General features: G+C 36.1%; 3 protein-coding genes across 4 annotated transcripts; 2 read left to right on the top strand and 1 right to left on the bottom strand.

Moving 5' to 3' along the window:
* Window positions 1–8,028: 8,028 nt before the first annotated feature.
* LOC125214586 lies at window positions 8,029–21,436 on the bottom strand. 2 transcript variants are annotated; one of them, XM_048115675.1, is made up of 27 exons: window positions 21,370–21,436; window positions 20,976–21,230; window positions 20,595–20,654; window positions 20,400–20,492; window positions 19,675–19,903; window positions 18,292–18,398; window positions 18,130–18,189; window positions 17,316–17,416; window positions 16,895–16,989; window positions 16,034–16,054; window positions 15,836–15,931; window positions 15,613–15,733; window positions 15,278–15,457; window positions 14,951–15,147; window positions 13,799–14,067; window positions 13,058–13,159; window positions 12,805–12,981; window positions 12,522–12,710; window positions 11,618–11,859; window positions 11,392–11,538; window positions 10,776–11,016; window positions 9,726–9,854; window positions 9,510–9,653; window positions 9,017–9,067; window positions 8,754–8,936; window positions 8,563–8,622; window positions 8,029–8,250 (listed from the first exon to the last, which is right to left on the bottom strand). In XM_048115675.1, exons 1-27 carry the CDS (start codon window positions 21,373–21,375, stop codon window positions 8,176–8,178), a joined length of 3,630 nt encoding a protein of 1,209 aa, XP_047971632.1. In that variant the 5' UTR covers window positions 21,376–21,436; the 3' UTR covers window positions 8,029–8,175. The 2 variants fall into 2 exon arrangements, with proteins under 2 accessions (XP_047971632.1, XP_047971631.1); XM_048115674.1 differs by having other exon boundaries at window positions 9,017–9,070.
* A 984-nt stretch (window positions 21,437–22,420) lies between these two features.
* On the top strand, window positions 22,421–34,858 carry LOC125214411. The gene is made up of 25 exons (XM_048115428.1): window positions 22,421–22,562; window positions 22,863–22,992; window positions 23,103–23,165; window positions 24,396–24,497; window positions 24,608–24,776; window positions 24,912–25,010; window positions 25,123–25,272; window positions 26,698–26,737; window positions 27,313–27,370; window positions 27,453–27,535; window positions 27,819–27,917; window positions 28,094–28,209; window positions 28,293–28,411; window positions 28,705–28,775; window positions 30,370–30,475; window positions 30,562–30,701; window positions 30,843–31,001; window positions 31,090–31,193; window positions 31,822–31,997; window positions 32,092–32,281; window positions 32,418–32,517; window positions 33,626–33,794; window positions 34,082–34,164; window positions 34,255–34,331; window positions 34,471–34,858. Exons 1-25 carry the CDS (start codon window positions 22,491–22,493, stop codon window positions 34,640–34,642), a joined length of 2,847 nt encoding a protein of 948 aa, XP_047971385.1. The 5' UTR covers window positions 22,421–22,490; the 3' UTR covers window positions 34,643–34,858.
* A 5,512-nt stretch (window positions 34,859–40,370) lies between these two features.
* Window positions 40,371–41,735, top strand: LOC125209313 (UPF0481 protein At3g47200-like). The gene has a single exon (XM_048108914.1). It carries the CDS (start codon window positions 40,371–40,373, stop codon window positions 41,733–41,735), a length of 1,365 nt encoding a protein of 454 aa, XP_047964871.1.
* The last annotated feature ends 15,499 nt before the right edge of the window (window positions 41,736–57,234 follow it).

The following is a 57,234-nucleotide window of genomic DNA, read 5'->3' on the forward strand; positions in this document are numbered from 1 at the left end:
TTATGTGCATTAGGTGGAGAGAGAAAATTGTATATTTATATTAATGTGAGAGAACATTTATATTATATTCTTTTATAAATGCATAATCAAACATCAATGCGATAAAATAACTTCTTCTCGCCTTGGGTTAGTAGATTGTAGAGTTTATTGTATATAAACAATTCTTGTGCAACATGCTAGAAATATAATTTTCAGTATACTAATCCAAACAATTAAGACTTAGTTAGGGATGAAGTACTACAAGTTAGTATGGTATTGTAATGTCCTTTCTAGGTTTCAAACTTATTTAGGATTACAACGCTCGACATAATGTAAAAACTCAGAGTACAGAATAGGAGCAAAATTCTCCAAGAGACCTCAGATCTTCCCTCCACCCACCGTCCTTTTTAGATAGCGTACTCTTTGTAATAAAGTACATGGGAAGACATCCTCTCATGGAGGAGGCCGAATATATGTTTCCCCATTTGTTTCTTATTCTGTACAGCCTCAAGATCTATTGTAGCCAACTGAAAAATCAAGATCAGCCAAGTCTTGAGAGCCTTCTCCGGCCTTCACCCTTACGTTCTCAAGGACGTGGACCAGGAACGAGGCTAGACCGCCATGGTTGGCATTCCGACAGTAGTTTTCGGCAATGCGACTTTCAATCAGCATTTGCCCGACGGATGCTATCTCGCTTAGAGATTTCAATCTCTCCTCCCTATTTAGTACTCCCTTTGTCCCATAATATATGGAATAGTTGGAAAATGGCACAAGATTTTAGGAGACATAGTTGAAAAATGGCACGGAATTTTAGGAGACATAGTTGGAAAATGGCATGGGATTTCATGGGATTTTAGGAGACATGATTGGAAAATGACACGAATTTTAGGAGACGTAGTTGGAAAATGGCACTGAATTTTAGGAGATATAGTTGGAAAATGGCACAGAATTTGAGGAGACATAGTTGGAAAATGACACGGGATTTTAGGAGACATTGTTGGAAAATGGCATGGGATTTTAGGAGACATAATTGGAAAATGGCACGGGATTTTAGGAGATGTTGTTATGTGTGTTAGGTGGAGAAAGAAAATAGTATATTTATATTAATGTGAAAGAGAACTTTTTCCAAAAAAGGAAATGTGACATCTTTTGTGGGACAAACTAAAAAGAAAAGTGTAACATCTATTATGGGACGGATGAAGTACTATATTTTTCAAAAAGGTGATGGAATTGTATGCATTTACCGGAGATTGAGTGCCAGCGGGAGTTGTTTTGTTGGGAATGCTTTTGCCAGTAGTTGTGTTGCTGCCAGGATTGCTGGTTCCAGGTGTGCTGTTGCCAAGACGGGGGCAAGGCAATTGGTTGGTTGGGGGCATCCAGCAAGGACATTCGTATGTGTAGTGGGGATAGGAGGAGCAGGAGCCGGAGGAGGAGGAGGAGGAGGAGGAGGAAGGGGCGGACCACATTCCCAAATAACAGCAGCAGTTAATCGTACAATCCTCTGGATCCATATCAAAGTTTCCTCGTTTCATTCAATATCGTCCCTTTTTTCCCCACACGCCTCTCCACACAGTGGAGGAATCTAGAAAATAAAGTTGGAGCAAAGTTTTCTCCAAACGACCTCACATCACCACTCTCATCTAGTATTTTAAAGAACTTACACTTTTTAGTAAAGACAAACCAAAAAACCAATGCAAGAAAAGCCATATAACCACAATTGGATACCTCACGTAGCGCTCTAACATCTTAGGAATGGAGAAAACTGCAAACAATGTCAAAAATTAAATCAAATCTATACAAAATGTAAACAATGAATTTTGAATTTTGATGGACATTACCGATATTCTGTGAGAGATCCATTGTACAAGCCATGGAATGAACATAGCTGGCATCATAGAGAAATCGGGTTGCAAAGAAATGACAAAGTAAAGAGTATAGAAGAGGCGCTGTGTATGTGTATGTGTATGTGTATGTAAATGTCAGGTTTTTTTAATTATGATATTCCATTAGAACTTTGAGAAGAGGTGCTGTGGGGCGTGGGTTCCAACAGATATTGTTTTAATGATGATATTCCAACAGAGCAGTGCAATTAAACGGCTACCTTTCTGACTTAGTAAAAAATTAAGTGAAATGCACATATTTTTATGAGACAAACGAAAATGGAAAGTGCACATATTATTATTGGACGGAGAGAGTATTTTTTCGGTATAAAGTTATACGAAACGGTATGGTGTAAGTGTACCGAAGTTTGGTACAATATACCGAAATATGTAACACTACTTCGGTACAATATATCGAAATAGGTAAAGGTAGTGATATTATATCTTGATAAACCTCTTCAAAGCCTCTATCGTAACCTTTCATGGAGTGAGGGGTGGACCACATTCATATCCATTATTTGGATGTCAATCATCAAGTTTACTTATTGTTCCATAACCTAATTAAGTCGACGAAACTAATTTTTAACACCTATCGTTCCCGTGAAGATAAAACAGATAAAACTTTAGTACGCAAAATTTAGAGTGCATACAACTTGACTCCATGGAAGATGGTTTCACTACTGCTGACAATTTTCGTTATCGGTCTCTATGTGGTTCATAATGTCTGTGCAATTCTTTCAGTAAGAATATGATTCTCTATCCTTTGTACTAGGTTGTAACATTTTTTTAATTTTTAATCAAATGTGACACTTTTTTCAACCTGCTGAGAAAAGTGAAAGATGAATCTGTTTGTTAATTCTAAGAGGTTGTAATGTATTTTACTCTCAATCAAATCTGGAACTTTTTTCAGCCTGCTAAGAAAAGTGAAGAATGAATGTTTTTTTATTCTAGAATTGTGATTTTCAATTTTAATGGAGTTTGAGATCATTTTAGTAATTTTATTTGTTTGTATTGTTTCCTTTTTTTTAATTTAAAATTTTGTTTGAAATTTGATTTTGTCCACTGGAATGGATTCTGACTTCATCGGTTTGATATACTAGTTAAAAAGTTGACATGCTTGCATAATAAAACAAAATTTTAAAATTGTACTCCCTCCGTCCAATTGAAGATGACACACTTTCTTTTTTGGTTTGTCCCAACTAAAATGATCCATTACTTAAAATAGAAACACCATTATCTCTACTTTATTCCCCCTTTCTTACTTTATACTCTCCTCTTAACACACAAAATATAATTGCATAAAATCCTGTGCCATCTGAGGAAGGGGTCATCTTCCTTGGGACGGAAGGAGTACATATATACATAAGAAATAAAACTCCCAATTTCAAAGTGAAAAGAATAAAATCTCATTTAGTTAAGGAAATATGTAAAGAGAAATATAATTTCCATGCAAACAAACTCTCTCTCTCTCTAGATAAAGGTTGGAATAAGAGAAATACAGAAAGAGAAACTAGCCCCTTAATAAATTTTCACTTTTTTTGTTTAAATTTAAAATTGTGTTTATTACACTATGTGGGCCCATTGAAAAATCTATAATAACTTATACAAAAGGTAAGTTTTGGCCATCATTTTGAATATCTATATAAGTTTTGGACAAATCTTGAAAATTTAGAAGTTTTGGGTGATGGTTGTAAAATATTACAAAATGTTTCAAGCAATTTACTTTTGTAATTGCTCAATAATGCAAATCAACACAATTCACATAATAGTATCTCATTGAAACGTTTTATCCATCGCGTAAATGCTAATTGGAAATTAATGTATTCAATTGTAGTGGAACAAGAGAAATGTTTAAAATAAGATCCTCATTCTTTTTTATGGACTATAAATATATTATATGTGGTGCCTCTTTTTTCTTCTTCTACGATTTTCTCTTTTTCTTTTTCTTCATTGTTCTCAAACTTTTCTTTCTCTGTGATTCTCTATCAAAATTACTCTTGTGCAATTTCAACTCTTTGGACTGTGGTGTTTGTGGTTAATCTCTCTCACGTTAAAGACTACTCCATGTATACACACAAATTTAGTATTCAAGGTGCTAACTTTTTCTAAAACATCATTTATTATTTTTTGATATATTCAAAATCTATTATTAATATTGTGGAGTAGAAATTAAATTTTCCATAGTCAGTCACATTTGCAATATATTTTGATATTAGTTTAGTTGATTTTGAATTAGGATTAATTTCCTAGGTTTCTTGTGTAGGCTATTCTTTATTCATTGTTGTCGACATTTTTCACTTTGTTTGTAAAACTACTATAATTTTTTTTAATCATCAATTTAAAGGAAAAAGGTGCAGATTTGGGAGTTTTGTGACAGTTAAGACTTAAGAGGCTAGGATTCAAAATAGGGGTGGAAATTTGGTCGGCTCGGTTCCGACCAAACCGATTAGTAACTGACTCCCATTTTTTTTTGAAATTCAGAACCGAAACCGAACCCTTTGTCGGTTCGGTTCCTTGAGAAACCGATCGATTCGGTCTTCGGTTCCAACGTAGGAACCAAATTCAAGTGCAATACAATACATTAAGTAATAAGTCGTGAAATCAAAAGGACAAAACCATGATTCCATTTCATCATAAAAAACAAATTCCTACAAAGTTTACAAAACTAAGTCCAAAACCAATATAAACCAACATCATTCATCAAACTAATTTTTACTTTTCTAAAACAATAATAATAAAACTAATATATATATATATATATATATATATATATATGTCCATGATCAATTGAGATTTTTTAGGGTAATTGAGAAATGAGATGCAATATCAGCCACTCATTTTCATTAAATGAGTGGTCCAGATTTTGCCACACAAAAAATATTTTTAGATTATTTTATAATGAAAAGGGTAGAATGGTAATTTTCTATTAATTGAAACTGGAATCACAGCAGAGCTTCTTCGTATTTTTGCTCCACAATGAGCTGCGGCGGCGAAGGATCAGAGGCCGCGGCGGAGGACAGAAATCTACCGGAGCTTCACTTGTATGTCACCATCATTTATCTTCCGGCGTTGGTTCAATGGCGGAAAATCTAGGTTTTTGAGAACATAATTCGCAGAGAGAAATTGGGGGAAAGGGGAAATCGATGCAGATCTAGATGTACAAAGTGAAATAGGAATGGTATCTCCTTCCTCGGAAGATTTTTCAGGTAAATTTATGAATATAGTATGCAATTATAGCTTCGATGGAATCGTTTGTGAATTGTGAGTTTCACTCTGCAGAAATTGGGAAAGAGGCTCCGGTCAACGTTGGAATTGAGTATGGTATGATTTATCATGTTAGAACTGAGCAGAAGCATAATTCGGTGCGGGAACCGCCGATTAATCGGCGAAGCTCTCCGGCGCCGGGGCTTCATAATCAATTCTACCATTACATTAAGCCGTCGCTGGGGAAGAGCAGCAGAGATCGTACAACAATGGAGTTCGGATTACTCCAGTTTTGAACATTGCCCCAAATTCTACTGTGAGTTTATTCGGAATGGGCTCTCTTTTTTCCAGTAAAAAATCGAAGAAGAAGAGATAATGATACTACCAATTTATTTTTATTTTATTTTATTAAATATTGTACAGATTGAAAGTTTTCCTTTTGAAATCTCCATATTTCTTGTGATTGAATGCTGCAAACAAAAATAGAAAGTAAATTAAAAAGGAAAGGCGTGCTAATTTCATGCTGGTGAATTATACGAGTTGTTGACATTTTAATATGAGTGTTGACATTTGATATTCTCGGTATTGATATGTGAATTATAAGTGTTATTTTGTAGTTGTTGACATTTGATATTCTCGGTATTGATATGTGAATTATAAGTGTTATTTTGTAGTTGTTGACATTTTAATATGAGTTGTTGACATTCATATTCTCGGTATTGATATGTGAATTATAAGTGTTATTTTTTAGTTGTTGACATTTTAATACGAGTTGTTGACATTCGATATTCTCGGTATTGATATGTGAATTATATGTTTGTGTTTATTGATATTGTTTCTGCAGTCTATAGAGTAGGCAGCAGCAAATTAATCAGGACAAGAGAAAAGATAAGTGTTCATTTACGGCGTCGAAGAAGGAAGCCGCCACCACCGGCGATAAGGTGACGTTCTCCAGCCGAAATTGATTTCAAATGTGGAGTTCATGTTTAATTTTGCATCCACATGATTCCTCATTTTTTTTATTTTGATTTTGTGTTTGAGCATTTTCAATCGATCGATGAAATTATTGCTTGTGTGGTTATGATCTTAGATACTCCTAACCAGTGAATTAGGAATTTTTCCCCTTTTCAGTTGCTTCTCCGATTTTCTCAACCATCGGAAGTTCTAATAAATAGCAATGTTTTTCAAATTTTAGTTTAGAGCTGAAAATTCCTGCTGTTATTTTGAAGAAATTCCTGCTGAATCACTCGATCATTGTGATGCTGCTGAATAAATCGGCACAGGAGTACGTGTACGAGCAGAAAGACTGTTATTTTAATACGAGTTGTTGACATTTGATATTCTTCCTATTGATATGTGAATTATAAGTGTTATTTGTTAGTTGTTGACATTTTAATATGAGATGTTAATATAATAACGTTTGTTGTTGACATAAATTTTATGAAAAATGTTGTTAACATAAATTATATGTAAAACATTGTTGTTGACATGAATTATATGTAAAACGTTGTTGTTGACATAAATAATATAGGTCGTTGACATGAAAATATTTGTTATTGACATTAATTATTTGTAAAATGTTGTTGTTGACATAATAGTTGACATAAATAACGTTTGTTGTTGACATCGTAGTTGACATGAATAATGTTTGTTGTTGACATCGTAGTTGATATGTGAATTATAAGTGTTATTTTTTAGTTGTTGACATTTTAATACGAGTTGTTGACATTCGATATTCTCGGTATTGATATGTGAATTATAAGTGTTATTTGTTAGTTGTTGACATTTTAATGCGAGTTGTTGACATTCGATATTCTCGCTATTGATATGTGAATTATAAGTGTTATTTTCTAAGTTGTTGACATTTTAATGCGAGTTGTTGACGTTCGATATTCATGGTATTGATATGTGAATTATAAGTGTTATTTTTTAGCTGTTGACATATGCAAAGAGAATCTACTTTTGTGGTATATGATTGTTGATAATGCAAATAGATAATAAGTGATTGTTGTGTTCATATGTTGAGCAATAAATGAAGTGTTTGTTTACTGTAAAAATTGAATAGAAATAGTGTGATTGGTGATGGAGAAAGATGTGGAGAGTCATGTTGTGGAAGGTGTGGGAGTTGTGGATGAGATGGAGTTGTGGGTGATGGTGAGAAGGGTTGAGTTTAGGTTGTATTTTATGAAAAATGTTGTTGACATAAATTATATGTAAAAATAACCGGAACCGAGCCTTTAATCTTATTTTTTCGGTTCTCGGTTAACCGATAACCGAAAAAATAAGGCTCGGTTCTCGGGTTCTCGGTTAACGAAGAACCAAAAACCGTTTCCCCAAGCCTAATTCAGAAGACAGATTCGATTGCTTCTCCAACTGCATTAATTACTTTTAATCACTACTTTAATACAAATACTCCCAAAAGTTTTTTGTATGTTGTACTATATTATGTAAATACATAAAAATATAAATTTTCATAATTATGACATGTTTTTTCTAAATACAATAACCATATTCTCGCAATTCATATTTCTAGTAATCATTTTCCTAAGAATGATAATCTAAGAATCATAATTTCAATAGTCATAATATTACTAAAATTCATAATCCAAAGAATTTCTTTTCCTAACAACCTTACCTTCTCTGTTTATGTATGGGTGGTGTTTATGTTTCATGATATACACTCCCTTCGTCCCATAAAAATAGAGACAATGTATACGGCACAAAAATTAAGATAAAATTAGTAAAGTAAGAGAGAGGAGGAGAATGATAGTTACAGTAGTAAATAAAATGCATATATTTTTGTGGGACGGACAAAATAGGAAAGTGCATTTATTTTTATAGGACGGAAGGAATACTATACACCTAATTATAAATGAAAATAGTACTAACAAAAGTCGCCTCTTTTAAGGTGCGGTGCCGTTTATGTGTTTCAAAATATTTCCTATTAATAAATTTGAACTCAGACTGCAAATAAAATTTTGTGTCAATTCAATTTCAAGTGATTCTCCTGTCAGAAATGTATTAACGAAATCATACAGAATTAATGAGGTGTTACATTAAGAATTCTACAAGCCTACAACAAAACAAAATAGTACAAGCCATCCATGCTCCATCAAGATGGAGTGACGTACAGCACCGGGACAAGCCCAGCCAGTTTTCCATCCCTCCCTGGTCGTTTCTTCTTGACCTGTGCAGAAGCTTCGGAGTTAGCAAACTACACGAGCTGTTAAAAATCACGAATCACATTTACGAGCAGGCCAACGATGAAAAAACAGTTCTGCTAATGGAGAAAAAGGTTCCTAGTTAATGTCAAAGATAACAGAAGTTGAACAATAAAGTTTTACTGGTGTAGTGAGTAATCTGATTTAACCTTAGATAGATGAAGTAAAAGAGTTACTACTACAGCTCGTAAACTAGTTTAGCTCAGTGGAAGGAAGGCACTGTTTATGTTACTGATAGAGTCACAATGTGTGTACATTTATATGCTCATTATACTTACATAATACCAGCCATCTACTTCATCCTCAATCTCTAGATCTTCACCAGCAGTAAGGCTTAGCTGCAGATATTAGAAAGCATGAGGTTATCCACATGTGAAATTACAGCTATAACATTAAAGCAGTTGCAATGTAGATTTAAGCATAACTTAGCTTCTGCAATTAGCCAGCTGAATATGTTAATGTAACTCACCTCATCGTCGCCACCAGCAGTGAAGTCATAGAGTGCTGTCCCGAACTGTGGATTCCCAGAAGATGGCCGTCCATCACTAAAACTTTGAGACCCGGACCCAGACCCTGAGCCAGCTAAGGGATTCTCAAATGACTCGAATCTTTGATGATCAGGTGATGAATAAGGTGGAGGTTCTTCTCTTATCTGAAAAAAGTTTCACATCAAACTACCCTTTCTTCTTAACAATTATAATGTGGGATAAAAAGGAAGTTCAAGTATCTAACCGGGGAACCAGGACTCTCATATGCACCATATCTACTTGCACTTGGCTTTTCCTGCTTGCAACTCAAAAGTGTTCATTAATGTATATAATCACTTTTGGATGTGTAGACAAGATATACACAAACCCCAATTTTTGCACCAACCAACCGCTATACTCTAAGCCTTCAAACTAGAGGTTATAGGTCTTTTCCGAACAGGTCAAACATATACATATGGATAATTGTTAAATTTCTTGAATATAAAAAAAAGGTCCCATTTGTAGATTTGATAACTTATACATAAAGGTATAGTGGAGACAAAATCTAAAGAATGGTATGAGCAGAATATATTGAGAATGAGTTTAATAATGTTGGAGATGGTCTTATGTCTGATAAAAACCACATGCTACAATATAACTTCAATGAAAGACTAAATTATCATTCAAAAGAAATTCTTTTGGCCATACTATGCTATCAGATGGAAACAAAAGAAGGTTCAGTGAAAATTTATTCATACCTTGGGCTGTGAAGACCCACGAGTAGATGCTTTTGAGCTGAATAATGACGGATAGTTCATTCCTCCAAAGTGGGAGGAAATGGATGTCTCCACAGATCCTATTGAATCTGGGGATGAAGACCCAGATGATCTTGCGTCATATTCCTGCAGATCACAGATATTTAAAAAGCTGTCTACTATGGATATAGATTTCAAAGGATCAGGAGGGGTCCTAACCTCCCTTTCTGTCGTTTCCAATAGAGTCTTGGCCCACATATCATCATAGCTCATAGAAGGTCTGGAAATTATGTTCTCTTCCTCAACATCAGGGGCATCTGTACCAGCACCAGCAAGAAATTCATTGACCTGAAAACCCAGCAAGTAAAAAGTGAATCTCTCAAGTCCAAATAACAAGAAAATTACAGCAATCTGTCAGAGCAAGGAAAGCATAATTCAATCAGAATATTAGCTTGATTGATAAGTTCCCCGGCACCGTTTGACACTTCAAGATAAAAGAGCAGGAGCACGGCATATTAAGATAATTGGTTACAATTTCCTTTATTGGGCGAAACATAATACTCACCATTAAACACTTCAGTACAACAAGAAATTATATTGGGGGTTCTTATGAAGAAACAAAAAGTCCAATAAACGAATCAGAAAGTGCAAGTCGCCTAAAGGATGTGTAGTACTCAAAAAATATCGACATCCTAAGTAAAATTATCCGAAAACCCTATAACTGTCAGCGATTTTAAACATACCGAGCAACTCTAAACTATAGCTATCCAATTATCCCATACCCCTTCTAAGGATTCTTCTTTATCCTCGAACAATGGCCCACTCCAATCTAGCCTCAATAAATAACAAAGGGTTGGGACAATAATCTAACACAATGATTTACCCTTTTTGCATCTAAAGCTGCCAAAATGAGATAGAAATGTGCATTAACGGGAATGGCAGATATCATGGCAAATAATTACATGCGCAAACATCTTTCCGAAAAAACTATATGGTATTCCTAAGTCGTCAATCTAAAAATCCTATAAGTAGATGAGTTTAAATACATCAATCATTTCACTCAATATGTTTATAAACATAAATATACATAAACTACTACTACTATAAAAGTTGTTACCAGTAGCTAAGTGCAGCAACAATCCCAAAGCAGGAAGTGCGCAATTACTAAATATATTGCAGCCAACAAGAAAAATTATTGTCATTCCTTAGCTTGATATTTGTATTCTAAGTACCAACCATGAGATGTTAGACATGCTCATTGATTCTTACCCTGTTCATAGCAGGTGCACCATCATCAGCTAGATTTGCAGCCCAAAAATTAACAAGGTCATCATCAAGTGCATCTGGCTCCGCTGACCTCGTTTTGACAGTTTCATAAATAAGATCAGGAACCCTTGGCTTGGATGTTTCATAAATAAGATCAGAAATCCCTGTAGCAACAGCAGGGTCATTGAAGCCTGTTGATGCGCTTATATTGTGCCGAGTGCGATAGATATCGATCAGCTTGGCACTGTTTCAAAATGTCAGATAAAATAAAATGAAAAGCAGTTAGATTGATTCTTTTAGGAACTGAGATTTTTGTTATCAACATCTACAATGACCAGAAAAACGGTTATGTACACTGAAGGACAATGGTTCCATGGGGGCATACATTTTGTAAGAAATTACTAACTCCAACAAAATTGCATACATGCAGTAGGATTTGTTAGTTGATACTTTGTTGATTGGATATTAAAATTACTCTTCTTGGTTTCCTGTTATCTAATTGTTACTGCTTTACTCTAAACCCTCTTTTTTCCAGAAATGAAGTCTCCATATCATCACTCAGGTGGCAATTAGAATCCAATATCATCAGCTAAGAGGTAAAGCAGATGAGACAAAGTACCTTGTTGGGCCTAAAGGGAGATATTTTGCTCTTGGAACATAGCAAAAAAGCGAGACGAGATCTAACAGCCTCTCATGAGTCTCATACAGCTTCTTAAGTTCCTCGTCTGTCCATTCTTTCTTTGCATTGTCATGATTGCGCATCTCTCTAACATTCAAGGGCAAAACAAAATTGAGAAGCACATCAAGAAAGTTAAAACTGGGAGATAATAGAAAGTATTCCTTACTTTATCAGTTCATCTTGAGCAATATACATTTCATCAAGGACTTTAAGCATAGGACTTATTAAAGATCCAAGGCCAGTACCACTTGCTCCCTGATCTTCACCATTACTGGTATGCATGTCTGAAAACTGAGATTGTACACCACCTTGAGCCAAAGTATGCAAAAATTCATAGATCTGGAGCCTATAAGGCTCACCAGATCTGATTGCCATAGTTGTAAGAGCCTGAGCAGCAACAATGCGAATCTGGCATGCACACATAGAAACCCATGTTAGCATTCCCTTCTTTGGATAATTTTTTTATACAGTCAAGTCGACCTAAAAAACTATTGCTTCTTTTCAAGACAAAGAGACCACTGTAACTCTGAAACAATAAACCCTTACAAAACTTTACTCCTTTTGCTAATGAGACCCCCTAAATAGGCAAAGGTAGATCAGAAACAAAAGAAACAACGATATATGATGAAGTGAAGGATACAAATTTGAAAGAAACGTCTTCCGAAATCCTCACTTTATTATTATTGGTCCATCCCTAACAAAGACCTATACTAATTGAACTCTGGATACACTATATAAATGCATACCCAAGGGCTTCTAAAGGTGGATCTGATAGCAATAACAGCATCGCATTCGCACTTATTCAAGCACATTAAGGCTGGAAGGTGGAAAAGAAGGAAGGCATCTATGAGTTTAAGCCCTCATAGGAAAAATGCAACCAGATCATTTTATTACCATGAGAAAGGGTTATAATTTATAGATCTCACAATAAGTGTGGCCTAGATTAATAATTTGTACCTCCAAATTCTGTAAACCAAAAATACGAGATCTTGCAGGAAATATGCTCAAATATCAGCGAGTTTTTCAAGTTCCATCAGGGCAAGGAAGAAATCAAGGAACACGATACAAACCTCCCAGCTTCCACTGAAAGCACACCTTTGAAGACGAGTTAGAGCGCCAGCTAGTGTCGGATTACGTGAGCTTGCAGCAGCAACCATTTTATCTGCATCCAGCATCATCAATGCAGTACCAGGTGGGGTTGCCGACTCCCAAGCATATTCAGAGGCAGCATAATTTGCATTTTCTCCAAGGAACCAAACCTACAAATGATTGAAATGTATCTTAGCATATGGTAAAATTGTCAGTTGGGAAACCTTAATATGCAAAATGTTACTAGTGGAGCATATAACTCACTGCTGCTTGAACTAATCTCTGCAAAGCAAGTGCTGACTTGGGATCAGAGGCAGATACTCTATCAATTGAGGTAAGTCCGGAAACTGAGTCAGGTTGAGGGGGTGGTAAGTCCAGAACTATTGTGACAGCTTCTAGGGCCGTGTGTTTTCCATCAGGTCCAGCTCCAACAAGACAAGTCTAGGAAACATATGCTGTTAGGTAAAAAAAAAAAAAGTTGAGCAATAAGAGTTATGACTGGATCATCTAAGCATACTTTCCACAGTAGTTGAAGAACATCAGCATCTATCTTCCCTGGAACTTTAGTTGCAAATATTCTAGCAATTTCAAGAAGAGTGACTGCCATATCTGGTGTGGCCTGAAAAATACAAATGAGATAGTGGATATGTAAGAACAGGGGCGTAGCCACATGGACCTTTGGTGGGGCATTTGCCCCTCCTCTAAAATTTGTACATGTACTAATATTTCTTCAAATTTGCATGTTTGTTGAAATTTCTTCTTAAATGCCCCTTCTCAATTATTCAATTATTTGCTATACATAATTTTTTGCCCCTCTTCATTTTAATTCCTGGCTCCGCCCCTGTGTAAGAACATAGCATGTTCTTGAAAGATTATAATATTAAGCTTAAGTTGAGAGTGTTAAATGTTTAAAGATGTGTTTCATCAAAACACAGGTAATATATACATAATAGAAGAGCAACCTATTTCCAGGGAAGCAAGAGTCAAAAGACAAGAAGCACTAATTTCTGAAATAAGAGATGAAAATATATGAAACTTAATAAATTCTAGCCACTTCAAAAATGAAAATAAAACTCTCTTTTAGCCTAAAGAAATAAAACTTTTCCAGCCATGATAGACACAATAGTAAGAATTTAATAGAAGAAATGTGGGGTGAAAGGGGGAAGAAGAGGGAAAAGATTAAAATTCATAGAGCCACAAAAGAAAGAGGGGATAATGTCTAGAAATATTAACCATAGTCTCCTTCCATCTTTAGTACCTTGAAACGAGCATGCAGTGTGAGCAATATATCATTTAACAAAGTTGCTGGCCAAGATGGATCTGAGAGCTCAGAAGCAATTATAGATTCCAGTTCATCAAAAGATTCATATGGACTTTGCATCCATATCAGAGCTTTAATCACCATTGCACGTACATATACGCATTCACATGCAACAGTTGTTCGCACGACCTCCATTAGTGAAGCCAACAAACTTGCAATTGTGTCCTTCGAACCAATCCCACTGGATACTGGGGGAACTCTGCGACCTGGCAACAATAGCAGAATAGAAAAACATAATATATTACCAGAGAATATGGAAAATCATAAAGCAAAGTAGTATGGCCATAAATAAAGTTGAAAAGGTTGAATTATATAAATATACAAGCATCCAGGTATAGTTTGCATGGATTATCGAAATGGCAGATGCTTAGAACCAAATGAATAAGCAATACGTTCGAAGAGAGTATCAGATTCCAATCAGGAAAGTGGCACAGTTACTTAAATCAGGTCCACATCATAGAATGACTATTTGACGAAGAACCATTAAACCAATAGAAGGAAAGAATTCGACAATCACACCCCGAGAACACAACCCTAATGGAAAATAAAAAATTAAGCTCAACTCAATGTTCAACAAGAATTAACTTGGTTTCTGCTTCATTTTCCATAGGAGGAACATGGACTCTAGACTGACCAGCGAGAGAGAAGGGTATAATTCTCCAACAGGTGCACTTCATTTCCTTTACTTCTTATCCCTATATTACTCGTATTACTTCCACCCTTTCCTCTTTGGTCCTTCCATACCATTTGCTTCAACACCTCAGCAAAGTGAACAATCCAATAGGGCCTCATGAGTAGTGAAGGACAATCCCCAACCCATAAGACATGCATTTGCGGGGACACTCGATCATGAACAATCAATTGTCTTACATGTTGATTAAAAGTTATAACAACCACCTGGTTTAGCTTATAAGTTATTTAAAAGTTCAAGAATACAACACAAGCATTGTTTGCACCTGTGAAATGGTGGTAAATGGCAGAACTCATGATCATCTAATATAAGTTTCATCCTATGCTAACTAGCTCATGGCTTTTGAGAAGAAATGATGGACATCAAAACAAGGGTAATGCAGGTAACACATGCACTACCTTCTGACGGTGCAGTTGGATTTATATCTGGATCATATGAGTCGTTGTTGTCAGAGAAAGTATTAACTTCAGCTCCTTCATCTATGTCTTGTAGACCTAATGCAAACGCAGCAGCACGACTTTTTCCCATTTCCTGAACAACTCTGCTTGCTGCATGCAATACAGGTCGAGACAAACTCCGGAAAGAACTTTCCAATCTGTAAATAAAAGCAAAAGCACCATGTAATGCTTGAATCTCATATAGATAATTAATGATGATATGTACAAAGAATGTAGACACCTTGCCACATTAAGCAAGCAAATGTATAACAAAAAGAGGAGTATGACCTCCGCATGACAAGTTTGATCAGTGGTTGTGGACGCCTAGTTTTTGCAGATTTATCCTTGGTGGTCTTTGGTGGAGCTGCATCCTTTTCATCAGAAGTCATCTCTCTCATAGAAGGGGTATCTGGAAGTTTGAGAATTTCTCTACTTAATCGATACCATCCCGCAGCTCTTTCCTCAGTCCTGTATTGAATTTTAAAAATAATTGAACTATTAGGAGTATATTGGGAAACTGAGAAATATGTATGCATCAGCTATGTACAAATGCCACCCATCAAAGGTCCAAATAAAAAATTTAAAGACGACAACGCGAAAACTGCAATGGTATTAATGGGTACCTTTCTGAATTATCAAATTTACCCAGGACACAAAGTATAGCTTCAAAACAAACTCTTTCACTGGGATCCAAGAGAAGTTGATAGAGTACAGAATTGAACTGAGACTTGATGTCTGGACGTTCTGCACTCACAAATAATTGGATGTCATCTCTATATAATCTAAGGTTACAGTTCAGAAGTAAAACTGCAACTGCATAGAGAAGGTAAACTCATAAACATGTACCATCCAAAACTCGAGCTCTGGCCACGGTATGACACAACTTAGCAAGTGCAACTCTAGCAAGAACATCATGCAAATGAAGGACATCGTGCAGGGCCCCTGATTTATAGAAACTCTGATGAAGATAATGGTAAAAAAAGAATTCAAGGATAGGTTTCATGCATATCTAAGGGAACAGAAGGTAAAAGATATCGGTCATACCCCCAGGTTGGACATAATTTCCTGCAAATACCAAAAATTACGAAAATTAGATATAATTTAACATATCAAATTCAAATATACGTATACTATATCATCCTAGCAATAAAAGTAGAAGTACAGCAAGCATTAAGATATTAAAAGGTTTCATCCACGTTTTTGTGCTCGCCTTTTGTATCGAACTATACACAAATGAGCCTTTCAAGTTTAATCTCGAGTGAAAAAACAACCATTTGTCTACCATAATTTTAACTTCACAACTCATCGTCCGCACACCGTTTAACAATCTGGTGGACCCTCTACGGGGTCTGCAGTGTCCAGTGACTGCTAAATGAGGCCACAGGTTTTCCGCTAATATGTTGATCACAATCTTTTGTTTTCTCTTAAGAGATATTAAAAAGAAATATGCCCATGCACATGCTGAAAGGGGGACAGGACATACTGGAAGGGGGTAAAGATTTGCTCTACAGCTTAGAACATATGACCACATACAATAAATAGCAGCATTTGGAGGACTCCAAAAGTCTTAAGAAAAACTAAAAACAATGAACCTCTGCTGCATCGACAGGGGTTTTATCCAGCGTTCAGTTTAAAATGGTTTTGCTTCCATAGCTAGCTATATTTTCCAAAATGGGCTCCACAGTTTTTTTATACATTTCTTAAGAACTAAGAAGAATAAGACATGCAGTTAGCAAATTGAGATACTCCAATATATATAGAACAATGAGTTGTGATACGAAAATGTGTAAAAATGCCCATCACAAGAATATCTTATCACCAAGTAAACACCAATTGATATGCATGTTATGAACAAAATCTAAAACGAGATACTGAGAAACTTCAAAGTTCAAAGCAGAACATTACCTAATGCCATCGCGACTGCATATGGATCTTTTGAAGCTAATTCAGATAGAATTTCCAGGGAATGTCTCACAGCTACTGGATCAGAGAACAAAACACTGCAATGTCATTCCAAATAGGAGGGTCTTAGATGATTTAAAAATGAAGATTAATGGATAGATGGTGGTTATAAATAGAGTAAGATTGGTAATAAAATAGAGTAAACTAATTGGATGCAGAAACTAACTGATATCTTTAAGGGTGTCTTTGTAAGTAACAAAATATAACGAAGGTCCAAAAAGTTTCTCATAATATCGAATATTATTAACCAGGATTGGGATTAAGATTAAATACAAACAAGCAGCCTAGTACAGAAAGACCATTGCACATTTGCACTCCAGACATCCTTAGTAAGTAAAGCATCAATTAAAGACAGTAAGCTAACCCTTGTGCAGCCCGGTGGAGAAATGCAGGATTTCCTGGATCCAGAGGGAGTCTTCTCAAAGCACTTATGGCTGCATATTGCAAATTGCTTCGGATGACCGACTGATGAATTACCAACCAAAAGAAAGATGAAAGTGATTGACCATTTACTTTAAACAGTCCCAAAAACACAGAAAAGCTTAATAAGTCAGTTTTAGTAAGATCAATCCACCTATATAGATGAAGTCAAAGAGCCAGTTAGTCAATGACAAACCACCCAAAGTTCCTTGAATTAAACATACATTTAATAAGAAAAAGGAAAAAGTAATGTTAAGCGTGGAAGCACTTAAATATCAAGAAAGCATACATCAATTAAACTAAAAACCTCAAGGACTACGATTGTGAATTCTTATAACTAGCTGCCAACATCCAGGTGGATAGATGATAAAGATCATAATAATTTATTTTCAACTAAAACTGAACGACATTATAGGCTGTAGGGGTGTGAAAAATCCTAAAAAGGTCAATTATCAATTCTTCTGCACCATCTCTCAAGGTATAAATATATGAACAGTATATACAGCTTGCAGCTGGCACAATAAGTTATGATTGGTTTGGATGCAAATAATAAAGTTAATAACTCAAACCAAGAACACTAAGTATATCATATCAAAATAAAAGATGGAGTTAGCCCTGAGATTTGTAGTCAATTGGATGTCTCAGATTCAGATGTAAGTTTTAACATTTAAGATACGTTTAAGGCGGAATCAGAAGCAAGAAAATCAAGAAGTTAGAGAAAAACAGGAAAACAAGAAGTCAGTAACTACAGTCATTACCTCCTTATCACCTCCCTTTATTCCAAATATCCCCTTCTTTCGCTTCTGAGGTTCACCAACCTGGCAATCAGAAACTTCTATTTGAGTATTCAGAAGTAGGTATACAGTTTTTCGTCCCAGATAAGAGATAGGTACTAGGTAGAAAGTTAAAACTAAACGAACCTTTTCCAAAATGCAGAACACTATCTCATACAACTTGGATAGGATTTCTGAGTTGCTTGAAGGAGCATAAGTAAGAGCCTTCAGTGCTTGCAGCCTCCGTGGATGAACTTTAAGAGAACATAAACAAATAAATTGCAGATCTTCAGTTTCAGGTATTACATAAAACTTTGTCTAGGCAGCACTTTTCATGAATTACAACTAACACACACCAGCACCAGTAATTTCAAGTGAAACTTGAAGATCTGAATATTTGATTTATAAATATGAAACTTTACAGCCACCCCAAACCCCATGCAAGCCAGAGGTACAATAATATTGAAAAACAAGTGATATGTTGAAAGTTTATTCACACCTATTCCTATTCCGCGTTTTCCTACTCTTACCAACATTTGCAGTTCCATGTTTTCACCGTGGGTGAATGGAAAAATTAACTCCACAGAATGTACCTTTCAACCCCCCCCCCCCCCCCAACACACACACACACAAAAATTATCGTTACAATGCTCCATGGATTGTCCTGACCCTAGAACACCTATAAAGCAGTTCCATAATCACCACCAAAGTAACAAGATCATAACCGGCGTCTTGTGGCCAAATAGTAAACTTCTTATCGATCTCTCCAAAACCCAGCATAGACCAGAATCAATCCGCATTGAATTATATTTATTAAAAAGTTGGTTCAAATAATATTTGCATATAAGCTAGTTAGACTTACACCAGGATATCTATCAAAATATACAGTATCCACCTCATATCTACTGGGGCTAATTGCTTTGTGAAATTTGGAAAAGACATTACATTTGAATTTATTCATTATTCCCTTATCTCTCAAGTCTATTTGATCTTGGAGATTAAGTCAAGAAACATTTTAGAAGATGTAACAATGAGAAGCTAGGTCTGTACTAGATGAGAATCAAGTGGCAGACCAAGATGCTTCGCCAGGTTAAAGTACTACCTCTAGTGGTTTAATATGGAAGTGCGGTCACATGTATAGGAAATTCAAAATTAAAAACAAAGCACCACAATGAGGAGCAGAGATTCATGAATGATGCTCAAAGATTAACAACCCAATGTGAAGGTCAGCCAACAGAACAGCTGAATAACAAATAAGTATGCAAGAATTAAATGGCTTTTCACAAAAGGTAACAAGACTGCAAACTTTTATGCTATGAAGGATTAGAAAAGTGATGGTCATTTTCTAATAAGGATGCTCCAAAACACCAGACTTGTAAAGAATATAAACCCTAAATTTTATTTATAATTTAAAATGTTCTTTTTTAAATATTTTCAATATTAATAAAAAAAATACAATTCAAGAAAAGAAAGCTGTAAACGAGATGGATAATAACTTGTTAAATTATGTAAGAAAGAGTCATTACTCACATTCAACTTCTTCATTTAAAGCTTCTGAAGTTAATCGCTCAACTACTCGAGGAACAACATCAGCTCTTGTCACACCTCCAACTGCATCAATGTCAGCTAAAGCATCCCAATTCGGTGTAGGTATCCCACCACCAGGGCTTAAACCTTGCGAACCAGAATCTGATAGAATTCTTGCCAGGTAATAGTAAACATACCGCAGCACAGTCCTATCCTCACATTGCTGGTCCAGCTAGATTTCAGAATAAACAAAAAGATACAATCACTTTTCATTCTTAGAAAACAATATTGACCATTATAAGTAACTTGGATACCGAGAAATGTGCGTCACAACATGATCATATGGATGAATCAGCAAAATTCGCAATATTCCAGTTTTTTATGACTGTTGCTCGTCCTAGATTTTTTCTTGTCTGATTAGGATTTATCTGTTCACTATTAGTGGATGTACTCTTCAGTAGTTAATGATCTGGATGTATACAATGTAAAAAATGATCTCATGATTTGATACCACAGCCCAAGATAGAAGTCGAATTCTTACACAGCAAGCAAACCAAATGTTACATCTATTAACAAAACTTAAGAAATGAATTTTGGGTCGCTGAACTTGATAGCAAAGAATATCAAATAGCTAAAATTAAAGCTCTAGGTTTTCTTTAGACAAGCATCTAGGTCTTATGGATTGGGGGAAAAATAGCAGTAGAAAATTCTCCGTGGAAAACTCATACCATTAAAAGTGACGGTGCCAAAGACGGGTCCACAGAGTTGTAGACAGCAAGCTTTGGAAATACATGGTGCACCAATTGCCTCTGTGAGTTTTTCTACGAATATACACCAAGAAAGTGGAAATCAGGAGATAAACTTATTTAACACCATAAAAACATACAATAAATAAATAGAGATAAAAGCAAATGGAATAATACTTGATCAGATGAGGCTGCTAGCTCATGAATACTCCTTGCAAGTTGGGCATAAGACACTGGCTGTTACAACCAGATAAAAGCATCAAGCAGTAAAAAAGTTGCAGCATTACATACTACATTTGCATGTCATAACAGCAGTGTGCAAGTTATGAACAGAAATTGAGTTCTGCACACCATTGACGCAAAAGAAACCTAAGCTTCGATTCCATTCGAATGAAGAACCAACAAAAACATACATAAAAGAAATGCAGTAACAATTCAAGGTAGATCAAAAGACCACAGAATGATTCATCAAAAAAACGACCTCAGGCGAATCAAATCCTAGCTCATTTCACCGCATATCTCAACTTGCAAGTACGATAGAAACACAAAATCGGAGACCTTTTTCTTTTGTCTTTGGGGCATAATGTTGGCGCGAACTGGATTGAAAGCAGCCTTGGCAGCAGAGATGGTGTCACTCTGGATCTGCATTAATGTCCCCTTCTTAGACCTCCGCTCCGCCACATGCGGCACCGGCGCGCCAGCTGGCGCCGGGGAATCGACGGGCGGCGGCGCCGTAGTCGACGCCGCCGGTGAGGGCTTCGACGGCGAACCGTCCGAGGTTATGAGATCCATGAGCGTCGTGCCCGATGACTCCTGTAAAAAGTGGAAATGACGAATTAAACAGCATTGATTTCCCTCACTGAATCAAGCGCGCAAAAATGAAACGGCAATTCTAAATTTGGAAGTAGATGATTGAGCAAAGAGAGAGGGAAACGAGATCTTTGAGACCAACCGCCATGGACAAATCTCGGCGAAGTAGCAGGAAGAATCGGTTGAGTGGTTTGTGCAGTGATCGGATCCTGCTCTATTACATTAGCTACAGCAGCAACTATTCTTCAACATATTTAACTTCTTCATTTTTTACAGTTTATCTTCACGGTAAATTGGAGAAGTTAAAAAAATGTTTAATTTAGACTGCTTGATAAATCGATTAATAACTTTATGCACAATAAGTTAAGCCAATTTACTTTTTGCTGTTGGCGGCGAAAATATTGTTATGTTCTAACTTCTTCTACTACATAAAATTTGCCGAGTTTGAATATAGTAAGTTTATTTTTTCAACTAATGAAACAAACTATTTAAGAAACAATTTGTTGATTAATGCATTGAATGTTATGGTTTATTTATATAAATCAAATACTGTTAGATTTAAACTTGGCACTTATAAATTGTCTTATTTGCAATCATTTTGTAATGTGTTTGCTTTAGAGCTTAAGTGTGTAGTTTTAATTATACAGTTGTTTTGACAACCTTCGAAGATATATTTAGTTAAGTATTTACGAGTTTTGGACGTAAATAGTATTATTAGAAAAAAAATTAAATAAAATCTTTTTATTTTTCCAATTCAATTCATATTATTAATTTTGTGACGTTCACTTTCAGTGTCTACAATGTCATAGCTTCACAATTTCACATTTCTTCCAAAATTTTGAAGCCTACTTTTGATATATACTCGTAGTACAATTTTATATCTATCTACCTTTTGTCTCATAAGTTTTAAACAATAAATTTTTAACTTAACCATGAAAATTGTAGTACTACAATTTTATATCTATCTATCTTTTGTCTCATAAATTTTAAACTATAAATTTATATCTTAATCATGAAAAAATGTAGTACCATTTTAAAATTAAAAAAATTATGACTAATATAAAATACACATAAAATACAAATAATGAGAGTAATAGTACTATTGGATTGGGCAAATGGGAATTTGTTGAAATGCGACTTAATTACTCATTTTATACACTAAGAAACAACATAGGAGGAGTATATATACAAATTCATCGCACCTGTTTTGCAATTTGGGGATTTTCCGATTTTCCGAGCTAGTGCAAGGTGGATCAAGATTTTATGTGGAGATCAGCTCCGATGTTCGGTCCACGCATTTCTCGCGTTCTCTTCCTACTCTTGCTTTCTCTTCTGGTGAGTAATTCTTTTTCCTTCGTATTACATCTATAAATAGTTTAGTCACTTTCTTTTGATAATTTTAGGTTGTTTTTAACTGTATCTGAACCTTTAACACCCCAATTAGCTCGAGTTGCTTTCGTTTTTGCTTAATTGTTTGATTTGGCTTTTACTTTATGTGTATAAGTTGATTAAGTCCCTCTAGATTGAAGAAATTGATATTGAAACTGAGGGAGAACAGCATGCTAGATGAATACCGAGTTAACCTTGGTGGAAATTTATTGTTTGGCTGACTTGATTTTTTATGCTTTATATCAGCTATTAGAGAATACGTCAAATGGGGCTCCACTCGGTAATCATAACAGCGGTAAATCACCGTCGTCTGTTTTTTCCTTGTTCAACCTCAAGGAGAAAAGTCGTTTCTGGAGTGAGTCTGTAATGCGAACTGGTATGATGTGTTTCTACAATCTTCAGTTTGTTCGATGCATATTGTTGGTGCCTTAATGTTGCAGTTGCTTATTAATTGCCTTCTCTGTACCTGGCATTCACGGTATACAGGTTTTGATGATTTGGAATCATCTAACCCGAGCAAATTTGATCCCTCCAACTTCACCAAGGCAGGTACTTATTCTGTTCGCAGTATATCTCTTAGAGAGTAGCTAAATTTTACCAAGATTCATTAAGCTTCATTTGTTGATTTCCACAACATCTGTTAGTTGTTTTCTTATGAACAAACACGCGTACTGTCTTGCCTGAATATTGGTAACTCGTTTAATATTTCTTTGCATGTTCATTCATGTAGTTTCCACTTCTCCTTTTGCTGTTTTCTGTTCTTTTAAATTTTAACTAGGTTGCCACTTGCCAAGCTGGGGATACTTCAAACCTTACTGAAACTTCATAATCTTTAAAGATCATATGGACTAAAGACACCAGCATAGGGTTCTTGATTGAATCCTGAAAGTTTTATTGGATATACTTCTTCAAATACTTTCTTTTCTTTAATAGAGCATTATTGTATAAATCATAGTTAAAATAATTTGCATCAGGTTTAGCAGGAGCTGTTTGTAGGACAGTTTATATGACACGTGCGGCGTGCCTACTGCTCCCTCTAAGCAACTTTTGGAGTAGTACTTACATTATGTCATAAAGTAAAACATAGATGAACTTTACAGACTAGGTTTCCAATCTACAAGTGATGACCTTTTCTTTTTATTAGATTAATATCCAAGGATGAGTTTGCTGTTAACTTTTAGAAAAGTGACTCCTTGTTCTAGGCAGGTCTCTGAGACTGAAGCATGTGATTCCACATAATGTTCTATCTCAAACTGGAGCATTTTGTGTTAGGAATTAGTCTGAAGATCTTAACCACGTGTTTCCTCATGGACCCTCTCTCTCAGACTTTAGTATAGAGTGCTAAACCAGCTTGTCACTGTACTCTGCTATGGTCATTGACTTATTATTGTCTGGTTTTAGTAGCTTGATCTTTAAATGAGGCTAACTGTTGTAAAGTCCTGCCATTTGTTGGTTTTACATCCGGAATAGTAAAAGGAGAATCTTTGAGGATAAAGAAGATTCTTTAGAGGAGGCGTGGTACACAGTTATGGTTTGAATCGCCTGGTGACACTCAAATAAGAAATGTTTTTAAGAACTTTTATGTGTCAGACGTCAGTAGATATTGAGTTTGCATTATCTGATGAATATATTTAGCTGCGATAATTCTATTAGCTAAGAATTACATTGGGTATATGATTGCTTTGCACAATTTATTTCTTTACCTTGGGTACATGAAGTTTTTTTATGCCATTTACTGCACCTGTTCGGAACTTGAAGTTGTATTTTTCTGGATATTAGGAAATATTGCAAATTATCTCAAGCTTTTGGAAGTTCACTCAATCTACCTTCCCGTGCCTGTGAACTTTGTTTTCATTGGATTTGAAGGCAATGGGAACCAAGGTATCTAGAGATGCACTTTTTACTTTTGCAAATGATCACTTCAATCACCTTGCTGTTTTTTGGACAAGGTGTATTTTATTTATGACTATCTCCTATCTCTTGTTTTGCAGATTTTAAGCTAAATCCAGAAGAATTAGAGCGATGGTTCACAAAAATTGATCATATATTTGAACACACTAGAATTCCAAAAATTGGAGAAATTCTTACACCGTTTTACAAGATTAACATTGATCACGAGCAACGTCACCATCTTCCACTAGTCAGTCACATAAATTACAAGTAATGCTCTCACTAATTATTCTATCCTTCATTACTTTTTATATTTTGCCTGATTCATGAACTTTCTTGTAGAATTGTGAATTGATTGTTGTAGTTGATTATTAACATTAATCTTTTTGTCAAATGCACCTGTAGCTTTTCTGTTCATGCCATCCAGATGGGCGAAAAAGTCACATCTATATTTGAACGTGCAATCGATGTCCTTGGGCGCAGGGATAACGTATCCAATACCAGGTATTTAAATGCCATGTGAACTAGGCGAAGACTTGATATATTGTTTAGTACTTTAGTTTAGTTTAGCTGGCCTATGCTCATGTTTGTGGTGCCCGTTTTTTTCTCTTCAAAGGGACGATCCTGCAGGTCTTTGGCAAGTTGATATTGATATGATCAGTGTTGTCATCAACAGCCTTGTGGAATATTTAGAACTGGAAGGTGCATATAACATCTTTATTTTGAACCCAAATCATGATGCAAAAAGACCTAAATATGGCTATCGGTAAGTTCCTCGAGCATTTTCTATTACATATGAGGAATGTCAATCGAATTTGAGATAAACCTGGCTATTGTATATCTTCTCTAAATGGCGTTTACATTTTGCTATGGTTTAGAGTACTTTCTTTTCCATGTTTAGGACACCCATGCACCTCTGTTCAGTTGTTTTGACTATGCTTACATACCATTCATTTCAACAATAATAGGATGCATGCAGATCAAAATACATTATTACATTTATCATGTCTTTTGTGAGAGCTTTTTATAAGTTTGGATGCCTTTCCTAGCTAGACCAACCTGAAGACATTGGCTACACCAATATTTGGTTTGGTTAAGTTTCAAATTTCTCAAACTGAGGAATTATTATTGTTTGGACGCAGTGCCTTGTAAAACGTTTTAACCAACCCATGATAGCTTACAAGTATTGAAAGTTCTATTCTAAAAGGATCTCGAGAATTACTTCTAAATTGATGGTGTTTTGTTATATGTTGATCATCTTATAAGATACTATGATTAGAGCCTTGTGCGCCTTTCAATATAACGTGTATTAGATTACTGCTGGATTTGTAGGAACTATGTTCATGCTTTATTTTATTTTTTTCTAGTATTACTATTACCAGCTATAATTTTTGTAATACAAGCATATGCCATGCCAAAATTTAGAAATCCACTTAATATTCAGTTAGCTGCCTATATGATCCAGGTTTGGACTATGTGTAACTAGCATCCACTTTGAACCATGAATTGTCCTGATCTACTTATAGAGAGTTATCTGCTCTACTAATCTGATCAATTCAAGTCCGTTGAAAAGATTATGGTTGAGACCATGGAGTCACCATCATATAAGTAAACATTTTGAACTTCTATCCAGTATTATATACTAACCAGCCAGTATAGGGGGTCAATTTCTGATGCACATTGACTGTATACTGTTGCAACCCAATTTGAAAAAGCTTCAACTCAGACACATAAAGAACATAGTTTTTTTCCTAAATAGTTTAACTCAAAACTAGGATAAAAAGATTAAGTTTAGCCTTGGTCTGACAAACTCTTGTAATAACTTTTAGCATTGAAGGAGTGAAAACTCAGTTCTGATCTTTGATCTTACCTAATTATTATGAATACATGGTTGTTTTGATTATACATGTTTCTGACAAGATGTAGATTCCATATGTTCTGTTATTATGAGAACTATTATGCAAAAGAGACCCGGGAAAATAGAAAAGGTTCAGAATGAAATGAAAATAACGGAAGAGAGGAGGAAAAAACCAAAGGATAATGAAATGCAGAAAGAGCAGGAGAAATTTTCAAATAGTTTGCATCATCCATTTGTGTCTGGCAGAAAAGTCTTTGTTTTAAAATTGGCATTGTGTTTATATCTTCATGTTGGTGAGGTCACTGAGTCACTGACTCAGATTTTACACTGCAGGAGAGGCTTGTCTGAGTCTGAAATAAACTTTCTTAAGGAGGTATGATTTATAATTTTTTGGCCTCTTTTGCATTCCTTATTTGAGAGTTATTCAATACTCCCTCCGTCCCACTTAAGATGAGACGTTTTCCTTTTTAGTTTGTCCCAACTAAGATGACACATTTCCTTTTTTGGAGACTTTCTCTCTCCAATTAATACACCTAACCACTTTTTCCCACTCCTATTAAAGTATTCATCTCTCTTTCTCTCTCTATTTTAACACTTACACCCACCTTTTCTCTCTCCAATTAAACACATTAACCAATAACTCCTAAAATCTCATGCCGGCCAAGGAATGTGTCATCTTAGCCGGGACGGAGGGAGTACATACTCAAGAAGTTCCATTTCCGATCTGATTACATTCAATTTTAAATTTTAGGACAGATTTAAGATTCTTCTCAACTAATTGATCAGATTTACCTTGCTGTTCTTTGTAAGAAAAGAGCCATTCTTCACTAGTTTACAGGACCTGATCATTTTCATATTTGAGCCATACATCTTAACTATAAAATCAGCTTTCTTTTTTTCCCTTTTTGTATAGTGTTCCACTAATCTTTACTGTAATTAATATTGCAGAATAAGACCTTGCAGACAAAGATTCTTCAGTCTGGAAAAAATCCAGAGAGTGTTCTTGGTGTGTAGTACTTGCTCTTTAGTTTGGCAGATGACTGACATATTATCCAGTCACTAATTTATACATTGAATAATCTTGATAGCGCTTGAGAAAATCAAAAGACCTTTGTATGAAAAGCATCCAATGGCAAAGTTTTCCTGGACTGTAATGGAAGAGACTGATACGGTTCGTTATACTTCACCTGTATTCTTATATATCTAATTGTGACATATAAGTTGAAAATTACTGCAGAGCTCTTGTAACTAGTCATAGCACCACTAGTGTGCTATATAACCTCACTAATTCTTACATTTGTTTTCTTTGGTTGAGATTATTTTCTGATTCTCATTCTGATAATTGGTTGGTAACACAATACACAAACACATGTCAAGTCTTTGATCAACCAGTAACTATTGTAGATTTCATGATTCTGATGTGTTCTCTTGGATATTACCGAAATGATTATCAGATAGACTGGTATAACAGATGCCTTGACACATTGAACAATGCTGAGATGCTACATCAAGGGAAAGACACAGCTCATGTGATACAGAGCAAAGTTATGCAGGTATATTCTTCTTGTGGTATAATGCTAACTGATATATGCTTAAGGGAATGCATATGCCAGTTTCATCTTTAAACGTGGACTGGCTGTGACGATCAGATTGTGGAAGCTTTATCACCTTGTGCTTCAAGCTTCTCTCTGGGAAGTCTTCGAGTATGATCTTTCAAAATCTATTGCAGTTTTTGGAAGGGAAAAATGAAAATCTGAAGCTTGTTACTAAGAAAGATTTAGAGTCTGGAAACTTAGATGGTTTTCATGCTGAATGTCTCACAGATACGTGGATAGGAAATCAAAGGTGAAGTCCTCCCCCCACCCTTTTCTCTCTTTTTTCACCCTCGAGATCTTGATTCTTAATAGTTGGTAGTCGTTTTATACCAGGTGGGCGTTCATCGACTTGTCTGCTGGACCTTTTTCTTGGGGACCTTCGGTTGGTGGAGAAGGAGTGCGTACAGAACAAAGCCTGCCAAATGTGGAGAAAACAATTGGTGCAGTTGCAGGTAATAGTCGGTCAGAGGAAGTGAATTATAATTAATCACACTGATTGTATTCAGATAAGCCGCAGATCACTATGTTTCCTTTTCACAATTCCATCGATATCTTTTCGCATTATTGGTCGGCCACTGTCACCCTGAGATTATATTTTTAATGTCTATGTCCCTTTTTTGCATATATTTGAATTATGTGCGCCATTTGTCTGTTTCTAATTGTCAATGTATGTTATTCTTTACCTCCTGATAATGGTAAACTAATGTACTTGCTGTTTCACCCTTACAATGTTTTAATGATCCAGAGATATCAGAAGATGAAGCTGAAGATCGCTTGCAAGAGGCAATTCAGGAGAAGTTTGCGGTGTTTGGTGAAGTAGGCATTTATTTAAGCTTCTTACAGCATTCAATTACATGATGAGAAATACTCCCTTTGTCCCATTAAAAATGAAATGTTTTCCTTTTTGAATTGTCCCATTAAAAAATGAAATGTTTCCTAAAATGGAAACAACATCATCTCTACTTTTTCCTCTTTCGTACTTTACCCTCTCTTCATTAACTCACAAAACAACATTGCATAAAAGTTGTGCCGGAAACCAAATGTTTCATATTTATTGGGATGGAGGGAGTACTATTTAGCCAAAATGACGATACATTGAAAAAAGCAACCTTATTGGTTATGTTATTTGCAGTTAAGATTGTTTTGAAAAATGTATCTCTAATTTTTTCCATTATTTTTTGACATCTCTCTTTGTCTTTGTGGCTGGGTGTACAGTACTTACTAGTTATTACATTTTATTTGAATTCAATGGATCACTTCAGTGTAATAATTCTATAGAAGGGATATAGCAGTTAAGTCCCATGTTCAAATAGTAAAAAAATTTGATTCTTTGTACGAGTAGAAGAGCAGAACTTAGATTACAGGAGAACCAACATAATGTAGAACAATATTTCTAGAATAAAATCATATGATCAATATCCAAACAGTAAAAAGAACAATCAGAAGAGAGAATTCTCCAGCCCAAGCGGAACAGCGTCCTTTCTGGTCAAAGGTCATATTCTAGACGAGTCCATCTTGTAAGGAGAAAGCCTCCTTTTGTTCTCTTGAGCAAATTTAAGGGCCAGGTCCACAACAGTCGAGGCAGCAGCAAGTCCAACAGTCGAATAAACTGTGTAACAAATTGTTGACCCAGCATGAAAAGCATCCACCAGTGAAGCTGTATTGAGCTTTCAAAGGCTGCATATCTACCTTAGATGATCCCTTATATCGTAAATACTGCATATCTATCTTAGATAGTATTTCATTTAAAGGCTGTTTGACAATGATGAGTTAAATATGCTGCATGAATGAGTACAAGTAACTCCTTCTGAGACTTGATAATATAGTTGGCATACATGAGACCTTTAGTTACTGCTGCTAATGAAAAGTAATTCAACCATCAAAGACATTTCTTTTTTGAAAAAGGGCAAAAAAGGCCATCATGTATTCTGACTGGTGGTGGTTGCCAAGTTACTCTAATGTGGACTGTAGCCTGGATGCTCACCTTGAACTGAATGGTAGCAGGGAGGCGTTGAGTTACTGAATATGGCTTTTAGGAAAACCTTAATCATTATATGTACTATTAGTCTAGTACGGTTCTTGGATTTCTTGTTTGTCATGACTTTATGATATTGTAACTCTTGACACCAGATTCATGAGGATGCTGATTGCCTGGCTTTATGTTCCATGCATATTTAAAAGTTTATTCTTCGTGGTGTAATGATCGAGCATCTTTAGTTATTAGACATTGTTGCCAGAACTTGTGAATGCGATGTACCACTTTTGCTTGTTCTATTTTAGGGAGAAAGCCTTTGCTGTAGTCCTCAATTTTGTACAGTATTTCTATTCAATGCAAAATGCATATATTTAATTCGTAAGCATCCTCTATTCAATTAGATTTATGAGCTAAATTTCATATGATATGGTGCAGAAAGATCATCATGCCGTTGATATCCTTCTAGCTGAGATAGACATATACGAGCTCTTTGCTTTCAAACATTGCAAGGGAAGAAAGATCAAACTTTCACTTTGTGAAGGTAATAATGGGCTTTCACTTGATGACCTTCTTTCCCCACTCCCCCTTCTTGTACGTTCTAATTGAACTCCTGCAACATCAATACAGAGCTTGACGAACGCATGGATGATTTGAAAAATGAGCTCCAGTCTTTTGAGGGTGAGGAATATGATGAAAGTCATAGAAAAAAAGCCATAGACGCATTGAAACGCATGGAGAGCTGGAATTTGTTCAGTGATACTAATGAGGTTTGCTCTTCCATTCCTCCAAATTAGACACGTCTGATATATATTGTTCTTGGTTCACAATAGAGATCCTGACAATTGATGCTATTTCTCTGTTGTCAGTGGACACTAATGTATTATTCTGACCACACTCTGGCCATGCAGGAATTCCAGAACTACACTGTTGCACGTGACACTTTCCTTTCACATCTAGGGGCAACACTCTGGGGTTCGTTGAGGCACATTATTTCTCCCTCCCTTGCAGAGGGTGCATTCCACTATTATGAAAAAATCTCTTTTCAATTGTTTTTTGTCACACAAGAGGTAGAGATGTATGGGAAAGAAAACATTCTTTAGAAGTTCTAAAGAAAGTATCTCCAATCTTATATTCACTCTTCCTTTATTTATGCAGAAAGTAAGACATGTTAAGCAGTTACCTGTTGATCTGGAAAGTCTAAAACATAGGCTTTCCTCTCTAGTGTTACCTTCTCAGCAAGTTCACTTCAGCGAACACATGTATGCTTTCTATTCATAACTTCTATATATCATCTTAGGTAATTTAGGATGTTCATCTATATCTAATAGACTAATACGTTCTCCATTATAGTGTGCATTTAGAAGATTTGCATGCATGCAGTTCTTGTGTGTCTACTACATGCGAAAGCCTGTACATTCTGCAGTAGACAAAATGATAGGAAGTTCTAGTACTGCTTCTGACAGCTCCAGGAACACAATTTATGAAACATATTGATAATATGAATTGAGCTTTAAATGCCAAACAGGCTTGCCATCTAAAATTAAAAACATGAATTTATCAATAATGAATAACAATTAATCCTTGCTCAAATTATATATATATCTAAATATTAAGAATTTCTGTTGGAATTTGCTGATAGGTCTTCACTTTGCTTCAGCCAGAATGAAAGAAACTAATGTGGAGCCCATAGTGCACTACTTTTTAAGAATAGATTATGATCAACATTCCTTAACTTTTCTTTTGGTTGAGGTTCGTGGAGCATGTAAACAAATTTCAAACTGTTAAGCCATGCTGTTAGACTAGATCACTGGATAACCCCTTACTGACAGTTAATTGAATTTTGTTCTTTGATTAATGGTCTTAACCCAACTTTTGACTTGTTCTTAGGTTACCACTTTCTGAAGATCCTGCTTTGGCAATGGCATTTTCAGTGGCTAGGAGAGCAGCTGCTGTTCCTCTGTTACTTGTGAATGGAACTTTCAGAAAGACAGTTCGTTCATATCTTGATTCTTCTATTCTTCAGCATCAGTTACAGAGGCTACATGGTCATGCTTCCTTGAAAGGTTTTATTTTCTGGTGCTTATAGATTTCATATTTAAATTTTATTTTCCAAATTCATGTGCACAAATACATTTCACTAATCATTTTGTTATGTAGGTTCGCATGCACAAAGCAGGTCTACACTGGAAATCCCCATCTTTTGGTTCATTCACAATGAGGGTTTGTTAGTCGACAAGCATTATCAGGCCAGAGCACTCTCTGACATGGTAATTGTTGTCCAATCGGAGCCATCATCCTGGGAAAGCCATCTGCAGTGCAATGGACAGTCACTTTTGTGGGACTTGAGGTTAAAACACTTGCTACTATAATGAAAACATTGGACATAGATAATAGCATTAAAATCTATAATTTTTATTTTGTTATAACTACTGATAAATGCTCAAAGTAAAGCACAAAAAGCTAAATTGTTGTCTGTTGCACAGGAAGCCTACAAAAGCTGCTCTGGCTGCTGTCTCTGAACATCTGGCTGGGGTGCTTCCACTTCATCTAGTTTACAGTCAAGCCCATGAAGCTGCAATTGAGGTTATTACCTATTTACTGCTCTTCAACAGTTAAGCTCAGTTGTTATGGTCCTAGCATGTAGTAAATATTTCTGCTTCTGTGATTTACATGAGTAGGAAAGGAGAGATAATGATTTGAAACGTGATGGAAAGATTTTTCTACAAATAGATATAATAATAGTAATATTAACCTATTGGATCCTTAACATCCTATACATGTTTTATTAAATCAATGTTTATTTGTGCTTTCACCAAGTTCCAATCTGTATCCCATCATATATCTGTTAATTACCTCGTTGCCAAGAAAGCTTTGTCTTATATATATTTATATGCACACTAGTGCCTTAAATTGCTTTGTGGAATTGCTTTGTGCGTTGACTTTAATATATTTAAGACTCGGATTCTATGGTCAATGGCATCCTATAATCATGGCGAGCTTCGTGTGCAATCCCAGCTAAAAGTTCACATATGTATTTGATTAACCTATGTTCTCGATGGAGCTATATATCTGCTCTGGCCTAGACAAGTTCGTTAACCTAATCTGTGACTATTGCCTGTTAAGTGGAAAGCCCTGTTGCACTTAATCATTCTCCAATTTGTTAATGAACAGTGAAATGTAGTGCTTCATTGCTCAAATACCTTCTTATGCTGCATAATTTTCCAGTTTGATAACTGAAGCTCCAGTTATATATAAGTATTTGGGACGTGTATCAGAAGTAACTTTGGAACAAGAGCAGTAAGTTGTGGATTCATTTGCATTTGCTTGGAAGTTTAGTTGCTCCAGGTTTTACTAGACTATGAGGGCATTAATATTATAGTCCTATCCAATTAAAATTGAAGCATGTCTTGTCATTTATTCCCTTACTTTTATGTTATTCTCACATCAATTAGGTACATGCACAACTGCACATTGATTTAGTTTTCCTCTACCTTCCCTTTTAGCTGAATCTAGTGGTTGCTATGTTGGGCCATGTACCAGTTATGTCTGTTATGTTCCTATTTTTCTTGATTCTTTTTTTGTTCAGGTTCGTGTTGAGTCGGTGTTTTATAACTTCTAGTGTGGGAATTAGAGATATAATAGACATCTATACTTCCAATAATGTTCTGAATCATACTGTGATGTGCGACAGGACTGGACATGGTCAGTGGGTTGTAACCCATTTTCTGTTACCTCCGGAGATGGGCATATTTCCCAGTTCCAGTCTGATACCATTGCTAGGAGCTATATACTCACAACTCTTGAGGAGTCAATACAACTTGTGAATTCAGCAATCAATCTTCTTTTGATGGAGCGTACATGTATCCTTTCTTTGTGGTATCTTGGTCTTGGTATTAGCTACATTCATCAAACAACAAACAAACTCAAGAATCTGTCCCTCAGTCCCTGAGTACCTATGTGATTCCTAGATACAAAATATACTATAATAAAAGAACCTAAATTTGAATTAAATATCTCATTCAGGCCCTTCAGGACCATAGTTTTGCACTTCATACTTAATGCCACGAAATCTGTGGTTTAGTAGTGAAAGTTTGTCACTTTCAATTGTACCTTGAATCTTTGATTGTTGACACTAAATGAGAAACAGCAGAACACACTTTCAAGCTCTTCCTTTCCCAGGAGCGTGAGTTGCTGAACAAGTATAATTATGTCATCAGTCTGTGGAGAAGAGTAAGTGACAGCTGAAATCGCATATATAATGCTTAGCCCTGATTAGATTTTTCATCATTATTTTGAATTTCTTTTTGGTTTCTCCTTCAGATTTCGACTGTAACTGGGGAACTACGTTATGCGGATGCCCTGAGACTGCTTCACACTCTAGAGGATGCAACAAAAGGGTTAGCATATAATTTACTTCTTGAATTTCAGTTATTATTTCTGGTTAAATTAGCACAGTTCTGATTTTTATTTGTCCATGGCTTCAAAATAAGGATGACAATCTCGGCATTATAAGTTTACGTATGCTGTTTTCCACAGATTTGCTGATTACACAAATGCGACTGTTGCAAGTCTCCATCCAATTCACTGCACCAGGCAGAGGAAAGTGGAAGTCGAGTTTGACATGACTACAATTCCTGCCTTTGGGGTTGTTGGCCTTGTACTGTGGTTTGTATTAAAGCCGAGGAGACCAAAGCCGAAGATCAACTGAGACGGAATCGTTCTGCAACGATACATAGGGTTGATTTCCATTTGAGGATGTCTTGTTATAGATGCTGAGAAACCAAGGGTAGGCGTAGACAATTGTCAAAAGAACGAGCTTTAGTATCTCAAATTTTAAATATTGTACAAGCATTTTTTCTAAACAATATTTTGAAGAGCTGTAAACCATTGGAGGCGTTTAGTCGACTATAGTGTTTGTGTTGAACTCAAGCTTTTATTTAGCAGATTGATTAAAGGCTCACGAGTTAAAGTGACTTTCCATGAAACGCTCTCATTTTTGTAAAAGTATTTTAGAGCATCTCCAATGCCGGCTAGTCGATTCGCGTCGCTAGCCGGTCGGCTAGCCGAACCATTGGAGCAGGCCAGCGTCGAATCGGCGAAAAAAGCGGCGAAGGCTGGCCGATTGCGTGGCGCTGGCCGATGCGCTGGACGGCATTGTGGCGTGCCGATTGGCTAGCGCCCAATTTTGATTTTTTTTTAACCTATATAAACGTGATTTTAGTTTCATTTTCATTTGTACCACTTGTTTTAATGAGTTCTCTTTCTAACTTTCTGTACAAGAGCATCATCGAGCAATGAGTAACGCGGGTGGTAGCAGTGGTGGTAGTGGGGGGATGCTGAGGAGTACGAACGGAGGATGAACGAGACTATGGAGGCCTACATGAACCGCGAGATGGAGCGGTACATGCGTAGGGTGGAACAGCAGGCGATACCTCGCCCTCCACGGGTTGTCCACCGCCGAGCAGTGATTGATCGGGATCACGTAGCTGCACATTAGCGGCTGTATGACGACTACTTTTCGGAGAACCCGCGGTTTCCTGCAAACATGTTAAGGCGGCGTTTTAGAATGCGCAGGGAGTTGTTTATGCGTATCGTTGACGCTTTGGAGCGTCGATATCTGTGTTTCCGCTTCAAGCACGATGCGGTTGGCAGACCCGACCACACCCCTATTCAAAAGTGCACGGCGGCAATCAGGCAGTTGGCTTACGGAGGCGCGGCAGACATGTGGGATGAGTACCTCCACATCGGTGAGTCGACGGCCCTGGAATGTCTGAAGTATTTCTGTGAGGGCATGATAAACATTTTCGGTGAGCGGTACCTTCGAAGCCCTACTCCCCAAGATTGTCGGCATTTGATGCGGATGCACGGGGAGCAGCATGGGTTCCCCGCGAAGTTAGGCAACATAGATTGTATGCATTGGGAGTGGAAGAACTGTCCGACTGCCTGGAAGGGGGCCTACACGACCGGCTACAAGTCAAAGAATCCCACGATGATCCTCGAGGCCGTAGCTGATAACCGGCTGTGGATCTGGCATGCATATTTTGGGGTATCCGGTCGAACAACGACCTCAACATCCTCAACTCGTCACCCCTATTCAACGAGAAGTGTCAGGGCATCGTTCCAGCCGTCTCATTTGTGGCCAACGGCAACCGGCATGATATGGGCTACTACTTGGCGGATGGGATATACCCTAGGTGGCCTGTCTTTGTGAAGACGATCGGGCACGCAAGTGATGAAAGGAAGGCCTACTTTGCGGAAAGGCAGGAGTCGGCGCGCAAGGACTTGGAGCGCGCATTTGGTGTGCTCCGGTCTCGATGGGCGGCAATTAAGGGTCCAACGCGTTTGTGGGATGTCGGATGCGTTTCCCAAATAATGTACGCCTGCATTATCATGCACAACATGATCGTCGAAGACGAAGGCGTACAACTGACTAGTTGGGCCAATGACGATGAAGCCGGTCCAAGCCACGGAACGGCCACCCCTAGCGTACGACGTGAGGTACCTCTCGATGAAGCCGGCCGCCTCAAGGAATATGCCGACATGCGCCAAGTGGAAGCTCATATTCAACTCCAAAAGGATATAATTGAAGAGTTGTGGGCACGGAGGACTGCACGTCGATAGTTTTTTTTCTTTATTATGTAATTTTTTTTTATCTATGTACCTTTTTTTTTAATGCAATTAATGAATTTTTCCGTATATGTTTCGTAAATTTAATTCCGTAATTTAATCGTAATTTTAATTCCGTAAATGTAGTATATTTTGAATTATTTTTATTGCAGCTGGCCTATGGCTGGCCTAAATCTGATGTGGCAGGTGGATTTTTAATGCTGCTGATGTGGCAGGGAGAGAGAGTGACTGGCCTATGGCTGACCTATTTGCATTGGAGATGCTCTTATGCTAAGAAGGACTCTACCTTTCTCCGTGAATTTTAATACGCAATTGTTAGTGCATGATGTATCAAAATAAAAATGAGTATAGTGGTGAAAAAGAATGCATCTTGTTATTTATATTAAAAATATAAGAGATAAATTAAATTTAATTAAAAAAATGGGAGAGTGACAAAGTAAGTATGCCGTTGCTGCAATATATATCTGGTTAGTTATGTAAATTATTATTTATGTAATTTTCACTTGGTCCCATAGTAGAATGAAAAGTCCAAGTGAAAATATTTATGCAATTTTCACTTGGTCGCGTAGTAGAATGAAAAGTCCAAACAAAAAAAAATATTGCAAAAAGTTGAACTGAACATAACTTGATAAGTTTCCAATAAATAAGATGGAATATAAATAGAGAATGCGTTATCATGCTAACTTTTTTTAAAATACTCCCATCCTCCGCGTCCTATGCATCCTTCGTGGACGATGAACCATTTTTTGCATCCTCCGGCCTATCCTTTGTCCCATTGCGGGGTCCGGAGGATAGGTCCGGACAATGCAACATATTTTCATTTTCTTTTTAATTTCTTCTATATATATCACCATATTTTTACTTCATTTCACACCTTTCACTCCACTCTTTTCTTCATCTCAATCTCCACTCTTCCTATCTTCCTATCTTTCTATAATTGTAACTTTTTTTTAATTAAATAAATATAGGATTTGCCTTTAATTTATGGTTTTTTAAATTTACTCCCTCCGTCTCGGATAATTCGGGTCACTTTGACCGGGCACGGGTTTTAAGAATCGTAATGAAAAGTGGGTTTAAAAAGTTAGTAGAATGTGGGTCCTACCTTTATATATTAGTTTTATAATAAAATGTGAGTATGAATGAGTTAGTGGAATATGGGGTCCACTGCCAAAAATGGTAAAAGTGGAGTGGGACAAATTATGTGGGACGGACCGAAATAGAAAACTGGAACGAATTATCTGAGACGGAGGGAGTATTTACTAATAATTGACATATTTGTAAACATAAAAAATAAAAAATAAATATAAAATATTAGTTAAAATTACAGGGCGGGATATCAGACGCCCCACTCCACGTAAAATGCTAATGTGAATATTGTAGTACTAGAATATATGCGAAGCAGTAGTTTTTTTTATTGAAGTACTCCATTCGATTGAATTGACCGATTCATCTATTATATCAGGACATGGCTAGAAATTGGAGCTTTTTAGCTGGAATATGGATGGGGTAATTAATTACTCCCTACCCGATCTATTAAAGATAATTTTTTTTTTAATATTTTAAATAAAGATGATTCATTATTTAAAATAAAAATATTTTTATCTCTATTTTATTTCACTCTTTAATGTTACTCTTTTCGCTCAACACGTAAAATAAAATTATACTTGTTGGAAAATATTTATCGTCATATATTCAAGATTACATAATTGAATATAAATAAAGCAAGATCTTCGAACATCATATATTTCACGTATTAACCATAAACTTAATAGGATCGAAAACTTACCTTCACGATCCATAGCGGAAGCGATTGGGGAAGACTGAGAGAATTTCCTCGGACTCTTTTCGGCGTAGTGGCGCAACTCTAACTCCAAGGATTTGTTTCTCTCTTTTTCCCTCGTTTATGTGTTCTCTGTAATGTGTGTGATTTGATGGGATCACCACACTTGTATCTATAGGCAGAGAGAGGACAAACCCTAATTGTAATACCTTAAAGCCCTTTCCATCAAAGTGGCTATTAAAATTATTAATAAGAGATATTAATTCCTCAATCAATCGGTAATGCCTAATTGACCAAAATTATACTATAAATTAATTATAGTAAAATCAATGACATGATTAATTGCAATCATAATTATATATATTTACTCTTATTTGATCGGTTACATGAGCCAATCAAATGATAATATATATTCATTTATCTTATTAGTAATAGGAATGAAATATTCCTTTTACTTACTGCAATTACTTTTAATTCTGCCAATAGATGACTAGTTAAATTAGGCGACATACATTATGACTAATTGAAGACTAATTTGGAAACCACCAAATTTCATTCCAATTAATAGAATAATTAATTAAATATTAGGGAAAAATGTGTCTTGTACCAAGTTAATGTATTACGTTAAAAATTCAATTTTCTATTTAGGATTCTATCACATGTCACATATGTGAGGCATAAAACTTACAGTACTCCCTCCGTCCCAGATAATTCGTCTCAGTTTTCCATTTCGGTCCGTCCCAAATAATTTGTTCCACTCCACTTTTACCATTTTTGGCAGTGGACCTCATATTCCACTAACTCAATCCTATTCACATTTTATTATAAAACTAATATATAAAGGTAGGACCCACATTCCACTAATTTTTTCAACCCACTTTTCATTACAATTCTTAAAACCCGTGTCCAATCAAAATGACCCAAATTATTCAAAACGAAGGAAGTATAAAATCTTATATCATCCAAAAAACCAATCTTACTTTAGAAAGGAAGTAATACACGTACGCAGAATTTCAGCCTTTCCTTGTCAGTCAAATTATATGCGTAGTCAAAATCACCTATGAAGTTTGTTAGAAATTGTTACAGCATTAGGTAGACGTGCATTAAAGTTAAATCTACAGCTTCTTAAATAAAACGTAATTCTCCCTCTTTAGTCAAAGACGACTTTTTACTTTTTCAGTTTTATAAAGAAAGTATGTGATTGTGACCCTCTATTTTTTTTTTCTCGTTGTGGATTTTCTCGTTGTGGAAAATGATGCATTTTTTTTACATTTTTTATTGTCTCAAATTCATTTTCTTTTTTTTAACTAAAAATAAAATATCTAATCATGCATATTTTATTTTTTCTTTTACTTTATTCTCATCTCTCTTACTTTATTATCTCTTCTACTTTTTATTTTATTTAAGTCCATAAATATAATTTTCTTAAATTCTAAACTGAAAAAAACGTCTCAAATAAGTGGGAGACGAAGGGAGTAATAACTTAGATACAGTTCATATTATTATAAGTAATTAAGATACTCTCTCCGTCCCAAGATAAGTGAATCATTTCTTTCAGGCACGAGATTTAAGAAATTGACGATAAGTGGAGAGAGTAAAGTATGCGAGAAAAAAAAGTACAGGAGTGAAGAGAGAATACAGTAGGTAGAGAATAAAGTAATAGAGAAGTTTTTTGCTAAAAAAAAAAAGAAATGACTCACTAATAGTGGGACATCCCAAAAAAGAATACGACTCGTTTATCTTGGGACTGAGGGAGTATAAGTTATGAATATTAAAATTTCTTTATCCATCAGTATATATCTATTAGTAGGAGACACTTGCGCATGAAGAAAAGAATGATTAAATCAATTTTTTAATCTATCAATTCACCCGTGGGTCCCTCGCCCTGGACTGACATTGGTTGATTAAGTCAATGACAATTGACAATTAGCTGAGTAGATTATTGAAAATAAAATTGATTAGTTGAAATCCTCCACCATGATAATGTTAATAAAACCTAGTTGTGCAAATAGACACACACGTATCACGTATGGCTTTGGAGAACAGTGCAGAGATAGTTGTGGAAATTCAAGACATAGATGTGGAACCTCACGGTGCCGAGGGTGTTCGCATCCAAGCTCAGGGTGCCAACGGTGTTTGCATCCAAGCTCAGGGGCTCATGCTGTACAGAGTGCCAGAGCATGTGCGGCGCGGGAGGAATCACATTTATGAGCCACAAGTTGTTCCCCTTGGCCCATACCACCACCGCGAGCATCCAGAACGAGAGCTAGTGGAGCCGCTCAAGAACGAGCTACGTGTTATATTTTGCGGAGACCGAGAAAGCTCCCTTTTGAAGCAGATCCATGAGCGGATAGGCGAAATCCGCCATTTCTATGGCGGAGCAGATGGCTACAACGACAAGGAATTGGCTGAAATGATGCTCCGCGACGCCTGCTTCCTCATCGGCTACATGCATGGAGGTGATTGTTTCCCCTTAATTAGCCAACGCCTGGGAATGATGAGGAGTTTGTTGATGTATGGAGATATGAGAATGCTGGAGAATCAGATTCCGTTTTGGCTCATCTCCTTAATACACCCGCATCCCCAATCATTCCTGTGCAACTACATGAACCTCATTGTTTTTGGGGATAGCAGGCCGGGACAAGCAAACGGAGGAGAAGAGCCTATTGCTGCTTTCGGTGGTTACAAAAGGATCACACAACTTCCATGGGAAAACGGAAGGGGAGAAGAGCCTCTTCATCTACTCGAAGCTTCACGCCAAACCCTCCTCAGCCTCGCTGGCAACCAAGAAAATTGGGTAGCGAAGGAAAGCTCAGTAACTGTGTGGCAAATGGTGAACAGTCCGTTTCGGTCGGCGACGGATCTTAAAGCAAAAGGCATCCGTTTCGGGCGGAGTTCTCATTGCTTGACGGACATCAAGTTCTCCTCCTTCGCCTTCTACGCTGAACTCCAACTTCCTTCCTTCTACCTCACCAAAAAAGCCAATGTTTACTACTCCAATATTCTCGCGTTCGAGATGTCTCCTGAGAGGCACACAAACTACGCCGTGACGACTTACTTGAACTTCATGAAAGCGCTGATCCACAATGCGAATGATGTAAAGGTGTTGCGGGAGAAAGGCATACTGTACGGCTCTTTGACTAGCGATGACGAAGTGGTTGAAATGTTTAAAAGCATCGAAACTTATGGATGCTCAAACCGAAAACACGGCCTTTTCCGTGACGTGAAGATGAGGATTGATGAGCACTGCAACAGCAAAGCGAGGACGTGGATGGCCGACCTCATGAAAACCAATTTTCGGAGTCCGTGGAGTGTTATAGCTCTCGTCGCCGCCGCTCTTCTGATATGCCTCACTTTTTTGCAAACTTTCTACACAATCAATCCACACAATTGAATTAGTACATGTTTTCAACAATATTCAAGTACTCTTGAGTATTTTTTTTTGTTTGCCCCTTTCTCTATATATGTGGAGTAGTACAAAACTTTAATGTTGAGTTCTTCGCCATCTGACCTCGATTCCCTTAAACGGTATAGTTTAGAGTACCAAATTGTAATGTTAAAAAATAAAAACAATACAAAAGTACATCTCTGGGCCACCTAGATTAAATTCATTGAAAATTTTAATTTTTTGGGAAATTACAAGTTAAAAGTTGTATTTTTTCACAACATTTAAAGTTTGTGGAAAAAATATAAATTAACCAAAAATTGGTGAATTTTTTAAAGCTATTAGTCCTTTTTATTTTTGGCTAAACGGGTCATTTTTAAAAAATAGTCTCCAAGTATTTAGGTTCTATCTTCATCAATTAATGGATGCCATGATTTTATCTATCAAATCTCAATAGTCTTCTAAACAAGATAAAACTGAAATTAATTTGTAAAAAATGTAAGTGCCTAAAGTCCCCTCTAAGCCCCCAAACAAAAGACATGGCTCATTGTGTCTCTCAGTTGACCTAGCGGTAGAGTTGTGTTGCCTGAGATCCAATGTCTTAAATCTATTATTGCGCAACCTTAAATTCACATTCATTTTCCTATAAAACAAAATTTCTCCCGTCACTTTTCTCTAACCATTATATAATCTATTTACATGGCAAATTGATCAGTTTTAAATTCAGTAGATAAATTATCCCAAAATTGGGCCATGAGGCTAATAAATTAGTTGGCCCACTACTGGCCTACGTGACTAATTGGGCTGCAAGTACGGCCTGCTTCGACTCAATTTATATCAAGTCAAAAACACGATCAAGGCAAAAAAATAAAAAAATAAAAAAATTACGGCAATTCAACAACCCTTCTAACTACATCAAATAGCAAAAACACACACATATTTGTATAACTTCAGAATCCAATAATGTAATGCACATTAGTAATAAAACAACTAAAGTTCCAGTTTAATTTTGAAATATTACCTGTATTAAAGATTGAAATTAAAAAAAATGAATTTTTTTTACACTAAGATGCACGTTATTATAAATATATTGGATCCGCTAATTGTGTTTTTATCTTTGACATTAAGCCACCAACTCACAACTCATGTGCATGGCCTCTTGCAATTCTTAACATCAATTTACGTGATCATTATTTACTTGACTTACTATAGGCAAATTGACCTATTATTTATTTAGGTTGACACCATGAATTTAGCTTGCTGGCAGTCTTAGTTTTTCAATAGTACCGGGATGCGAATTGCAGAGGATTCCTCCTCGAAACGTGCTTGCTGTGCTGGCACCCCCCATCCCTCCCATTGCACCGCCCTTCCCCTCTCGGCAACACAACTCGCGGCAGCACTCCTCCGCCCCGGGCAGCGACCCACACCTCTCGACAGCCTCGTTAGCTTCCTTGCACACCTTCCAGAGTCGTCCCCCTTCCGATGTTAAATCTATGGTATTGTTGATAAAGTACTATAATTTACTATTAAGCTCTGTTTCGAACTTATTTAGGCTGTGTTTTGTTTCTCTGCTATGAACTAATCCTCTATCTTGCCACGCGTTTGGCTTTTCAGACTTCAGTTATGATAGGGGGTTTTTGACTGATATAATCGCACATACAGTCTGGACAACGTAGAAGCCGATCACAAAGACTGCGACATACATTGCAATCATTGTCCATGGACTTTTGAAGTGGGTGTTCTTCAAATCTGCCATCCATGTGTAGGCTTTGCTCCGGCAGTACTTATTGATACCCCTCTTGACCACACGCAAGAGGTCATTCGTTGAGAGTCAGAAGGTATCAATACTCTTCAACACATCTACGACTTCATCGTCGCTAGAAAATATCGTGTACAAAATTTCGGCGTCCTTAAGAACTTTCACGTTGCTATTGTTTTGTACGAGAGACTTGAGAAAATTGATGTATGATAAAACACCAAATGTTGTTGTTGCTTCCGGTGATATTTCAAAAGCAATAAGGTTTGAATACAAAACCTCGAAGTTGACATTGATGAATATCTTAGGAAGATATAACTTGCCGGAACGAGTGAACCTAACCTCTCTTAGCATATGGCGAATACGTCCTGAATCGGATATCCCTGGATATTAATTCCGTCGCAGACCGATTTGAATCATCGGACAGCTCCCATTGGTTTTCGGGCGTTGCACCTCATTGAAGGTGAAATGCACTCGATGCAGCGCTTCCAGATAGTGAATAGGCATGTTGTCAACACCATGTCCCCATGGAAGAAACTGTTGCAAATACAAGGCTTGGTACGAACAAAGCCCGAGTTATATTGTATTTCTCCATTCCCCAACTTAGTAAAGATCTGGTGGAGATTGAGATTTCTTGACTTAGTAAAATGAAACTCATTACAAACATGTAAATACTATATATTGATTTCTTTTCATCATGAAACTCCTTAAAAATAAGATTACTTTTAAAGTTTCAATGACGTCAACTTTCACCGGTTGTGTCTTATACGATGAGTATTAATAAAGTCAAAGTAACATTTTACGATAAAACTAATACATAATAAAAATAGGACTCACGTCGTTAACTTTTTCAACCCACTTTTGACGTCAACTTTCACCGGTTGTGTCTTGTACGACGAGTATTAATAAATTCAAAGTAACATTTTACCATTGAACTAATATACTCTCTCCGTCTACAAAAAATAGAGGAATTGATGTATAGCACGGATTTTAATGTGGAATTGGTAAAGTAAGAGAAAAGGGAAAAAAAGTAAGAGAGAAGGAGAAAAAGTAAGTGAGAAATAGTGTTAGTGGAATGATGTATAAGGTTATTATTTATTGAAAACTTTCCATAAATGAATGTGCTCTATTTTTGTAGACGGCCAAAAATGGTAAATGTGCTCTATTTTTTGTGGACTGAGAGAGTATAAAAATATGACTCACGTTACGTTAATTTTTTCAACCCACTTTTCACTACATTTTTAAAAGCTGTGCCAATTCAAACGAGCTTAACTAACTGTGGACGAAGGGAATGTTACCACGTTATCTTTATCCATATTTTAAAATACCTTTTTATTCTTTCAAATACCATTTTGCTAAATTAGTTTTTCATTTTCTCAACTAACTTAATAACATAATCATAATTTAATTCCTATAGACACGCAAGACACAAGCTACTACTGGCTAGGGGTGAGCAAAAAAACCGAAAACCGAATATCCGAACCGAACCAAACCGAAAATTTGAAATTCGGTTCGGTTTTTTCGGTTTTTCGGTTTTTCGATTCGGTTTTGAAATTTTGAAAATTTCGGTTTTTCGGTTCGGTTCGGTTTGGTTATAAAAAAAACCCAAAAAATCGAATTTATTTTAATATTTATTATATTTTATACCATATATATAAATAGACTTAAACCCTAACCCTAATTCTCTTCTTTTACTTTCGCCTCCTTTCTCCAAAATCCAAATCCTCCACCTCCAATCTCCACCCGTCGCCATCTCTTCTCCAATCTCCACCGTCGCTGCGTTTGTGCCTCCGCCCTCCAGCCGTACTCCGGAGTTCAGCCTGACGATGGTGCCCCTCCACCAAACTCTCCTCGCGGTGGTCCAGTCCAGCACGTTAACGCCAACGTCGTCCTCCACCCGACGACTCGTCGCCCTCCAGCCATCCTGAAGTCGCCTCCTCCCTCAGGCCTCAGCCATTCACGCCGAAGAAGGTAACTCCTACTCATATTCATTTTTTATTCCTATTTAATTTGTGTATTATATCCAAAGTTGAGTTTAAGTTTTTTAACTGTGAAATTGTGTGTTTAATTTTCTAATGCTGTGAAATTGATTGTTTAATGTTTTGATACAATGTATAATTTCATATGTTGAATTGAGTGTTAAAAATTTATACTCTATAAATGATTGTTGTGATATATGCTTTGTTAGATGGTGAAATTAAGTGTTTAATTTTTAATAATTGAGTGAAACAGATTGGGAGATACCATTGATGTTATGATTTTCTCCAATTTACAATGTAATGTTATATAATTTTCTAAATCTTTTTCTTGTAGATGTTGAATAATGAAAGTGAAATGATTTGAGATAGCATTGTAATTGAAGTTACTTCCCGGGTGGATGACAAAGGAGATGAAAAAAAGAGAAAAACTATGAACAAAAGATTTAGCCAAAGTTCTTCTATTGACACTTGAACGTGATCAAGAAAAGATTGAGAAGATTGAGAAGGCTTTAGAACTTGGCAAGATAGAGCATGGTATTTGAAGCTTTGGAAGATGAAGAGTTAACATTTATTAGATAGTATTAAATTTTATTTTGGTTGGCATTGATGTTGTGGCTTAAATATTTATATTTTGTTGTTTATGGATGTTAATCATATTAGGATTTTAGGGGTTTTTTTTTCGGTTTTTCGGTTTTTCCATATAATTTCGGTTTTTCGGTTTTTGGTTGAAATTACAAACAATTTCGGTTTTTCGGTTTAATTCGGTTTTTTAAGTTCGGTTTTCGGTTTTTTGGTTTTTCGGTTTGGTTCGGTTTTGATTTTCAAGGAAATTCGGTTTTTCGGATTCGGTTCGGTTTGGACAAAAAACCGAACCGAAACCCGAATGCACACCCCTACTACTGGCTAATCCTTTTAATAAACATGGACGCACAACAATGGTGAACGTCCAAGCCTGCGACGATGAAGCCCTCTACGACGTTGTTCGACGTGCCACCGATCAACGGCGGAGTTTGGGGAATGGTTAATCATTTTACTATTTTGGGAAGTTCCAAGTTAATTGAGTAAAATTTCTATGTTTGGTAAAAAGTAACCATCATTCTTACTTTATTCTCTCTTTATCTTTCTTACGTTATTCTCTCTTACTTTATTCACCATCCACTTAACACACTATTCTTAAACTCCGTGCCGAAAAGAAACGCGTTTATTAACAAGAAATGGAGGGAGTACTTAATTAGAGTAGTAGACGTATAGTAGAACACATAACTTTGATAAAGTAGTTTCCATAAAGTAGAAACAGGAGAGTGATTATGAGTTCATGCTTGGAATATTCGTGGAGCCTCTCTCTAGCCTTTTCCCGCTACTAATATTTATACTAATTTTTTTTAATAACAAATTCTTTTTTATAAATCATATGACTATTTCAATACTATAATAGGACTTCTAACATTTTAACTAGCCTAAACTTTATGCTGCAAAAGCACAAACTTGACCCACTATCAAACACGTATGTTATGAAGTTTGTTCCAAAATCATAAATTGTGGAGTAGGTAAATACATTCATGGAGTTCAAAATAATTTTTTTTTTGAACCTTATATCATCGGATTAGTTTCTGATTGGAATTTGAAATATTTGATAGTAGTACAATCGTCATTTAATTGCTACACATTTAAGAAGCTACCACCCTCCATAAATTGGGTCCAACACAATTAGATTGGATGAGGTAGTTCCTAATTAAATTTAAATTTAGTTTTCTTTTTTTCTCTAATACGATTTTAACATGGACAAATTTATCAACAAATTTTTTACCATCCACCTACGAGATAAGTTAGGTTTCGACACAAATGAAAATTCCGTCGGACAAAATAGGAGTACAATTTAATTGTTGTAATTTGAATGAAGCATAAAAAGTTATAAACATTGAATTTGCCCAAAATGATATCAAAGTATTAAATCTTTCATTTCCCATAACTTATTTATTCGTCGTAAATAAAATCAATCTATTTATTCATATAAATAAATTTAAATATTCAATTTTCTATGTACACTTTAAAATTTGTTTGTTTAATTTATTGTGATATTAACTGTATTAAAGATTGAATTTTAAAAAAATGAAATCTTTTACACCAATATGCACGTTATTATAAATATATTGGATCCGTTAGTTGTGTTTTTATCTTTGACATTAAGCCGCCAACTCACAACTCATGTGCTCGGCCTTTTGCAATTCTTAACATCAATTTACGCTAATCATTATTTACTTGACTTTCTAGGCAAATTGGCCAATTAGTATTTATTTAGGTTGACACCGTGAATCGTTTTGCTTATTGACAAATGGGTCGGACGTAGTAGATGTGTTATTTCGTGGAAAACAAAAATTGAATATTTTAAAATCTCAATCCGTTGAACAATTCATGAATAAAGTTAGGGAAGTAAAAGAGTAATAATATGTATGATAGCGCTTTAATTGGTGGTATGATCATTTTTATAAAATTTGAAAATAAAATACTCTCTCTATCCCTAAAAATTTGTCATTTGTATTTCATTTTCATCCGTCCCAAAAATTTATCACTTTTCACTTTTATCATTTTTAGTAGTGGAGTTCTCGTTCCACGAACCCATTTCCATTCACATTTTATTACTATAAAACTAATACAAATCTAATTGTGCATATACACACCCATAAATAAAACCAAGGGCGGATAATGAAAGCATAAGAACAGAGTGGCAAAAGAGGAACAGTCCGTTTCGGCCGGTGAACCACCTAAGAGCAAAGGGGATTGATTTCCGGGAGAGTTCAAATTGCTTGACGGACATCAAGTCGCCAAAGCTGAGCTCCACCTCCCTTCTTTCTACTTCACTAGCGACAACAAAGTATTCTTCTCCAATCTTATTGCGTTTAAGATGTCGCCAGAGGAAAATACTATGGCGTGACGACTTACTTTTCATTTCATGAAAACGTTGATCGACAAGCCTAAAGATGTAAAGGTGTTGCGGAAGAAAGGCATACTCTACAGCCGGTTGGCTAAGGATGATGAGGTGGTCGAGATGTTTAAAAGCATCGATACTTATGGATACTCGAACGATAAGCTTTTATATAACGTGAAGAAAAGTATTGAGGAGCACTGCAACAACGAAGCGAGGACAAGGATGGCGGACCTCATCAACACCAAGTTTCGTAGCCCATGGAGTGTTATAGCTCTTACCGCCGCCACTATTCTACTTGGCCTCACTTTTCTACAAACATATTACACAATGTTTCCAACCCGAACAAAAAACTTTCACGTGATTGTATTTGATTGCTTCTTCTTTATCAAGTAATTGTGTGTCGAGTCTAGGGTTTTAGACTCCTTCTGGGATTTCTTCTACCAAGGTTCTTTGCCTAGTCGTATTACGCAACCTAGGCTTATGTTGTGTCTTTAAATCGGTGTTGTAATTTTTATTTTACGATATGAGTTTATAAAAATAACTCCCTCTATCCGCCAATTGATGTCTCCCATTTTTACTGACTCGGATTTTAAGAAATTGTTTGCCTTTGTAAATAAAAAAGGTAGAAAAATTGGTTTGCAGTACTAGTGGATGCACTTGTGTCTGCATGAGGATTAAGAGAGGAATGTATAGTGTGTTAAAGATAGATTTGGTAATAAAAAGTACTCCTTCCATTCTATAGTAGATGTCACACTTTTTTTTTTAATTTGTTCCATAAAAGATGTCACATTTCCTCTTTTGGAAAAAGTTTTCTCTCACATCATTTATAAAATTATATTTTCTCTCACCACTTTAACACACAAAATAACATCTCCTAAAATCTCGTGTCATCTCCCAAGGCTGCCATCTTCTTTGGAACGGAGGGAGTAGATAAATATTGATGGGATATTTTTTCTTTTCAATTTCTTTTATTTTATTAGATTCATTTATATTTTATTTAAGACTCACATTCTACTAATATATTCACCCATTACCTTTTATTCAAGGATCAAAGAAGTATATTTAAATGACATTTTATTTTTATTAAAATGACAAGAATATAATTAAATACGTAAATTAATAAGGGGATGTAATCAAATGTAAACTCTAAATATTGTACAAACTCCAGACAATGATCTGAACCGTTAGACAATGTCAACACATGACAAAATTTATATCAACAGAAAATGTCAACACAATGTCAACGGTTGATGTTGTATTGAAAATGTGTTGACTTTTTCTATTGATGTAATTTAATCATCTATTGACATTTTCTAACGGTCCAAATCATAGTTTGGAGTTTGTAAAATATATAAGTTTGCATTTTATCACTAGGAGTGGGAATACGGGTATCCGTGGATATCCGACCCGAAAAAACCGGGTACCCAAGTCCGAAAATCATCTAAATGTCTATGCAAAATCTGACACGATATATTTTCGGGTACTTCAATACCCGCCTCGGGCATCCATATCCGACGTATCGGGTACCCAAATACCCGACTCTTTAAATGTGTTAATAACTAATAAAAAAAATTCAAATTTTATATATTAAATATAAATATATAAATATTTAAATTGACTAATATATCTTTAATGTTGCATTTATTTTGTAGTATTAAACTATAAAAAAAATTGGTCACTTTTATTTTAAAGTATATGATTATATTTATGGGGATTGGTTATACAATATGTAAGTAAAATAATAAAGTTACGCATTTAATTAAACTGTAGAAGCAACCAGTAAGATAATTCAAAAGTCAAAACAATTAACTAAAATATAAAAACCACATGAGTTGGTTATGCAATACATAAAACTTGAGAGTTTGGAGAAGCCGGACCTAGACTAAGAGAGATTGACTTATTTATATCAGAAAGTTAGTAAATAAATTAGCCCAGCTCTTGAAGTCCAAAATGACTAAACCTAATTTAAAAAATACTTTAAATAATAAATTGGATATTCAGGTAATATCCGATACCTATCCGGGTTACCCAATACCCAATTAATATTAAATTTCAATACCCAATCCCATACCCAATCCCATAAAATTGGATATTGGGTATCTAATATCCGGCAAATATCGAGTCGGATACGGGTAAACCCAATATCCAATATCCATATTCCCATCCCACCCCTATTTATCACTGCCCAATTAATAAGAATCTTGAATATAGAAAAAAGAATATCTTATCAAAACTAGGAACTTAATACTCTATATAAAGTCGCATTATTTTCCAAATTTTACGGATTGTATAGTTATTTTCAAGATTTTAGGAGATATTATGATTATGTACAACATTAAACCAACTAGTATCACACCTGTGCTATGCACAGAATAATATATTTTTAAAATATTAATTTTTAATTTTAAATTAATTAGAATCAATATTAACAATGGACAATATGAGTAATAATTTTAGGTATATGAGAATCAAAAATCTATACAAATCAACACTGAGCATAATAAATTTGAAACAGATCACATAATATAATGTGTCTCTACATTAAATCATGGATAGGAAGATGAAAATGTATCACAATAAAGAATTAAACACAAGGAAAAATTACTTATCATTTTAAAACTTCTTTATACACTACATTAACTTTAAAATTAAAATCAATCTCATCATTATAAACTAAAACCTTCAATTCTTTACAATTCGTCACTCTTCAACAGAATTTGTTAATTCCTTAAATCACTTCATATAGTTGCTATGGACTAAATAAATAATGCAAACGCCATGAGCTAGTATTTTACAGGAAATAATATATTATCCTTTCATTACCCTTTCTCACTGAATACTTGCTATGGACTTGATTCACAATAGCCAAACTGAAGTGGGCATATCTAGTCCATCCACAAGGTAAACTGGCAAAATCAGTAACACACAGATACATGGATAAGGCATCAACATTGTTCCCCTTGGGAAAAATTAAAATCCACCTACAAGAAGAAGGAAACACTTATGGTTAGCATTACATTCAGCAAAAAGTCAATTGCGTCAATTGTTAGGAAGGAATAGTTACCATTTGTAATCATCAACATCAAATATTCCAGAATCGATCCTCTGAGCAGTTATCTTAGAAAAATTCTCAATCTTCCAAGTAAATGTTTTTGTGCGGGGAACCTCAGTTGGCTGGTTTGCAAAGATTAAATAAAATGAAACAAAGGAGGCGACATATCAAAACAACATACTCGCATACACCCCAATCACTTGATCGCGAACAAAAGACCTAAACATAAAGTAGTTGAATATCACTGAAGCTCGTTCTTGCACCGAAAGAGAGGTAAATCCACACGTAAAAACACGCACGCGTACGTGTTCTTCCTGCCGATTCACACCATAAGTTACAAATGGATTTAAAGAGATAGAGTCACACATGATCTAGTAAAACCTCCCACTCACTCCACTTAATCACACATTTAATAGCCTTTAAATTATACTATATATTAATTTAATATAATTTTTTAAATTAAATAACAATTTTGTAAATTTCTCCAAAACGCCCCTTTTATATATTGTATAGATAACGCTAAACAAACTCTATATATATCATAGTTTCATTATGCTTTCTCATCAAACACATAGCCATGAACAACGATACCGAAATTTTCTTTCATCAGGCCGTGGAGTCTCTCTTGAGATTCAGAGCTATTTGCAAATCCTGGGGCCCCACGTCATCAATTTTCCATCTTTTCGAAAACGGCACATTCACAACAACACCACCAACAAAGAATCAAATGACCCCGCATATCTAGAGTTTTATATTTATGACGGTCGAATTGAATTGCTACACAAAAAGAAGTCATTAATATCTTATAAATCGAACCAGTATAAGCGCATCCAATTTGAGGATATGAACAATGAAGTTAGTTCATATGGGCCGGTCATGGGCCTAACCTGCATCTACGGCTCGCAACTTAGAAGGCCCATAGCCATATGCAACCCTTGTCTAGGCCAACTCAAGCTTCTCCACCGATTCCAATCTCTTACAATCACCGCCCAATTATCAAGCGCGAGGTTGAAATTGGTTTTCAAAGAAAGAACGTGACCCTCTTTTTTTTCCTCTTGTGGATTTTCTTGTTGTGGACAATGATGCATTCTTTTACATTTTTTATTGTCTCAAGTTATTAAGTCATTTTTCTTTTTAGTTAAAAATAAAATATATAGCCATGCATACTATATTCTTTTTTTACTTTATTCTTATATTTCTTACTTTGTTATCTTTTGTACTTTATTTTACTTTATTTAACTACATAAATATAATTTTCTTAAATTCCTTACCGAAAAGAAACGCTTCAAGTAAGTGTTACGAAGGGAGTAAGAACTTAGGTACAGTTCATATTATTATAAGTAATTAAGATATTCCCTCCGTCCCAAGATAATTAAGTAAAACACTTTTTTTGGTCATGGGATTTAAAGAATTGATTATAAATGGAGAGAGTAAAGTATGAAGGAAAGAAAAGTAGAGGAGTGAAAAGAAAATAAATTAAGATAGAAGATTTTTTTGCTAAAAATGTAAATGACTCATTTATAGTGGGAAATTCCACAAAGGAATACGACTCGCTTAACTTGGGACGGAAAGAGTATAAGTTATGAATAGTAAAATTGTTTTATCCATCAGTATCTATTAGCAGCATACACTTACAGTGGAGTTTTTTGGTCTACTCATGAAATGTGACAAAAATCATTAATTTTTTCATAAATCAAAACATGACTTATATCTTGTGCACTAAACATTAGTTCTGGATTTCAAATCCGTGGGCCCCTAATCCATTAATCCTAGCATGTTTTAATTCTGATCTTCCCCATCAAACAGTTGGATGTGAACACTGTTGAGAATATCGGGTAACTTTCTCTCAAATAGTGAAATGAACCGATTCAGTAATTTTAGAGTTAACCCAATGGGGTTTACCTCGATAAAATTACTTCCCCAAATAAATTCTCTGGAAAGACTGGTGGGGACACTGTCCTCTCTTAATTACCAGACTCCAAACAGAATTTATCAGTCGGTGTACAAAACACTACTACAAAACCCGCAAATAATATTGAATACAATATCACAATAGAAAAGCAAACCCAGAAATAAATGCGGAACAAAATAAATAATAAAGAAAGAACACACCCGAAACTTTGATAACGGAGTTCGGCTAAATTGCCTACGTCTCCGAGCACCCTCTGCAGAGCCCGATTATATTTAAATGGAAAAGAGAAATAAATATTGAGGATGTTTACAAATGGGGCAGGAGAGTTCCTTTTATAGGCAACTCTCCCCCAAAGCTTTTAACTCCCTCCGATGTGGGATAAAATTTTTGACAAAATAGTCCAAGTTTGTAGGCTAGGCAAACTTCAACAAATCTCCACCTTGGCAAAATTTTAAATTCCACCGAACACAAATCTTCTCCATCCAAACAAATGACTCGCGGTGCTTTCATATTGGGGCAGTAAAGTGCCAGCTCCAAATCGCAGAATATTAACCAAGTCCAAACAATGTTCAAACTTGGCTCTCGTCACCACCTTGGTCAACATATCTGCAGGATTCTCCAAAGTCGGAACCTTTTGAATGACAATTTCCTCTTCTTCGAGAATTTCCCGCACAAAATGATAGCGAACATCAATGTGCTTCGTCCTTGCATGAAAGACCTGATTCTTTGCTAAATGAATAGCACTCTGACATATTTCAAGTTGTTTCTGACCAACACCCAATTCTTTCAGCAACCCATGAAGCCAAATTGCCTCCTTCACAGCTTCAGTAATGGCCATGTACTCTGCCTCTGTCGTAGACAAAGCTACCGTTGACTGCAAAGTAGACTTCCAACGAACTGGCGCACTCGCTAAAGTGAACAAATAGCCAGTAGTATATCTTCGCTTATCCAAATCACCAGCATAGTCGGAATCACAATATCCGACTACAAAATGACCAAGTGATTTATCCTGCTCAAACAACAAACCAATATCTACATATCGTTGATATACCGCAGAATCCATTTCACAGCTTGCCACCCTTGCCTGGATCATGCATGTATCTGCTCACAATACCAACGGCCTGTGAAATGTCCGGTCTTGTACACACCATTGCATACATCAAGCTTCCAACTGCGTTAGCATAGGGAATTTTCGCCTTATATTCTCGCTCATCATCCGTATTTGGAGATAACTAAGAACTAAGTTTCAAATGAGGAGCAAGTGGGGTACTTACAGGTTTGGTATCATCATTTATACCAAAACGATGTAGTACTTTGGTCAAATACTGCTTCTGTGTCAGCCAAAGCTTGCCTCCCTCTCTATCCCTTGTAATCTCCATAACAAGAATCTTCTTGGCTTCCCCCAAATCCTTCATCTCGAACTCCTTACTCAACTGAGCCTTCAATCTGCCAATTTCAACTTGGCTCTTTGATGCTATCAGCATATCATCAACGTATAAGAGTAGGTAGATGTAGGACCCATCTTGAAGTTTGCACAAATACACACAGTGGTCGTATTTGCTTCTTGTGTACATTTGATCCTTCATAAATTTGTCAAACCGTTTGTACCACTGTCTTGAAGACTGTTTCAATCCGTACAACGATTTGTTCAACTTACAAACCCAGTTTTCTTTACCAGCAACCTTGAATCCCTCCGGTTGGGTCATATAGATTTCCTCCTTCAAATCACCGTGTAAGAACGCGGTCTTCACATCAAGTTGAGCTAGCTCCAAATTCAACTGCGCTACCAAAGCCAACAAAATTCTAATGGAGGAATGTTTAACAACAGGAGAAAATACCTCATTGTAATCAATTCCCTCCTTCTGGGCGTAGCCTTTAGCTATCAATCTTGTTTTATAGCGAACATCATCTTTGTGAGGAAATCCCTATTTCTTTGCAAAAACCCATTTACATCCAATTGCCTTCTTTCCTTCGGACAACGGCATCAGCTTCCACACCTTGTTCTTCTGAAGAGATTGCATCTCTTCTTCCAAAGCACCTTTCCAACCATCGCTTTCTGAACTTTCAATAGCTTTCGAAAAGATATATGGAACATCATCAACAACTGGAAGCGCATACACTACCATATCCGCAAAACGAGCAGGTCTCTTATTTTCTCGCGTCGTTCGCCTGACTGCAATTGGCTCTGATTGCTGCGAAGGTTCTTGGGGTGGAACCTCTTCATCATCTTACTCTTCTTCTTATTCTTCTTCTTCTTCTTCTTCTTCTTCTTCTTCTTCTTCTTCTTCTTCTTCTTCCGTAGGAGAGTCATTTGTGGTGTTCGTAGTCGGGATCACAACTGCATCTTCGAACTCCACCTGCTTAGGTGTATACTCCACCTGTTGCGAAGTATCACTAATATTTGGATTTACCTTATTCAACATGGAAGATTCATCAAAAGTAACATCCCTACTTACAATCGTCTTCTTAGACTCCAAACATCATAACCGATATCCTTTAACACCAACACTGAAACCCATAAACAAAGCCTTCTTTGCACGTGGATCTAATTTTGATTCAGTGACATGATAATATGCACTAGAACCAAAAATATGCAAAGAATCATAATCAGTTGCAGGTTTACCGGACCATACCTCTAAAGGAGTCTTGCCATCAATGGCAGAACATGGCAAACGATTGACAATGTGTTGAGCGTATGTGAGGGCCTCAGCCCAAAATTTCCTGTCTAGCCCAGCATTAGACAACATACAACGAACTTTCTCCACTAGTGTTCGATTCATACGCTCTGACACTCCATTCTGTTGTGGTGTATTTCTCACTGTGAAGTGCCAAACTATGCCACACTCCTGGCATACATCTTGGAAAGGATCACTCTTGTATTCTCCACTGTTGTCAGATCGGAGAACCTTGATCTTTTTCCCCACCCGATTTTCAACTTGAGCTTTCCATTTTAGAAAAATCCCAAGGACTTCATCTTTGCTCTTCATAGTGTACACCCAAACTCTTCTGGAAAAATCATCAACAAAAGTGACAAAATAGTGTCTACCTCCAAGTGATGGAGTCTTGGCATGTCCTCACACATCTGAGTGCAGTGCCAAATTATGGATTGCAGTGCCAAATTTCACTCTTCGTTGTTTCCCCAGAACACAATGCTCGCAAAACTCTAATTTGCAAGACTTCGTACCTTTCAGCAATCCTTGCTTGACGAGAATTTGCAATGATCTCTCACCAGCATGTCCCAATCGCAAATGCCAAAACTTCGTCGCCTCTGCATCCTTCTTATTACTCGAAGTTGCAGTTGCTACTGTCCCAACAACTGTACTACCTAGGTAGTAATACAAATTGTTCTTCCTCACGCCTTTCAACATCACCAATGCTCCTGAAGTTGCTTTAAGAATTCCATCTCGCATAATCACAACTAGGCCTTTAGAATCTAAGGCCCCCAATGAGATGAGATTCTTCTTCAACTGGGGCACGTACCGCACATCCTTCAAAATTCTAGTGGATCCATCCTGATTTTGCAGCTTGATTGAGCCTATCCCGACTGTCTTACATGGACTGTCATTTCCCATATAAACAAGTCCGCCATTGAGTTCTTCGAAATCAAAGAACCACTCCCTGATGGGACACATATGATAGGTGCAACCTGAATCCAATATCCACTCGTCTGGATGCGATGTTGTAGGTGAAACCGTCAAAGAACAATCCGACTCCGCATCATTTTTGCATTCAGCAACATTTGCATCCTGCGAAGCCTTTTCTTTTTTCTTCAACTTTGGGCAGTCTTTCTTCCAATGTCCTTTCTCATAACAGAAAGCACACTCATCTTTGGCAGCTCGTCTTTTCGATTTGGACCTTCCTCTTCTCTCCTTTGATCGGCCTT

Source organism: Salvia hispanica, chromosome 3 (genome assembly GCF_023119035.1).
Source record: "Salvia hispanica cultivar TCC Black 2014 chromosome 3, UniMelb_Shisp_WGS_1.0, whole genome shotgun sequence".
In the NCBI taxonomy this organism is placed as follows: domain Eukaryota; kingdom Viridiplantae; phylum Streptophyta; class Magnoliopsida; order Lamiales; family Lamiaceae; genus Salvia; species Salvia hispanica.

Coding starts and splice junctions, on each gene's coding strand:
- LOC125214586 (XM_048115674.1), bottom strand. Junction 20,655..20,975: donor CCCAAAGACAAAAGAAAAAG/GTCTCCGATTTT, acceptor TGGTTGTAACAG/CCAGTGTCTTATGCCCAACT. Junction 9,654..9,725: donor TGGAAACGACAGAAAGGGAG/GTTAGGACCCCT, acceptor TGTGATCTGCAG/GAATATGACGCAAGATCATC.
- LOC125214411 (XM_048115428.1), top strand. CDS start 22,491: ATGTGGAGATCAGCTCCGATGTTCGGTCCACGCATTTCTCGCGTTCTC. Junction 22,563..22,862: donor TACTCTTGCTTTCTCTTCTG/GTGAGTAATTCT, acceptor GCTTTATATCAG/CTATTAGAGAATACGTCAAA. Junction 32,282..32,417: donor TCACTTTTGTGGGACTTGAG/GTTAAAACACTT, acceptor TCTGTTGCACAG/GAAGCCTACAAAAGCTGCTC.
- LOC125209313 (XM_048108914.1), top strand. CDS start 40,371: ATGGCTTTGGAGAACAGTGCAGAGATAGTTGTGGAAATTCAAGACATA.